A 72089-nucleotide genomic window follows, 5' to 3' on the forward strand; every position below is an offset into this window, starting at 1 on the left:
CACAATAAGATATTCCTTATACCTATTAGAATGGCTATAATCAAGAAGACAAGAAATATATGTGTTGGCAGGGATCTGGAGAAATGAGAAATCTTGCACATGTTGGATGGAGTGTAAACTGGTTCATTCATTATGGAAAACAATATGATATGAAGTTTCCTCAATAAATTAAATAAAGAACTACCATAGGATACAACAATTCTACCTTTGGGCATACACCCCCCAAAAAATGAAAACAGGATATCAAATATAGATATATGCTTCTAATATTATTGCTGTATTATTCACAATAGCCAGGATATAGAAACCACCTAAAGTACCCATCAAAGAATGAATAGATAAAGAAAATGTGATACATACACACACACACACACACACACACACACACACAAATATTATCAGCCATGAGAAAGGACATCCTATCATTTGCAACAACATGGACCTTTAACACATCCTGCTAAGTGAAATAAGTCAGACAGAGAAAGACAAGTATTGTATGGTATCACTTATATGTGGAATCTAAAATAGCCAAATTTGTAAAAACAGAGTAAAATGTTGGTCACCAGGGGATGCATGCCAGGGGGATTAAACAGAAGTTGTTTATGGGTACAAATTTGCAACAAATAGTAAATAAGCCCCAGAGATCTAATACAGAGTATGGTAAATATAGAGAACAATATTGTATCATAATTGTTAAACTTTCTAAGAGACTAGAACTTTCCAATCACTACAAAAAGGTAATTATGTGATGTGATGGAGTTGCTAATTATTGCTATGATGACAATCATACACAATATATAAATGTATCAAATATGTGTGTACTATAAATTTAGAGATGTTATGTCACATATCTATAATAATAAAAGTGTAATATGCTAATTAGACTGGACATCCTTCTGGACAACCTTCCAGACGAAGCCGGGAGGGTAGAGCAAGCCGCCTTGGCTGTGACCCACCTGCGGGCTGCGGCCGGTGGGCAGGGCCTCCCTCTGCAAGGGAAGCCCGGGTCCCAGGTGCCAGAGGGAAGCGGTGCCCCAGCCGGGGAAGGAAGGCCTACTCTTGCACAAATTTCATGCAATCGTGCCTCCAGTGTTTTAATAAAAAAGAGAAATGTGAAATTATTTGTAATATATTTAAGAATTTTGTCTGAAAATACACACGTGCAGAAAATACCTTCAAGAATATTCATTATAGCATGATGGATATATTAGAAATTGGAGAAATTCAAATAGCAACTAAAGGAGAATGAATAAATTATTATATAAATAATAACTTCCATCAATAAATATCCTCACAAAATAAAATATTGAATAACAACCTTCAAAAAGATGCATAAATACTCATATGGATTATTTTTATATGTAATGTATGGATTATTTTTATATGTAATGTATTAAGTGAAAAAAAAGTCACATCACAGACCAGGATATATGATCACAATAAATAGTATATGTGTGCACACAAACTTATAAGAGCTTATATTATCTAGTTGTATGTGTATACAAAATGATCTAGGAGAATACATAGAAATCCACATCATATATATATATATTGATTTCAGGGAGGAAGGGAGAGGGAGAAAGAAATTGAAACATCAATGATGGCCGAAACCGGTTTGGCTCAGTGGAAAGAGCGTTGGCCTGCGGACTTAAGGGTCCCGGGTTCGATTCCGGTCAAGGGCATGTACCTTGGTTGCGGGCACATCTCCAGTGGGGGGTGTGCAGGAGGCAGCTGATCGATGTTTCTCTCTCATCGATGTTTCTAGCTCTCTATCCCTCTCCCTTCCTCTCTGTAAAATATCAATAAAATATATTTTTTTAAAAAAAGAAACATCAATGATGAAAATCATTGATTGGCTGCCTCCTGCACACCCTCTACTGGGGATTGCGCCCACAACCTGAGCATGTGCCTTTGACTGGAATTGAACCTGAGACCCTTTAGTCCGCAGGCCGACACTCTATCCACTGAACCAAACCAGCTAGGGTTACACTATTTTTTTTTTTTTTTTAGAGTGAATTGAGGTATGATAGAAAAGTTCACTGTCTTTCATATTTGTTTAAAAAACATATTTAATCAGAATGCATTTATTTTGCAATTTTTTAAAAGCAATATTTTTATAAACATAGAATATATGTTCAGAGGTCCTTTTGTTAGGTAGAAATTAAAAGTAGTAGATCATAATACTTATAAATGGGAATTATACAATGCAGTGTTTTAACTTGATGGCCATGGCCTAATTTAAAAATTGCTGCTTTCCAGTTTTGCTAAAACATTTTATTGTTGAATATTAATTATTTAATATGTCCTTGAGCATATCAGTGCACTCATTAATATCATGAAGTGTAAAATACTATGGTCTGCAGGCAGTAGTTTAATTTTTTGCTAAAGTATTATACAACATTTTTTACTAGTTTTCTGTAATAGTTTCAATTAAATAGTTCCTATTTATTATATTTTTCCCAGGGGCAATTTTAAAAGTATCCTTAAAAACATATTAAAGCATAACAAAATATATTTTAACAAAATATATTTTACATTTTGTATGCATTTATGTGGGTATCTATCACATATATTTAGAGCAATATTTTTAATGTGAAAAGTCTTTTATTATAACTCTGAAGCTATAAGAAAGAGAATTAATTAGAAATAATTTAAAATTTAAAAGACCAAGGTCACTATAGGTATAAACTATTTAAAGGAGACTTAATAAATACTATTTGTTAATGAAAAGCACAAATTGAGGTTTTGATAATTCTATTGCTCTGTATCTGCATTTAAATGTGCTAAATAGACCCAAGAAAATGAAAACATTTTGAAAGCAGTATTGAAGGAAAGAAATTGTAAAAGTGATGTTGTGTATGTGTGATTGGGAATGAAGACCAAAGTCAGGCAGGCTTCTTCCCTGGAGGATTATTGAATGAGAAAAGAGTGATAAGAGAGAACTTATTGTGACCCCTGCAGAAAGTTAAAAACAAATCAACTAAGAGTTCTTCACCTTGTGACTCTGTACAATGCACTGAAGAGACTCAAAATGCCTGGCTATCCACAATAAATTTTAAAATGAAGATTGAGACATTTATCTATTTTTAAAGTAGGATTTTCCTCCTCTTTGAACTCACCTACAGTAGTTGACTGTAGATGACCTCAGATTTGGTTATTATTATAAGCAGCAGCATTTATTGAATTGGCTACTTATTCCAAATCATTGTCAGCCTATCCCAGCCTTTTTCTCCTGTAGATGCTGATCTCTCAATCTCTGGCATCAGGACCTTTCAAATCCTGAGTCATTACTAACCAGGGCTTTCATAGACTTACGTCTACTTGTTACAAAGTCTGGAGCTGGTCTTGCGCTGGGCCAGTTAGTCTTGAACAGGGCCAGTAACTTCTCAAAACAAACAAACAAGCAAACCTATACACACGGGTTATCATTTTGAAATATTTTAAATAGCATTTTCATGTATGCACTATTTTTACCACAGTATTACCGCTATATTTTACTTTCTGAACTGGGTCAGTTAGTCTTGAACTGGGCCAGTAACTTCTCAAAACAAACAAATAAATAAACATATACATAGAGTCCATAATTTTAAAATATTTTAAATAATATTGTCATGTATGCACTATTTTTACCACAGTATTACCACTATATTTTACTTTCTGAACTTCTAAATGCCAGGCCTTCTGACTTGGGTAATGACAAATGCCATAAACCCGCTACATTTGTTCTTCCCAGTAGGAGTTTGACTTGGCTTTTATAATTCTGGCTATTAACTGTTGGTTTTCAGTGTTCTCTGCATAGTGACATCAAGGAGAAAGCAAAGCAGCTTCTGTTCTAATTTTCTAGCAGCAGAATCTATATCTGCATGGAACAAAAATGGCCAGGACACCCAATAATGAAGAAGCCAGAATTGGTGGGGTCCCAGCCACAGAACTAGACTGGGTGAAGATATTATACAGTGTCCAGTAGCAGAAAACATCAGAGATGAAGAGTATGTGCAAGCCTTGTCCTAAGACACACCAGGGCTTCAATAGGGAATCTAAACCCTCCTGCTAATTTCAAGTGAGCAAAAAGACTGAAGCCATTGAACTGAAGCTAGAGAAGGGAGGTGGGAAGAAAGAAAAGATCAGATAATTTTTCAAAAAGAGGAATAGAGTGACTGAAGCACATCAGTTGACCTTTAGAATACTACATAGTCAGTGGGGCTATGGTATAAGTCAAGGTTATCCTAGCTGTTCTTATAGATGTAGACCAATGGAAAATGTATACTGGCTCAAGCAGACTAACATTATTTCTTGCTCATATAATACTACAACATCAAAATAAAAAGGTTTTTGCATAGCAAGAGAAACCATCAATAAAATGAAAAGGGAGCCCAAGGTATGGGAAAATGTATTTGGCAATGATGTATCTGATAAGGGATTAATATCCAAAATACATAAGGAACTTACACAATTTAATAAAAGAAAGACAAACAGCCCAATTAATAAATGGGCAAAGGACCTAAGTAGACACTTTGCCAAAGTGGACATACAGAAAGCCAACAGACATATAAAAAAATGTCCAGTCCCTAATCATCAGAGATGCAAATTAAAACAACAATGAAGTATCACCTCACATCTCTCAGAATGGCTACCATCAACAAATCAACAGATAACAAGTGCTGGCGAGGATGCGGAGAAAAGGTAAACCTAGTACACTGATGGTGGGAATGCAGACTGGTGCAGCCACTGTGGAAAACACTATGGAGTTCCCTCAAAAAATTCAATATGGAACCGCCATTTGACCCAGTATTCCACTTCTAGGAATATATCCCAAGAAACCCAAAATACCAAACAGAAAATATGTATGCATGACTATGTTCATAGCAGCCCAATTTACAATAGCTAAGATCTAGAAACAGGCCAAGTGCCCATCAGTAGATGAGTGGATAAAAAAGCTGTGGTACATTTACACCATGGAATACTATGCAGCTGTAAAAAAGAAATATCTCTTACTCTTTGAGACTGTATGGAGGGCCCTGGCGAGAATTATGCTAAGAGAAATAAGCCAATCTGAGAAAGATAAGTATCACATGATCTCACTCATATCTGGAATTTAATAAAATAAACTGGTGAACAAAGTAGATCTAGAGACATAGAAGCATGGAACAGACTGTGGAATCTCAGAGGGAAGGTAGGGTAGGTGGTTGAGTTGGTGGGGTGATATTAATCAAAGAACTTATATGCATACACGCATAGCCCATGGACACAGACAATAGTGTGGTGAAGACCTGGGGAGGTGCGTGTAGGAAGGGGTCAATGGGGAAAAAATGGGGAACATCTGTAATACTTCCAACAATAGATATAAATTTTAAAAAATACTATAAAACAGTATTGATGTTTTATTGTCAACTATCTAGTAACAATTAAAGGATTGTGTTCTACCTAGGAATGAGAAAAATGGGTGTTGTTAAATAGTTGGTCAGTCTCTATTATAAACATTCTTGTTTAAAGATATTGATTTTGATATACATGGTATCTTGGAGATAACTGCTGTGTATTTCTAATGACATGAAAATGCTTTGAAAGAGTGTGAGTAACTATATAAATGCAAATATTAAGGCAAACTACACACTGTATGAGTGCACCTTACCCTGATCATTGGTGCTGTCTCCTTTTTGTTATATATTCTTGAGCTGCCATAAACTGTAGGTACCTATTTCTTTGTGGGAAAATAATCCTCTGCAGTGACCTCTGTGGATGAACGATACAGGTGACAGGGATAAAGTCTGAATTCCCACCTAGTCTCTAAAATAGAAGAATGAGCAGAATTTTTAAATACATAGCTTTGCACGTTGCTCCAATTTTGTCCCAATACTCATGGAACTGCATCATGGGATTGGCCTGCAAATTATATGCTGTAGTATTCTCCACAGTGTCATTTGCACTACACCTGTAGCTCCCTACCCTGTAATGACCAATATTGAGATGTTAAAAATATAGGAGAGAATAACTGAAATATAAAAACTGAAATATAAAATATATTAAAATCTTGTATCCTTATTCTTGCTTTTCTTCCTGTTTTCACTCCCTTTACATAATTTTTCAAACATCCAATTCAATAGGTAAAATAAGCTTTTGTTGAACTTGAATGTATTGCTCTCAGTTGACTTCATCTCTGAGTAGTATAAGATCTAAATGTGTGGGGTCATTCCAAGTTCCCTCTTATCACCCTCACTAGTCCTTTGTAAGTTCTATATTCCCTGTGAAAGAAGAAAAAGAAACATATTACAGAGAATTTAAGGTGGCATTGCTGCTGCTATGTAGATAACTGTTTGTCCCTTAAGTCCGATTTTGTGATAAAAGTGTTGGAGCCCTCTGTCCTCAGGTTTGACTCATGTAAACATCACCTCTGATTTCACTCACAAGTCAGCACCTGAAGCCTGCCAAACTAAAGTAAAGAAAATAGCTAAAATCAATTACTGGTGCTTTTACAGCCTAATTTCCCTGCCATCTAAATGCAGATAAATAGAAAATCTAATTTCATTATACCTCACCTACAACTTTTAATAAATATTAATGTACATGGATGTGGCTGACCTCCCTGTAGACTTAAAATCAATAGTTGTTGATTAAGGTCTTTGGGGCAGCATTTCAAAGACGGAGACTCACTATTTATCCTCATTGCCTATTCTCTGATCCCTAAACAGGTGAACAGAGCACCTATTAAGAGGGGTAAAATATTGGAGTAAAATCTGATCATGTAAGAATATTTACATGATGTATGCTTATTATATCTACAGGGATTATGCAATATTGTTTATAAATTTTCATCACTTGTGATTTCAATTTGATTTTCACCTTTTGATGGCCATAAAGGATACTCTTGACAGTTTCTTTTACCACATGCATCTCCAGGGTAAGCAATTTAAAACATTTCTAATTCCATAATTTCTTACTGGTTTTATTTATTGATTTAAATCAAAATCCAAATTCCTCAGAACACAGAGCATCTGTTTTATCTAAGGACACCTTTTGTGACCTTGAGTTTGATTACTAATTAGTAGTATAAATATTTTGTAAGTAAAAATATTTTAAGCATGTTATTCTTTAAACAATCACTTGGTGCCAGATATAGTGTTAAACACTAGAGGCTCAAAGGCAAGTAGCAGAGCACTGGCTGGTGTGGCTTCCTTGGTTGGTTGTCACTCCATACACGGAGAGATCACTGGTTCTATTTCCCTCAGGACACATGCCTGGGTTGCAGGCTTACTCCCCAGAAGGGGAGTGCAAGAGGCAGCTGATCTATACTTCTCACTCATGTTTCTCTTTCTCCCTCTCCCTTCCCCATTTTCTCTCTCTAAAATCAATAAAACATTTTTTAAAAAGGAAAGTAGTGAACAGTGTCTACCCTTGTGGAAATTCTGACAATGAGGACTGTAAGGAAAACTAAGTAATATCGTCAAAGAGTAAAGAGTAAAAATATATATTTAGCTGGAACAGAGTAAATGAAACTGGGTGATAACACCAGTGTAAAATGACAACATGGGAAGTCTTGGGTTTCATCAAACCTTAGCATCAGATGTGACAGTCTAGATCCTGTTTATCTATGTATTTGTTGCATTATGTGGGAATAACTTAAACTGAGTAAAATTCCCCCAACAGAAAGTAGATAAAGACAAAAAAGTACAGCATCCATCACTGAACCGTAAGGATCCATCTGGGGATAAGGGAGGATTTAGTAAGTAAGATGCTGAATAAGGAAGAAAAGATTAAGTCATTCAATAAGAGGGCAAAATTATGAAATGGAGAAATTCACAGAAATATCTTTCACACCCCACCCTGAGAGAAGGTCAAAAGACCACAACTGAACACTTAAGAGACCAAAGGCTCAGGCTCACAGACATACATCATTTTATTTTCTTCATTCTTTTTAATGAAGATCTTCTAATGGAGAAACTGATATATTTTTTCTGTGTGTTCTTTCTTAAGTTGATGTACCATTTCAAGAATATCAATATATATTATCTACTAGAGGCCCGGTGCACGAAATTCGTGCATGGGGTGGGGTACCCGTTTAAATGGGCAGTCGGACATCCCTCTCACAATCCAGGACTGCCGGCTCCCAACTGCTCACCTGCCTGCCTTCCTGATTGCCCCTAACCGCTTCTACCTGCCAGCCTGATCACCCCCTAACCACTCCCCTGCCAGCCTGATTGATGCCTAACTGCTCCCCTGCCAGCCTGTTTGCCCCTAACTGCCCACCCCTGCGGCCTGGTCACCCCTAACTGCCCTCCCTTGCTGGCCATCTTGTGGTGGCCATCTTGTGTCCACATGGGGGCAGGATCTTTGACCACATGGGGGCAGCCATCTTGTGTGTTGGAGTGATGGTCAATCTGCATATTACTCTTTTATTAGATAGGATGTAACTGAATAGAAATACCTGGGCATAAAAAAAGTTCAGAGAATGTTAAATGCCAAATTTGTGGGCATCTAGTACCTGGCTCAGTGTGAATGACATATTTAACTGTTCTCCTCAACCAAAGAGAGGTAAAACTCGCAGAAATTTCAAACAACATAATGCTGCTAATCCTAAATACAGTTATTTGAAGTAAAAAGAGGGAACTATAAAATATTACAATTATTATTACATTATTATAATTATTTATAATAATAATAGAATATATAATAGCATATTGTATATAATGGTACAGTATTTTACATATATAATGGCATTATAAAGAGAGAGTGAGTTTGATTTCATTAAGCTCAGGAATGGGGGAAGGGGCAAAAGGATCTTACTACCATTTGTAATATGTTTTATGAGAAAAAAATTCAACCCATGTTCCAATATGTGATTTCCAGACCTTTGAGACTTGCTGCCCTTGTATTGAATATTGCCTGTGTTAACTTGTGGAGTTTAGAAATCACCTAGTGACCCAGAAGATAATCACATATCAAGAATTTGTTCTCGGTTTTTAGACACTATTATAGCATTTTTGGGTCCCTGGCAAGGTGCCTTTGCTTTCCATGGCAGATTTAAAACACGGTGGTTTCTGCAATATTCTGAAATGGTAAACAAAAACTACAGTGAAGTGTTATTTCCACTAAGCCTGTATATTTCATCTGAAGCATGAGTTGAAAACTTCACAAAAATACAAAGTCATAATCCAACCTTCAGGTATCAAACTGGTTATATATTGTGTACTTAATACAAAATTAGAAATATACCTGTTAACCATGCCAAAATGTGGAATAAAAATAGGCACCTATGAATTACAAAGCTTTGTTGCCATCAAGAAAATTACTCTGCAATTTAAAAAAAAAAAAAAAGCTTTTTAAAATTTCCTAATTAGTAGTTAGGAAATATTTTAATATATTTCAAATGTTTGTGAAAATTATGAAATAAGAGTTGAATGTCATATCTTGCATGCATGGTTTCTGTTTTTAATACAGACATACTTTAGTACCTAAAGGGCTGATGTCTGTCAATTATATCTCCTGAAGAAAAATAATGGGAGTTAATAAAAGGTCATTTTATTTTGTAACATAACTTCTTGAGCCATGGTATTTTTCCACAAATTTGTTCTCTAAAGGATTGGCCCGAAGCTAAAGCTTTAAGACAAAAATCAATCTTACTTTGCCCTTCCCTCTACCTTTCTTTCATTTCTTTCATTCCCTTTTTTATTCTCATGGTAGCACTCCAACTTGGTCTATTTTTTGTGGATTGTGACTTAACTTCCAATCTCCAAATAAAAACAAATAAGCAAACTCAATTCCATCACTTCATTATCTATACTTTCATTGGTTATTGTGAAAAAAAATCCCTGAAAATAAGTCTCAGTGAGGTGCTCATGAATGATACCATATAATGCTGTACTAACATTTTAAAGGATTATTAAGTACAATTATTAAGACAACATTTAACATATTCAATTTAGTTTTGCAAATATTAATAGTATGGCTGGTTTGTGAAAGGCACTGTTTTAGATGATAGAATGGTAGAAATGAATGGAAGAGAAAAGAGGATTGCGACCTAATACCTTATTGTTTTCATGTTTTATTTCATTTCATCTTCAGAGTATTGTAATACCTACGCTTTTTTCCCCAATAAAGTAATTGAAGATAAAAATCTTAAGTTACTTACCCATGACCAAATTAAAAAAAACACACAACACTATAAATTTGAATCCACATCATCTGCCTTTATGGAGCAGAATAGGAAATTTTCCACACTCTCACAAAAGCCCAAATGAAGGGTGTAGAAAACTGGGGGAAGGGAAAAGATGTAGAAAAGGAGATCATAGCTGCCTAGATGGATGAGAAAACACATTACAATGAAGATTGGATTTCAAATTGGTTTAAAGTGTAGGTGGATAAAATTAGCTTAGAAGGTAGGAGTATTATAATTATAAAGCCCAGACCTTAATGAAAGATGACTTAATAAAAATGTAGGATGTGATAGGAAATAAGAGAAACATTCATTTGGCAGAACTATGAGGCTTAAATAGTGAAAAAGTATGAGATGAGACTGGAAAACAGATCTAAATGTTATCACAAAGATGCAGGCATATAAGATTAGGGGTTATAAGAGATGCAGATGACCAAGGAAATCTTTGAAGACTTTTAAATAAATAAGTGACATTTATTCAGTTTGCTTTTTAGAGAGTATAACATAGGTAAATATCTAAATAAACTAAATGGAGTTCAGGAGGTGAGTCTAGGTAAGAACTAATAACATTCTAAGCTAGAGTAGTATCCATGTGGGAAGAAAATATGGATAAAATGCAGGTACATTGCTGAGATTCAATATACTTGGCAACTGGTTGGTTATCAGTGAATGAATATTGGTTTGGAACTGGGGTGATTTGGATGAGGAGGACAATACTAATAAAAGATGAGGAAGAGGAGCATATTATGGGGTGATGAGTGATGACTTATTATTTGTAATTCCTGCAGAAAAGTCAAGGCCAGGTGGATTAAAAATGATCACAAAGTTCTGAAGTTAGTTTAGGCTCTGCAGCAAAGTTTCAACATGTTCTATATTTAGTTTACACCCCTCTAGTCAACAATGTCTACTGATTTAAAGCTTCTGCACTCCTTTATCTCCCCTCACTCTCAGAAAATTTTAGTTTTTACTTGACTGGAAAGAGAGTATCCCCAAAATGTTAAATTTTGCTTCTAAGAGAATAAATTTAGATACATTTACACAATTCCCAATTCTCCTTAATTTTTCTTTGCACTTTGGATAAACTTATCTTTTTCTCAAAGGTCAATAAAATTTATATTGCAGCCCCTATTAGCTTCTCAGGAATTACCACCTTTATTTATCCTTCATGGGCATCATCAACTTATATTATATTTGGGGTTTCCATTATCATTACATATTTAGAATCTTTGATCTTAGGATAGTAAAATCTACAAGGAAGGGGTAGTATTGGGAGAGAGGAGGGGGCAAAATGGAGGTGAGGGAGAATCTAATAACGTCAACACTAAAAAAAAAATTTAATTAAAAAAAAAAAGAAAATAGTTTCACATAGTTATTGTGGGGAGGCATGGGACAGGAGTTGGCTTAAGGCAGCAGCCACTGCCTTGACTTTTCCAAACAAGTCCGAACCCCTGGGTGTTTTGCTGAAATCTCTGTTTAGTCTTTAGACCTGACCTTGTAGAAGCACATGCTTTCTCAAGGATACGTGCCTGCTGATTGTATCTAGAGGTTAATTTTAATTCAAGCTGTTGTGACAATAAAAGGCTAATGAGGCAGGCAATGGGGCTTTTTTTGGCTCCTTATGCCAACTAGCCCCTTAGCCTCTCTTTCACAGAAACGTGTGTCAGAGTAATCATTAATCCATCATTCAGGATCTGTGGGTCAGTCCCAGCAAAGTGGTGCCCCATGTGAGAAAGCCAGGAATGCAACAAAAGTTGAGGAAACCCTCAAAAACACAAAGAAAATGAAAGTAACTGTGCAGTAAATCATGGGAGCACACTGGGATTTCTAAGTTCAAGGGAATTGTTTCTCAGCTAAGGAATTCACTGTCTCTGTTATGCTTCTTAAGAATGTGAGTAGATTTTCCATTGAAAAATAAAAAAGCCTATTTCTGAAAGTAAGAAAAAAAAGTATTTTTCCTGTATTTGCCTAGGAAGCAAAAGTTTTATATATATTACAAAAATGATTATGTTATGTTAATCAGGAAGTTAATTACTTTAAATTAATAGGTTACTTAATACTGTTTGATAATAATAATCCTATATAATAGAAGCCTAATATGCTAAGTCTCCAGTCTTCCATTCAACCAATCAAAGCATAATATGCTAGTGATATACTAAGGCCGTTCAACTGCTTGCTATGATGTGCACTGACAACCAGGAGGCAGACACTCTGACCGGTAGGTTAGCTTGCTGATGGGATCCTGCTGATCAGGACTGAGCGAGACGGGCCAGACATGCCCTGGAGCCCTCCCACGATCCCTCACTAGCTAGCCAACTTCCCACATCCCTCCCTGCCCCGATTGTGCACCGGTGGGGTCGCTTGTCCTGGTCTGTGCCCTCTTGCAATCCAGGACTCCTCCAGGGATGTCAGATAGCCAGTTTTGGCCTTATCCCACAGGCCAGGCTGAGGGACCCTACTGGTGCACAAATTCATTCACCTGGCCCCTAGTAATAATAATAATAGCATACTAATATAATATATTTGAACATATTCCCAGGGTTTAAATTTCAAGATTTGCTTTCTCTCCTTATGAAGAAAATTTTATATTTAAGGTATATGGGAAGCTCTGTCAAATAAAGAAATTATATTCTATTTATCTTGCATATTTAAAAGATTCTAATATGTTTTCATTTATAACTACTTGTTATAAGTTATAATATTATGAAATATTGTGTTTTGCATAAAGGACAAGAGTCCATGTCATTTATATTACTCTATAAATTATCTGGATTTATAGAAACACTGGCAAGAAAAATCAGGAGAAAAATAATTTGATTATTGGACTAAATGAACTAAAATAATTATAGTTTTAGTAATTATTGTTCTCATGGCAATATGTCTGTTTGCATGAACCCAATAAGAATCTGATTTCTTCATAACAGAACATAAGTCAGTTTCCAATTGTAGTTTTATTAACCAAAACTTTGCTGGAATATCATGCCTTAAAGAGATGCATACCAGGACTCTGAATGTCACCAGAAAGCTCTAAGGAATGAAGATTGACTTTGAAGCTAATAAACCCCTTGGATAAATAGCCTGGTACCTTACTTGGTCGGGTGGTTCATAGCAGTTTTTCCAGGTAAGGGACGAAGGCTGCTTTCCTGAGAGATGGCATGAAAGAAACCTCAAGATGCCTGTAGGGACCTCAACTTGAGGAATGCACCCCAATTCTGTAGGTATTACAGGCAAAGCTTGATGGCAACTATGTAGTTTGGCTTCTTTACCCTGGGAGTAAACATTCTCATGAGACTCCAGCAAAGCATATATTTTAATAGCCTGTATGATCAACTATTATTCTTGTTGTGTTTCATGCAAACAATAAGGGCAAATTACAACTAGACTTAATACAGAAAGTATATTAGTCTTTGATAAAAATGAGGGTGATTTTAGTAGGCCTCATACTAGACACTAAATAAAGGTAGTTGAATAGAACAGTAAAAATTAAATTCCTATAGTCCCGTGGTCGGCAAACTGCGGCTCGCGAGCCACATGCGGCTCTTTGGCCCCTTGAGTGTGGCTCTTCCAAAAAATACCACGGCCTGGGTGAGTATATTTTGAAGAAGTGGCATTAGAAGAAGTTTAAGTTTAAAAAATTTGGCTCTCAAAAGAAATTTCAATTGTAGTACTGTTGATATTTGGCTCTGTTGACTAATGAGTTTGCCGACCACTGCTATAGTCCATAGAATACACAACCTAACAGAACAAGCAAGTTTTGTAACATTAATCTATGTTATTTTATCATATATTCATATAGAGAGAATTAATTAGTTTAATATTTATATATTTTGTATCAAGACTAAAATTCTGCCAAAAAAAAACTACCTTATTCTAAATTTATGAGAGTGACATTACCACAATGGCAATATAGGTCATTCCTGACATTGTTCCCCTTCATAAGATGAACAACTAAAAATTATGCGTGGACAGCACACCAGAGAAACCTAGGACGTGGGAGTGAGGCTGAAGCACCCTCCTGCACTACAGAGACCAAGAAAGACTGCAGTAAAGAGTAAGAGGAATGGCTACATGCTGACCCCATTGACCCTCCCCTTATGCTGGGTAGCACTACACTGAGAGGAAGCCCCAAGGCCATGATTTCTCCAGTGAGAAATGAGAGCCAAGGTGGGCATCCAGTTTTCCTGGCATTGTGGATCACTTCTTAGGAGCCCCCATGCTAGTCTGGCCCCACAGGTGTGGCAGGGGAATCTGTGGGGCCTTATCACTGGGAATGAGGTTGTGAGAGAGAAGAGGGAAAGGGATTACAAAATCCAATGCTTGGATATTGGCAGTCCAAATCCCTGCCTGTAGCACCTAAGCAGTAGTCCCTGGCTGCAGCTTTGCTAATCTGCATAGAAAAGGTAGTGACACAGTCTGATCAGAGAACTCAGCAGGGTATAGGTCTGCCTGATTCAGGTACTCAAGCAAAGAGCCTTGCTAATCCTAGATGGAATTTGGGGCAGTGGTTGGCTTGAATTAAGACCATAAACAAAAAGCTTTTTTGTCCTTTGAGATGGTTCTCTTTTTTTCACCAGGGCAGAGAAACCAATTCTTACCCCCACCCATTGCTGAAGACAGTCTTTATCCTTCCTGACCAGGTAACCAACCAGGACACATGGAAAGCTGCATAGCCCATTCAACTGCCCCACATACAGTGGCACTTTAACAGAGAGCACAGCTCACGGCTTTCCCTTTCTGCAGAGCAAAATCAGAGGCCCTGTTGGCCAGGGAATTCACTGCATAGTCTTGCCTAATTTGATTACCCAAACAAGACTGTTCTGTTGTCCCACTAGACCAGATCATCTAATTTTCCACCAACTATTGAGTATAGTACCCAGTCTGACCAGCTGGTAAGCTTGAACAGAATTCAGACAGACACAGATCTCATCCTATGCGCTCACTTATGCCCAGAATCAAACAAGCAGTCTTATCCAAATGTCCTCAGCCAGTGGCACCCCCTCCACCTTCCGATGGTACAACTCAGGCAGTGGTCGCACCCCAAAATAGACCCTAATAGCAAGGCCCATCTGTCCAAGGACATAACTGGTGAAACATTGTCTGTACCAAAGCAAAGCTGTAAAATTCAAGAAGGCATCGCTTACTTGAATATATAGATATCAATATAAAAAATCTAGGAGCATGAAAAATCGAGTAAACATGATACCACAATAGGAAACTAATATAACTCCAATGACTGACTCTAAAGAAACAGAGATCTAGCTCTGGCTGGTGTGGATCAATTGGATAAGCATAATCCCATGGACCCACTTAATTCCTGATCAGTGTACATGCCTGGGTGGCAGGCTTGATCCCCAGTAGTGGGTGTGGAGGAGGCAGCCAATCAATATTTCTCTCTCATGGATGTCTCTCTTTCTCCCTGTCTCTTCCTCTCTTTCTAAAATCAATAAAAATATTTAAAAATTAAAAAAAATGAAACAGATCTATTAACTGTCAGACAAAGAATTTTGAATAATTCTCTCAAAGTTTAGTGAAATCCAAGAACCCACAGATAACTAAATAAAACTAGAAAAATAATACATGAGCAAAACGTGAAGTTCAACAAAGAAATTTAAACTAACATAAATATAAACTAAATAATAAAAACTAACAAATCCTAGAACTAAAATATACAATGACTGAAAAATAAAGACTTAAAGAGAGCTTCAAAAACAGACTTCATAATGCAGAAGAAAGAATCAATAACCTAGAGGATAAGATATTTAAAATTATACAATCAACAAGAACAACAACAAACACAAAAAATGAAGAACAATGAAGAAAGCCTATTAGGCTTAAGAGAAACAATCTAAAGAAACAATAGCTGCATTATATAAATTTTAGAAGGAGAAGAGAAGTGGACAGAAAGTATATTTAAATCAATAATGACTAAAAACTTCCCAAGTTAGAGAAAAATGGACAGCTGATTCATGAGGCCCAAAGTAATACAAATATATTCAACCTATCTAGGGCTACACCGAGACAAATTATAATTAAATTGTTAAAAGTCAAAGGTAAAAAAAAAAAAAATTAAAAACTGCAAGATAAAAAAGAGAGAAGTTGCATACAAGGGAAACCCAATAAGAAGATAAGTGGACTTACCAATGGAAACTTTATAGACCAGGAAAGAATAGAATAATATATTGAAAGCAAAAAAAAAAAAAGAAGAAAAAAATCTCCCAACAAAAATCTCCAAGGCCAAATGCCTTCTCTTGTGAATTTTTCCAAACATTTATAGAAAAATTAATGCCAGTCCTACTCAAATTCTTCCAAAAAACATGAGAAGGGAATACTCCTAAAAAATTACATGATAATCTCAATAGTTGCTGAAAAAATATTTGACAAAATTCAAAATTTGTTCTGGATAAAAACACTTAACAAAGTAGGTATAGAAGAAATGTACCTCAACATAAGAAAGGCCATACATGACAATCTCTCAGCAACATTATACTCAATGATGAGAGGCAAAAGTGTTCCACTGAGATCAGGAACAAGACAAGGGTGCCCACTTTCATCACTCCTATTTAACATAATACTGGAAGTCCAGCCAGAGCAATCAGGCAAGAAAATAAGTAAAAGGCATCAGAATTGGAAAGGAAGAAGTAAATTGGCTCCATTTGCAGATGACAATTTTATACAGGGAGGGGGCAAAAGTAGGTTTACAGTTGTAAGTGTGCAAAAACAGTTTATTCTCTTATTCTTTTATTATTGTACTAGAGGCCCGGTGCATGAAATTCGTGCACGGGAGGGGGGGGTGTCCCTCAGCCCAGCCTGCACCCTCTCCAATCTGGGACCCCGAGAGGGATGTCCGACTACCCGTTTAGGCCCGGGCCTAAACGGGCAGTCGGACATCCCTCTCACAATCCAGGACTGCTGGCTCCCAACTGCTCGCCTGCCTGCCTTCCTGATTGCCCCTAACTGCTTCTGCCTGCCAGCCTGATCACCCCCTAACCACTCCCCTGCCAGCATGATTGATGCCTAACTGCTCCCCTGCCAGCCTGTTTGCCCCTAACTGCCCTCCCCTGCAGGCCTGGTCACCCCTAAGTGCCCTCCCCTGCAGGCCTGGTCGCCCCCAACTGCTCTCCCCTGCAGGCCTGGGTCCCCCGCAACTGCCCTTCCCTGCAGACCCAGTCACCCCCAACTTCCTTCCTCTGCCGGCCGGGTCACCCCTAACTGCCCTCCCCAGCAGGCTGGATCACCCCCAACTGCCCTCCCTTGCAGGGCTGGTTCCCCACAACTGCCCTCCCTTGCTGGCCATTTTGTGGTGGCCATCTTGTGTCCACATGGGGGCAGGATCTTTGACCACATGGGGGCAGCCATCTTGTGTGTTGGAATGATGGTCAATCTGCATATTACTCTTTTATTAGATAGGATAGAGGCCTGATGCACGGGTGGGGGCCAGCTGGTTTGCCCTGAAGAGTGTCCCAGATCAGGGTGGGGGTTCCCTTGGGGTGTGGGGCGGCCTGGGCGAGGGACCTGTGATGGTTTGCAGGCTGGCCATGCCCCCGGCGACTCAAGCGGAGGCCCTGGGATCTGGGATTTATTTATCTTCAACAATTGAAACTTTGTAGCCTGGAGCGGAGCCAAGCCTTCTGCTTGCTCCATGGGGGCAGTCATTTCTATTGGGGTTTATGTATCTTCTATAATTGAAACTTTGTAGCCTTAAGCAAGGCCTGGGCCGGTCAGGGTGTGCGGAAAGCTTGGCTTCCTCCATCGCCGGGGCAACCCTAGCCTCCTGCTCTTTCCAGCTCTGTGGCTGCTGCCATTTCTGTTTGGGTTTATGTATCTTCTATCATTGAAACTTTGTAGCCTTGAGTGGAGGCCTAGGCAGGCAAGGGCAGGCGGAAAGCTTGGCTTCCTCCATTGCCAGGGAAACCCAAGCCTCCCTCCTGCTTTCTGTGGCCGTAGCCATCCTGGTTGGGTTTATTTGCATATTTGTTCCTGATTGGCTGGTGGGTGTGGCTGGTGGGCGTGGCTTGTGGGTGTAGCAGAGTGATGGTTAATGTGCATATTACTCTTTTATTAGATAGGATTACTTTTTATATAAAAAACTGTGAACCTACTTTTGCCCCACCCTTTATTTAGAAAATTCTAAGACTCCACACAAAATAAGTACAATATACACACACACACACACACATACACACACACACAAACACAACCCAAAACTCTTCAATGTAATCAATAAATTTGGTAAAGTTACAAGATATAATATTAGCATACAAAAATCAGTTTTTCTATAAACTAAACAAATTATCTGAAAAATAAGTAAAGAAAACAATTCCATTTATGATATTATCAAAAGCAACAAAACAGGAATAAATTTAATGAAAAAGATGAAAGACCTCAACACTAAAAACTATAAGATGAAAGAAATTGAAGACAAATGGAAATATAGTTTAAGTTTATGGATTGGAAAATTGTTACTGTTTAAATGTCAATATGCCTAATAGCCATCCATACATTCAATGCAACCTTGATCAAGATTCCAGTAACATTTAGAGTCCTGTAGGAAGGGCAAGGTCTCCAAAAGAGGTGACCCGGCTTCCAGGGGTGGCAAGCCAGCGAGCTGAGAGTGAAGAGTGTGCTCCTGGCTATGGGAGAGTCTGTTCCCTCAGAAGATAGAGGCCCAGAACCCAGACTGGGCTCCTCATCCTGGAGCACCGGACCCGAGACCCATGGCCCATGTAACATCCAGCTGTGCAAGGCAGCAGGATGGCTGGCTGTGGCAGAGTCTAGAGGCAGTAGGCTGCAGCCACTGGGAGAGAAAGCCACAGATTTATTTATTTATTTATTTATTTATTTATTTAACCCAGAGCACAGGAGTTTTCATATGCAGCTACTCACATAAGGCTTTGGTATAGGGAGGGAGGACTTGAGGGGCCTAAGGAAAGACTGGGGTGGAAAGCATTGCAGGGATACGTGGAAAAGCAGCAGCCAGGAGTCCTGCATTTGGTCATACACCTCCAAACTGAAACAGCCATTTTTCCTGAGGAGCTAACCACTGCAGGTAGCCACAGGGTAGTAAAAGAAAAACCTCACCCTAGGTGATTCAGTCCACCACATCCTCAAGAGTCCTGCCTGCCACACCATGCATTTTGACTCTTTCAGAAGAAACAAAAGCAGAGACGAAGCCCATGGGTTTGAACCGTCTCAGGGAGCTTCAGTGACTGGATTGGGGCAGGGGCCGTCTGCCTCACTATCCCGGGAACCTGATTGGAAGAGCTGATAAAACCTCTAGATTTCCAGCTGATCCCACTAGACTGCACACGAGGATCTCTGCCCAGCCAAGGGCAGAGTTATATGTTGGGCCGCTCTCAGAGGAGTAGCTCTGGGACAGGGAAACACACCCACCAGATTCCCTGAAGCTGAATAGCACCTCCCCCTGCCTAAAGCCCTTTAAGAAACAGACACTTGAGTAATTAAGATTAACATGGATACCAGCCAAAGATGGTCAGAGGCAGAACCTGGGGAACCAGGGGAAATTTGCTGAAGCAACTCAGGGCCCCCTGCTGCTAACAAACCTACCTCAGAGGGCAGATTGGTCCCTCCTGCTTGCAGCCATGTCTTTTGGAAACAGACACAGTGGATCACTGGGAGCTTCAAGCAGGTTGCCAAAAGCCAAAGGAGGAAAGTTTCTGACAATGGTTAGAATGTAAGTAGCTCACAGGAAGCCCAGAACTAGCAGATAGAACAGTCAGTTAGTCATCAGAAGAGTATGATCCTAAGGGAGCTCACCTGGAGAACTGAACTCTGCTGAAATGAACACCACTTCACTCTTTTTCTCTCTCTCTCTCTTTTTCTTTTCTTTTCCTTTTGTTTCCTCTTTTCTTTCTTTTATTTTTTACTTTTTCTGTTTCCTTTATTTTTTCACCTTTTTAAAATGTATCTTCCTTATCCATCTGTTTTATTGACTTGTTATTCTAGTCTCTATTGTTTCATTCATATATCTAATTTTCCTACTCATTTTTTTTCTTTTTTCCTGTTTCTCACTACTCATTTAAAAAAATATTTTCTCTCTTTTCTTTTTCTCCTACTTTCTCACCTTTTTTTTTTGTCTTTTCATAATTTATGTCTACCCGCTTTCTTCTCCCATATACTTTTGAATATTTTTTATTTTCTTCCCTTTACTTTTATTCTTCCTTTTAAACCATTTCATTCCTCTATTCACTTAATTCTTTATTCTTATTTTCTTTATTTCAGGTCTGCAAATACATAGTTCTTCCCTCCTTTTTTTAGTTTTTTGTTTGTTTGTTTTGTTTTGTTTTTTCTTCTTATTTTTTTCTCTTTCTTTTTTTCAATCATTATTGAGCTCAATTCTCTTTACTAATTTTCTCTTCTCTGGAGGTTGCATTTGTTGGTGCTGTAGGAGTTCTCTGTATGTTTTTTTTTTTTTTTCTGTTTGCTTGTTTCTTTTATTTCCTGTTCTGTTGTGTTCTATTTTGTTCTGTTCAGTCAGCACCTGTGAAACAGATTGCATGATGTGGTCAAGAGTGAGTGTCATAATCAGCCAGCATGAAACACCAGATCAGATAGAATTAATTGACATTTTCAGAAGATTTCACCCCAAAGCTACAGAATATACTTTTTTTTTTCTAATGCTCATGGTACAATTTCAAAGATAGACCACATGTTAGGACACAAACTAATTCTCTACAGGTTCAAGAAGATTGAAATCATAACAAGCATTTTCTTAGATCACAATGGCATTAAATTAGAAATCAATTATAATAAAAACACTAAACACATTCAAACACATAGATGCTAAATAGCATGTTATTAAACAGTGAATGAGTTACCAAAGAGATCATGGAAGAAATTAAAAACTTCCTGGAAACAAATGAAAATGAACACACACCAACCCAAAATCTATGAGACACAGTGAACACTGTTCTGAGAGGGAAGTTCATAGCATTATAGGCATATCTCAAAAAACAAAACAAAAACTTCAGATAAACTATCTAATCCTACAATGTAAATAACTAGAAAGAGAACAACAACAAAAACCCATAGGAAGTAGAAGGAAGGAAATAATGAAGATCAGGGCAGAAACAAATGACATAGAGATTAAATCTATACTAATAAAAGGGTAATATGCAAATTGGTCAAGACACCCTCACAGTAATGACTAAATAGCAGACTGCGTGGGGTGACAAGGTCAGTGGGGCGGGGGCAGTTGGGGTGACCAGGCTGGTGGGGGGGCAGTTGAGGGCGACCAGGCCAGTAGAGGGGGCAGTTGGGCATGACCAGGCCTGCTGGGGGGTGCAGTTGGGGTGACTAGGCTGGCAAGGGGGGCAGTTAGGGGTGATTAGGATGGCAGGCCGAGGTGGTTAGGGGTGATCAGGCTGGCAGGGGGGGGCAGTTAAGGGCAATCAGGCAAGCAGGCAGGTGAGCAGTTAGGAGCCACCAGTCCCAGATTGTGAGAGGGATGTCCGACTGCCAGTTTAGGCCTGATCCTGGGGATCAGGCCTAAACTGGCAGTCGGACATTTCCCAAGGGGGCCCAGATTAGAGAGATTGCAGGCTGGACTGAGGGGACCCCTCCCATGCACAAATTTTGTGCATCGGGCCTCTAGTATAGATAGATATAGATATAGATATAGATAGATATAGATATATAGCTATATAGCTATATAGATATATACCGTGTTTCCCTGAAAATAAATCATCCTCAAAATAAGACCTACTTACAGGTTTCCTTCTGAGTGAAATATAAGGCATCCCCCGAAAATAAGGCCCCCAGGCTCTGTCTCAGAATAAAAATTAATTTACCGTAAACTGGTCGCTAGGGCCGCCCCGACTGGCGTCTAACAACCAGTGACGTTACGCGGAATCCTGACGTCACTGCTGTGTGGAGGCGGAGCGGAGGTCGGAGTGAGTGGTGAGCACGGGGCGGGAGAGAGGAGGAGACTTTCGCAGATACATAGAAGAACAGGAGGATTAGAGCGGACAGGATGCGGCGAAGGTGGTGAGTGCTGGTCTGTCTCTGGTGACACTACCTGATGCTCGCGGCCACCTTCATGATGACTGAAGGTTCTCAGTCAGTGGCAGACCCTGCTCCAGCCCAGATCCAGGCCCCAGCAAGCCCAGTGACAGTCCCCAGGCAGGCCCCAGGGGGTAAATGTCTGATAAAGGGGTAGGGGGGATGTCTGGTGAAGGTGTTCAGTGGCACAGGGGTGGGAGGAGGGGGATCACTTAAAATGACACAGGAGGATCAGAGGGGGTAATCAAAAAGACACAGGAGGATCAGAGGGGACAATCAAAATGACACAGGAGGATCAAAAGGGGTTACTAAAATGGTAATCCCCCCTCTGATTCTCCTGTGCCATTTTGATTCTCCCCTCTGATCCCCCCTGTGTCATTTTGAGTGATCCCCCTCCCCCTACCTTGATACCCCAATTCCTTTTTTTTACCCCTAGAAATGAGCACAAAAAGAAAAAAGCTACTCAGTGGAGTACAAGAAATGAATCGTGGAAGACTCGTGGGGCCAAAATCTTACTGCTTTCTGCAAAGAGAAGATGTTGAGTATCCGATTGGTCCGAAAATGGCGAGCAGAGTATGGTAACCTCATTGAACAAGTGGACAAGGGAAATGCTAAAAAGCGTAAGTGTGGATCAGGTCGGCAACCATTATTTTCTGAGCCGGAAGACCTGATCTGTGAATGGGTTGTTGACAGGAGAGCAAAGGCTTTGGTTGTGAATAGGGCTCAGATTCAAGAATTTGCCCTTGCAATGGCACCACAGTTTGACATAGCCCCCAAAGACTTCAAAGCATCACAACACTGGCTGGATAATTTCCTTCAGCGAAGTGAACTGTCTTTAAGAAGATCTACAACATTGTTTAGGTTGGAAGATACTCAAGTTATTAAGCGAGCACTTGCATTCAAGTCCTTTATTGATGATGCTGACTTCTCTAAATACAATCTTTCCAACATGATTGCTATGGATGAAACTGCAGTGTTTATGGGCCAATCATCTCAAACAACTATTGAACAGCGGGGTGCCTCCTTAGTGTACATTCCCTCCACTGCTTACGAAAGTGCACGTGTTTCCTGTATTTTGGCACTTCGTCTGGATGGCACTAAAAGCCCACCTTTAATCATTTCTAAGGGCAAGAAGGAAAAGATTGAACGTGTTTTGGGCATTTTTATTCTTGAAACTGAAAAAGCCTGGGCCACACAAGTAGTTATAAGGAAGTGGGTCGATTTAATGCTGCCACTTGTTATGCGAGGGAGCCAAAGAGGTCTGCTAGTCTGGGATGCAGCCAGCACTCACCGCGCTAAACACATGAAGACATTTCTTCACGAAAGAAAAATAGATCAGATAATGATTCCTGCAGGAATGACGGCCTATCTCCAGACTCTTGATATTGCAATAAACAAGCCATTCAAAGACAATTTGCGCATGGAAATTAATGACTACATTGAAAATAGAATGGAGAGAATACAGCGTGGAAACTTTGTGAAACCTAAACTGCAAGTTGTGACTTGGGTGAAGAATTCATGGGAGAAAATCACTGACAGTTGCATTGCAAATGCACTGCGAGCAGGCTACCTTGACAAGAAGTACTCATTTAAAGACAGTGCTATTGCTAAACATGAGAGATTTGGTCCACTGATTCTGAAAGAAATGGAGTCACAAGAAATTCACCAGGAAATTCAGGAATTGGATTGTTATGATGATGTTCCAGAAGATGATGACATGATTGTCATTGAATAAATGAGTAAATTCTTGATACTGTAAGATTCACAGTTTGTCTGGTTTGTGTTGACAACTACCGTACTACTGTACCGTATACAAGTAATAAATTTCCTTTATTTTCATTTAACAATAAATGTGTACCGTATTCTTCTTCATGGAAAAATAAGACATCCCCTGAAAATAAGACCTAGCGTGTCTTTGGGGGCAAAAATTATTATAAGACACTGTCTTATTTTTGGGAAAACACGGTAGATATATATCTATATAGATATATAGATATATAGATATATAGATGTAAAGATCAATGAAACCAAGAGCTGGTTCCTTGAAAAGATAAATGGTATTAAACAACCATTAGCCAGACACATCAAGAAACAAAGAGAGAAGAAAGATCTTGTGTGGAAATAAAGGCCCCACTTAAAAATGTGGTTTTACCAAAGTTTGGGTATGACGGAGACTAGAGGCCTGGTGCACGAACTTAGTGTACTTGAGGGGTCCCTCAGTCAGGCCTGCACCCTCTCGCAGTCCAGGAGACTTTGGGGGTATCTGCCTGTTGGCTTACAGGGAGCTGGCCTATGCTGGCAGTCAGACATCCCTGTCACAATCTGGGACCCCTCGCTCCTTACTGCCCGCGTACTCGCTGCTCCTTACCTATTGGCTCACTGCTCCTTAGCACTGCTGCTAAGGCTTAGCATGAGCCCAGATTCTGGCTGAGTGTCACTCCCCCTATGGGAGCACACTGACCACCAGGGGGCAGCTCCTTTGTTGAGTGTCTGCCCCATGGTGGTCAGTGCGCATCATAGTGACTGGTCGTTGTGGTCGTTCCACCTTAATGGTCTTTTAGGCTTTTATTATATAGATTCTTTGGACCCCTCAAAAGAGGAGGACTTTACAGTCACACCCAGTGGGGTTTTCCCTGAGTGCCCAAAGTGTTTCTTTGTTTTCTTTCTTATTTGATGAGATATCGTGGTGTTTGCCCTTTTGGAAATGAAACAGATCTGTGACTTCTATTTCACAACTGACAAAACTGCTTTGAAACTCTTGGGAGTAGGATATTAAAAATGGTGGCAGAGTAAGTGGAAGCTGCACAGACATGCTCACAGGAGCAAATTGAAATTACAACTAAAATACAAAAAAATCTTCCTGAATAATCAAGTGAAGCCTCACTGGAGAGAAGCCTGATAACTGAAGACAGAATGTGGAGACTGCATAGAGACCTGAAGGCAGGGCAGAAGCATGAAAAAGAAGGCGAGGCTTCCACAGAAAGCAACTGAAGATCTGGAGAGATATCTCAGCTGACCAGGGTTGCCACTGAAACTCTGGGGTCTAATCCCTAAGCTGGCCACCCCAGCAGAGAACACCTGAACTGAGAAGGGTACCCACAGAACATCTGGCTGTGAAAAGCAGCGGAGTTGCTGTCTGACAGGGAAATTCTGGCACCCTCTTAAAGGGCTAATGCACAAAATTCCCTGTGGAGCTACTCACTGTGTGTGCCACCAAAGGGAGGGCAGAGTGGACTGTAATTGTGTGATGAGACATTTATTCACGGTACAGAGATCATCTTAATCATGCAGACATTTGCTGTATAGGTAGCTTTGCCTGAGGGAAGGCAGTTGAACCTATTGGAAAACATTTTGCCACAGGATATGGAGTTTCTGAAGCCCATTAAAAGAGTGATAATAATAATTAGCATCCAGGCAGAAGCAATTGCCACACCCTGTTGCAAAAACTCTGGACCCACTTGTGGATGATTACCTGAGGCCTATTCAGGACAAAATCCTATCAAGCTGTAGACAGAGGCGGTCTCTGAAGCCTTTGATTCTTTGCATAATCTACTTTGTCAGAAACAGTGTTTGACACTGTCTTGCATGAGAGATTGAGAGGCATAAAAGAACTACCTAATACATAATCACAAACCCAAACAGGCAGCCAAAATGAGGAAATAAATAAACAATCCCCAAATGAAAAAACAAGAGAATTATCCAGAAGAAGAGATAAATGAAATAAAGATAAGAAATTTATCTGATATAGAGTTAAGAATAATGATGGTAAAGATACTCTAAGCCTAAGAAAAGATATAGTAAATACTAAAACAGAAAAAAAGAATGACATAGCACAAATAAAGAACACATTGGAAGGAATACATAGCAGATTAGGGCAAGATGAGGATCAAATCAATGAATTAGAAGACAGGGTGAAAAAAAATCACTCAATCAGAGAACCAAAAAAGAAAAACAAAAACAATTAAAAAACAGGAGGAGAGCTTAAGGGAGCTGTGGGACAACAAGAAATATAACAATATTTGAATAGCAGGTGGGCCAGAAGAGGCAGAAAGGAAGGAAGGGATAGAGAATGTGTTTGAAGAAATAATGGCATAAAATTTCCCAAACCTGGTGAAGAAAATAGTCACACAGGTTCAAGAGACACAGAGAACACCAAGCAAGAAGAACCCAAACAGACCCACACCCAGACACATCATAACTAAAATGCCAAAAAATAAGGATAAAGAGAGAATCTAAAAGGCATCAAGAGAAAAACAAAATGTTACCTACAAAGGTGCTCCCAGAAGGCTGACACCTAATTTCTCATCAGAAACTCTACAGGCCAGAAGGGAATGGAATGAAGTACTCAGCGTAATGGAAAGCAAGGATCTGAAACCATGATTACTTTATCCAGCAAAGCTATCATTCAAAATAGTAAAATAAAGAGCTTCCCAGAAAAAATAACTTTAAAGAAATACATCACCACCAAGCCAGCATTATGAGAAGTGCTAAAGGGACTGTTATAATGAGAAGAAAAAAGAGAGAGAGAAACCTAGACATACAGAATTAAAATAGCAATAAGTAAGTATCTATCAGAAATAACCTTAAATATAAATGGATTTAATGTTCTAATCAAAAGGCATAGGGTAGCTGAATGGATTAAAAAACAGGATCCATGTATATGCTGTCTACAAGAGACCTACCTAGGAACAAAAGACACACACAATGATAACGAAGGGATGGGAAAAATTTACAATGCATTGGAAAAAAAGAAAAAGCTGGAGTAGCAATACACATATCTGACAAACTAGACTTCAGAATGAAGGCCATCACAAGAGACAACAAAGGTCACTACATAGTACTAAAGGGATCAATCTAACATAAGGATAAACATCCACCCAATATAGGAGCACCTAAATATATTTAAAAATTCCTTCTTTTTTATAGCAGTGTAGTATTCCATTGCGTAGATGTACCATAGTTTTCTAATCCACTCATCTGTTGATGGGCATTTAGGCTGTTTCCAAAAATTAGCTATGGTGAATTGTGCTGCTATGAACATAGGGGTGCATATATCTTTTCTGATTGGTGTTTCTAGTTTCTTGGGATATATTCCTAGAAGTGGGATTACTGGGTCAAATGGGAGCTCCAGTTTTAGTTTTTTTGAGGAAACTCCATACTGTTCTCCACAGTGGCTGCACCAGTCTGCATTCCCACCAGCAGTGCAGGAGGGTTCCTTTTTCTCCACATCCACGCCAGCACTTGTCTTTTGTTGATTTGTTGATGATTGCCATTCTGACAGGTGTGAGATGGTACCACATTGTCATTTTGATTTGCATCTCTCGCATAATTAGTGACTTTGAGCATGTTTTCATGTGTCTCTTGGCCTTCCTTCTGTCTTCTTTCGAAAAGATTCTATTTAGGTCTGTTGCGCATTTTTTATTGGATCATTTATCTTCCTTTTATTAAGTTTTATAAGTTGCTTGTAGATGTTGGAGATCAAACCTTTATCAGTGATAACATTTGCAAATATGTTCTCCCATACAGTGGGCTTTCTTGATGTTTTGTTGATGGTTTCTTTTGCTGTGAAAAAGCTTTTTATTTTGATGTAGTCCCATTTGTTTATTTTCTCTTTTTCTTCCATTGCCCTAGGAGCAGTATTGGTGAAGAAACTGCTTTGGCATATGTCTGAGATTTCTCTGGCTGTGGATTCCTCTAGTATTTTTATGGTTTCCCGCCTTATGTTTAAGTCTTGTATCCATTTTGAGTTAATTTTTGTGTGCGGTATAAGTTGGTGGTCTAGTTTCATTTTTTTGCATGTATCTGTCCAATTTTCCCAACACCATTTATTGAAGAGACTGTCTTGACTCCATTGTATGTTTATGCCTCCTTTGTCAAATATTAATTGAGCATAGTAGTTTGGGTCGATATCTGGATTCTCTATTCTATTACCATTTGCAGCAACATGGATGGACCTGGAGAGCATTATGTTAAGTGAAATAAGCCAGGCAATGAAAGAAAAATACCACATGATCTCACTCATTTATGGAAAATAAAGAACATTATAACCTGATGAATAAAAAGATAGATACAGAGGCAGTAAAGCACCGAACAGACTGTCAAATTACAGCAGGAAGGCTGGGGAGTGTTGGGGAGGGGGGGAAAGAGGTCAACCGAAGGACTTGTATTCATGCATATAAGCACAACCAATGGACACAAGACACTGCAGGGGTGGGATGAGGGCATGTGACAGGGGTAGAGGAGGCTGGGGGAAGGTCAATGGGGGGAAAAAAAGGAGATATATGTACTAATATATGTAATACTTTAAACATTAAAAAAAAATTTCTATAGCATTTTAATGGAGAGATCAACAATAATACAGTTATAGTAGAGGTCTTTAACACCCCACTGATTTCTGTGGATAGATCTTCCAGACAAAAACTTAACAAGGAAACTGAGTATAAAGGACACACTGGATAAGAAGGATTTAATTGAGATTTATAGAATATTTCACCCCAAAGTTACAGAATATACATTCTTCAAAAGAGCACATGGATCGTTCTCAAAGTTAGAACACATGTTAAGACACAAAACAAGTCTCTACAAGTTCAATAAGACTGTAATAACATCAAACATCATCTCAGATTACAGTGGAATGAAATTAGAATCAACTACAGTAAAAACACCCCAAAACATTCAAACTCATGAAGGCTAAATAGCATGTTATTAAACAATCAGTGGGTTGCCAATGAGAGATCAAGAAATAAATCAAAAACTTCCTGAAAACAAACAAAAATAAACACACAGAAACCCCAAATCTCTGAGAGGGAAGTTCATAGTGCTACAAGCCTAGCTCAAAAAAAAAAAAAAAAAAAAAAAAGAAAAATCCTAATATGTAAAAACCCTAGGTCCATCACATCCTCAAAGACTGGGAGGCTTGGAGGGGAGAAAAATGGCGGCGGAATAGACAGACGTGTTCTGAGCCTTGTCCCGGAGCAGAAAGAAAGAACAGCTGAGGGTCGCACTAGGAGTGTTTGTTGGCAAGTTGGGGGACAGCTGAACTCCAGAAGAAGGTGGGAGACTGCTAGACGGGGTTCCCCTGACCTGGCAGCTCCCACTGCGGCTGGGTTCCCTCCCGGAGCTGCGGGCTTGGACGCGGAGTCGCCGCCATCTGGAACCGGAAAGTGGAGCTTATCGGAAGCCTGAGAATCCACAACTGCGGCACCCACGGAACAGCTGCGAGCCCCAGAACAACGCTCCCCAATTGGCGCAAACACACGGGTTCAGAGGAGCTCTTACACTCCACCACGGAAAGGTCAGATTTCGCCTAGGATAAGGTGAGGTCTCTGGTCCCAGCGCGAGAGAGGAACGCGCGTTTTGCGGGAGCTGGAGGACCAGGGAAGTCTGTGCCTAGAAAAATCGGTGGCTGCTGGGGCTGGCGTGATCTGTGAATGTGGAAGGGGGTCCTCAGAGTTGCTAACAGAAGGGCTCTCTAAAAAGCAACCCATTTTGATCTGAAGTGCAGGGACACCCTAAGAATTTCAGGGGTGTGCTAGACTTACGCGCAGCCACGGAGTGCGCACACTTGGGCTTTTTCCTCTTGAAATTCTTGCTTCTGATTACTAAGCCCAATTCATAGGTTCACCCAGTTGGGGACACCCTGGGAGACTGCAGGGGAAAGTTGTTTTTCTGGAACCTGGGGATCGGAGCGGGGAGTGACCATCCGAGAGCCAGCTCTGAGGCAGCCCACTCCCACAAACCGGTAGTGAGTGCCACAGGGAAAGAAGGCTCTAACACTCCCTAGAGAGGCCATAGATAAACCCGGAAGTCAATCCAGAAACACTGCCACCCAGGGGCTGAATCACAAATTGACTCTTGTGTAATCAAAAATAAAGGAATACGAATTAAGACACACCGCCTGCTTAAAATCAGGACTGGCTTACATCACTGAAGAGCAGTGGAATGCAGGGAACTGCAATACTGTCCGGACTGAGAAACAGGTGTGCCAAACAGAACAACAGAGGAAGTGAATGACCTTCACTACTCCACATTTTATTTTTATTTTTTATTTTTTTATTTTCATTTTTTGCATCTTTTACTCAAGAAACTAATTTTTTTCCTCACTTGATTTTACCTTTTTAATTATTACATTTTTATTTTCAATCCGTATTATTACTACTGCTATTTTATCTTTTTTTTTTTTTAAGTGTCATTTTATTTTCTCTTCATTTTGTTTTGGGATTAATGTTCTACATTCTATTTTTATCTTTCCTTTAGCATCATTTTACTCTATCTCAAATCTACCTTTATGCCATCACTCTCTTCCTCACTTTTCCCTTTTCAGTGTCCTGTTTATCTTACCCCTTTCCTGCTTTAGATTTTCCCTATTCTTTCTGTTTACCCCCTTTTAAAATTTCACCCTACTTATATATCTAATCTCCAATCCCCTGCTCCAAGTCCATACACACCTCTCTCTTCGCTGTCTTAACTATCCAAAAAATTGTTCTTCTCTCTGTCCTTTTGTTGTTGTTCGTTTAAATGTAGATTATATCGAATTTTTATGCTTTTTTGTGAGATTGTTTTGCTTATTCTTCTTTTGTTTATTTTTTTGTTTGTTTAGTGCTTCTGTTTTCCCTTGCCTCACTCAATATTAGTTGGTGTTGTAGTTTGTATTAATCCCCAGGTACTTGTTGCTGGCATTTGCTGGGATAAGTGATTGTTCTATTGGAGTTTTATCCCCAATATATATAGTCTGTTTCCCTTTCTCTCTTAGTCTCTTTCTTGTCTCTCTTACTTTTTTTTCTTCTTTTTTTCCCTTTTCACAATTTCATTTTGACACCCCCTTTTTTTTCTTCTTCTTCTTTCTTTCTTTTTCCTCTTCTTCTTTCTCTACTATCCCCTGATTTGCCTTTCTCTGGTGGTCACCTTTATTGGAGGTTGTTAATATTGTGAATACATTTCTGTTCAGTGCCTTGTGTGTTGTACCTGGTAGTGTTGTATTTTGTACCTTTAAATCGACGCAGGAGAGAGAGAACTACATAACCAGACACCCAGAGAAGAGAGACCATGGGGAGACAAAGACACAGACCGCATATGAAAGAAAAGCAGGCATCACCAGAAAAGGAAGTAAACGAAATGGAGGCAAGCAACCTTCCAGAAAAAGAATTCAGAGAAATGGTCATAAGGTGGCTGAAAAGAATGGAAGACAAATTCAACAATATGAGCAAGAACCAAGAGGAAATGAAGAAGAACGAAGAAGAAATGAAATATGACATCGCTGCTGTAAAGAACTCAATAGAAAGCATCAAGAGTAGACTAGAAGAAGCAGAGGACCGCATCAGTGAGCTAGAAGACAAGATGGGAAAAAATACCCAAGTAGAGCAACTTCTAGAAAAAAAAATTAAAAGGCAGGAGGAGAGCCTAAGGGAACTTTGGGACAACACGAAACAAAACAACATCCACATAATAGGGGTTCCAGAAGGAAAGGAAGCTGAGCAAGGAATAGAAAACCTATTTGAAGAAATAATGACAGAAAATTTCCCTGATATAGAGAAGAAAAAACCCACACAAATCCAAGAAGCTCACAGAGTCCCAAGCAAAATGAACCCCAAAAGACCGACGCCAAGGCACATTATAATTAAATTGGATAACACCAACGACAAAGTAAGAATCTTAAAAGTGGCCAGAGAGAGACAGAAAGTTACATACAAAGGAACCCCCATCAGACTAGCAACAGATTTCTCAACAGAAACTCATCAGGCCAGAAGGGAATGGAATGAAATATACAAAGTCATGCAAAGGAAGGGTCTGAATCCAAGAATACTGTACCCAGCAAGGCTGTCAATCAAAATTGAAGGTGAAATCAGGAGCTTCACAGACAAAAAAGGACTAAGGGAATTTATTACCACCAAACCAGCAATGCAAGAAATGCTAAAGGGTCTGCTGTAAAAAAAAAAAAAAAGAAATAGGAAGCGAAGAAGGAACACAGGTGTAAAGAATAGGAATGGCGACAAATAAGTACCTATCAATAATAACTTTAAATGTAAATGGATTAAATGCCCCAATCAAAAGACATAGGGTAATGGATTGGATAAGAAAACATGACCCATATATCTGCTGTCTACAAGAAACCCACCTCAGAAAAAAAGACGCACACAGACTGAGGGTGAAGGGATGGAAAAAGGTTTTCCAGGCAAATGGAACTGAAAAAAAAGCTGGGGTAGCAATACTTATATCTGACAAATTAGATCTCAAACTGAAGGACATAACAAGAGATAAGGAAGGCCACTTCATAATACTAAAGGGAGCAATCCAACAAGAATAAATAACTCTGGTAAACATATATGCACCCAATACAGGAGCACCCAAATACATAAAAAAACTCCTGGAGGATATCAAGGGAGAGATTGACAGCAATACAATCATAGTAGGAGACTTTAACACCCCACTATCACCATTGGACAAATCCTCTAAACAAAAAATCAGCAAAGAAACATCAATCCTAAATGACTCACTAGTCCAGATGGAATTAATTGACATCTTCAGAACATTTCACCCCAAAGCCACAGAATATACATTCTTCTCAAGTGCACATGGGTCATTTTCAAAGATAGACCATATGTTGGGACATAGGCAAAGTCTCTTCAAATTCAAGAAGATAGAAATCATATCAAGCATCTTCTCAGATCACAGTGGCATAAAACTGGAAATCAACTACAATAAAAAACAACCCAAAGAAATCAAACACATGGACACTAAACAGCATGCTATTAAACCATGACTGGGTTACCAGAGAGATCAAAGAAGAAATAAAAAACATCATGACAACAAATGACAATGAAAACACTACAATCCAAAATCTATGGGACACAGCGAAAGCAGTCTTGAGAGGGAAGTTCATAGCTCTACAAGCCTACTGCAAAATACAAGAAACAGGGGTAATAAATTACCTAACCCAACAACTCAAAGAATTAGAAAAAGAGCAACAAGAAAAGCCCAGTGTAAGCAGAAGGAAGGAAATAATAAAGATCAGAGCACAGATAAACGACATAGAGACCAAAGAAACAATACAAAAGATCAACAAAACCAAGAGCTGGTTCTTTGAAAGGATAAACAAGATTGATGAACCTCTAGCCAGGCTCACCAAGAAGCAAAGAGAGAGGACCCAAATAAACAAAATCAGAAATGAAAGAGGTGAAATAACAACAGATCCCGCCGAAATACAAAGGATTGTTAAAAAATACTACGAACAACTCTATTCCAACAAACTGGACAACCTGGAGGAAATGGACATATTCCTAGAAAAATATAACCTTCCAAAACTCAATCAGGAAGAATCTAAACAGCTCAATATGCCAGTAACTATGGAAGAAATTGAAGCAGTCATCAAAGAGCTTCCGGCAAACAAAAGCCCGGGGCCAGACGGCTTCACAGGAGAGTTTTACCAAACATTCAAGGAAGAACTAAAACCTATCCTCCTCAGACTATTCCAAAAAATTCAAGAGGAAGGAACACTTCCAAGCTCCTTCTATGAAGCCAGCATCACCCTAATACCAAAACCAGATAAAGACAACACAATGAAAGAGAATTACAGGCCAATATCCCTCATGAATGTAGATGCCAAAATCCTCAACAAAATTCTAGCAAATCGGATCCAGCAGTACATCAGAAAGATCATACACCATGACCAAGTAGGGTTTATCCCAGGAATGCAAGGATGGTTCAATATCCGAAAATCAATAAATGTGATACATCACATAAACAAATTGAAAGATAAAAATCACATAGTCATATCAATTGATGCAGAAAAAGCATTTGACAAAATCCAACACCCTTTCTTGATAAAAACTCTCAACAAGGTGGGAATAGAAGGATCATACCTCAACATAATAAAAGCTATATATGATAAACCCACAGCTAACATCATACTCAATGGGCAAAAACTAAAACCATTTCCCCTAAGAACAGGAACAAGACAAGGATGCCCACTCTCACCACTCCTGTTTGACATAGTACTGGAAGTATTAGCCATTGCAATTAGACAAGAAGAAGAAATAAAAGGCATCCAAATTGGAAAAGAAGAAGTAAAGCTGTCCTTATTTGCAGATGACATGATATTGTACATAAAAAACCCGAAAGACTCTATCAAAAAACTAACAGACTTAATAAATGAATTCGGCAAGGTAGCAGGATACAAAATTAACGCCAAGAAATCTATGGCATTTCTATACACCAACAGTGAACTTACAGAAAGAGAGACTAAAAAAGCAATCCCATTTTCCATCGCACCAAAAAAATTAAGATACTTAGGAATAAACCTAACCAAGGAGGTAAAAGACCTATATGCGGAAAACTACAAAACACTGAAAAAAGAGATAGAGGAAGATGTAAACAGATGGAAGAACATGCCATGTTCATGGATTGGTAGAATCAACATCATCAAAATGTCCATACTACCCAAAGCAATCTATAGATTCAATGCACTCCCCATTAAAATACCAACAGCATATTTCACAGACCTAGAAAGAACTCTCCAAAAATTCATCTGGAATAAAAAAAGACCCCGAATAGCCACAGCAATCCTGAGAAAGAAGAATAAAGTAGGAGGGATCTCAATACCAGATTTCAAGCTGTATTACAAAGCCACTGTCCTCAAAACATCCTGGTACTGGCACAAGAACAGACATATAGATCAATGGAATAGAATAGAGAATCCAGATATCGACCCAAACCAATATGCGCAATTAATATTTGACAAAGGAGGCATGAGCATACAATGGAGTCAAGACAGTCTCTTCAATAAATGGTGTTGGGAAAGTTGGACAGATACATGCAAAAAAATGAAACTAGATCACCAACTTACACCATACACAAAAATAAACTCAAAATGGATACAGGACTTAAATATAAGACGGGAAACCATAAAAATACTAGAGGAATCCTCAGGCAGCAAAATCTCAGACATATGCCAAAAGAACTTTTTCAGTGATACTGCCCCTAGGGCAATTGAAGCCAAAGAGAAAATAAACAAATGGGACTAATCAAAATAAAAAGCTTTTGCACAGCAAAAGAAACCATCAACAAAACAACAAGAAACCCCACTGTATGGGAGAACATATTTGCAAATGGTATCACTGATAAAGGTTTAATTTCCAACATCTACAGGCAGCTTATACAACTTAATAAAAGGAAGATAAATGATCCAATAAAAAAATGGGCAACGGACCTAAATAGAATCTTTTCTAAAGAAGACAGAAGGAAGGCCAAGAGACACATGAAAACATGCTCAAAGTCACTTATTATCCGAGAGATGCAAATCAAAACGACAATGCGATACCATCTCACACCTATCAGAATGGCTATCATCAACAAATCAACAAACGACAAGTGTTGGTGAGGATGCGGAGAAAAAGGAACCCTCGTGCACTGCTGGTGGGAATGCAGACTGGTGCAGCCACTGTGGAGAACAGTATGGAGTTTCCTCAAAAAACTGAAAATGGAACTCCCATTTGACCCAGTAATCCCACTCCTAGGAATATATCCTAAGAAACCAGAAACACCAATCAGAAAGGATATATGCACCCCTATGTTCATAGCAGCACAATTTACAATAGCTAAGATTTGGAAACAGCCTAGGTGCCCGTCAGCAGATGACTGGATCAGAAAACTATGGTACATCTACACAATGGAATACTATGCTGCCATAAAAAAGAAGGAATTACTACCAATTGTAGACACCTGGATGGAATTAGAGAACATTATGCTAAGTGAAATAAGCCAGTCAATGAAAGAAAAATACCACATGATCTCACTCATTTAGGGATAATGAAAAACATTATAAACTGATGAACCAAAAGATAGTTACAGAGGCAGTAAAGCATCAAACAGAATGTCTAATTACAGCGGTAAGGTTAGGGAGAGGTGGGGGAAATAAGAGATCAACTGAAGGACTTGTATGCATGCATATAAGAGTAACCAACGGATGCAAAACATTGGGGGGTGAGGGCAGGTATGGGAGTGGGGTGGGGGGGGGCAATGGTAAGATATGTACACATATAATACCTTAATAAAAAATTTGGAAAAAAAAAAAGAAAAAAAAAAAAAAAAAAAAAAAGACTGGGAGGCTTGACCATTTGCCAGGCTGCGCATGCAACAGGAGAACAAGCTGAACTGCTGACCTCTTAGAGAGAGAGAGAGGCGGGGCTGATCAGCGGCCGCGGTGGCTGCTGGCGAGGCGTGGATAGTGAAGCAGGGTGATCAGACCCTGCTTCTCTCTCCCAACCTCACCAGCAGCCAAGCTTCTCTCTCTCTCTGAGAGGTCATCAGTTCAGCCTGCTCGCCAGCAGCCTGGACCGAATACCAGGCTGTGTGTGCAACAGGCGAGTGGGCTGAACTGCTGACCTCTCAGAGAGAGAGACAGGCAGGGCTGATCAGCAGTGGCAGTGGTTGATCAGACCCTGCTTCTCTCTCCCTCTCCAGCAACCAAGCCTCTGTCTCCCAGAGGTCAGCAGTTCCGCTGCTCACCAGCAGCCAGGAGGGGCTGCTGATCAGCTCCTCCTCTATGATCAGGCCTGGAGATAGGCCTGGAGATGCTGACTGGCATAGAAACTAACCAATCAGAACCAAATCTGGGTCAATTGTGAGGAGCCAATGGCTGCCTAGGAGGCAGAGCTTTTGACGCTGACTAGCATAGAAATCGACCAATCAGAACCAAATTGGCCAGCAGAGAAGGGCAGTTGGGGGGGGGGGGACCAGGCCAGCAGGGGAGGGCAATTGGGAATGATATCAGGCCCGCAGGGGAGGGCAGTTGGGGTTGATCAGGCTGGCAGTGGAGCAGTTAGGTGTTAATCAAGCTGGCAGGGAGTGGTTAGGGGGTGATCAGACTGGCAGGCAGAAGCAGTTAGGGACAATCAGGCAGGCAGGCAGGCAGGTGAGTGGTTAGGAGCCAGCAGTCCCAGATTGTGAGAGGGATGTCCAACTGTTGGTTTAGGCCTGATTCCTGTGGGCCTAAACCCGGCCAGACATCCCCCAAGGGATCCCAGATTGGCGAGGGTACAGGCTGAGCTGAGGGACACCCCCCCAGTGCAAGAATTTTGTGCACTGGGCCTCTAGTTAATAAAAAACTATTAACCTTACAACTTAAAGAACTAGGAGGAGGATAACATGAAAATCCCAAAGAAAGTAGAAGAAAGGAAATAATAAATATTAGAGCAGAAATAAATGACATAGAGACTAAAAATAAAAAAATGCAAAAGATCAATGTAACCAAGTGTTGGTTCTTTGAAAGGATAAACGAGATTGATGAACCATTAGCCAAACTCATCAAGAAACAAAGAGAGAGTACCCAAATAAATAAAAGCAGAAAGAAGAGTGGAGAAGTAACCATGGACACCACAGAAATACAAATGATTGTAATAAAATACTATGAACAACTATATGCCAGCAAGCTGGACAATGTGGATGAAATGGACAAATTCCTAGAAAAATACAATCTCCCAAAACTGAATCAGGAAGACTCAGAAAACCTGAATAGACCAATAAAACTGATGAAATGGAAACAATAAAAAACAACAACAAAAACTTCTAACAAACAAAAGCCCGGGTCCAGATGGTTTCACAGGAAGTTTGCCAAATATTCACAGGGAGTTTACCAAAAAAAAGAGGAACTAATGCCTATACTCCTCAAGCTATTCCAAAATATTCAAGAGGAAAATACACTTACAAGATGTTTTTATGACATCAGAATTATCTTAATTTCAAAACCAGATAAAGACCTACAAATGAAGAGAATTACAGGCCAGTATCCCTGATGAACATAGATGCTAAAATCCTAAAGAAAATATTAACAAATAGGACCCAGCAATATATTAAATAGATCAAACACCATGACCAAGTGGGATTTATTCTAGGGATGCAAGGCTGGTACAATATTCACAAATCAATAAACATGATATATCATATATACATATTGAAAGACAAAAATCACATGATCATGTCAATAGATACAGAATAAGCATTCCATAAAATCCAACACCCATCCTATATAATAAAAGGGTAATATGCAAATTGACCCTAATGGCAGAATGACCAGAACAACTGCTGGACCAGTCACTATGAGGTGTACTGACCACCTCTTGGTTCCTTTTCCCTGTAGTTAGGCTCTGATCGCCTGATGGCCAACTGCTGTGGGGGCAGGGCTGACAAGTGGGTGGGAACAGCCGACCTCTCAGTCCCTTCCCCCAGCTGTCAGGCATGGATCACCCGATGGCAAATGGGGAACTGGGGGTGGGTGGTGGCAGGGGGCGAGGCTAGCTTCGGGAAGCTGGGAAAGATGGCCCTGATCAGAGGCCAGGCCTAGGGACCGTACCACACACAAATTTGGTGTGCCAGGCCTCTAGTTTTTGATAAAAACTCTCAGCAAAGTGACAATAGTGGGAGCATATCTCAATATGATAAAGGCCATATATGACAAATCTACAGCCAACATCAAACTCTATGGACAAAAACTAAAACCATTTCCTCTGAGAACAGAAACAAGACAGGGATGTACACTTTCACCACTTTTATTCAACATAGTACTGGAAGTTGTAGCCACAGCAATCAGACAAGAAAAAGAAATAAGAGGCCTCCAAATTGGAAAGGAGAAAGTAAATCTCATTATTCACAGATGATATGATATTGTACACAGAGAACCCCAAAGACTCCATCAAAAACTACTAAATTTAACAAATGAATTTGGCATTGTAGCAGGATACAAATCAATATCCAAAAATAAATGGCGTTTTTATACACCAATAGTAAATTCTTAGCAAGAGATACTAAACAAACAATCCAATTTACCATTGCAACAAAAAAAAAAATTAAGACACTTAGAAATAAACTTAACCAAGGAGGTAAAATGCTTGTACTCAGAAAACTATAGGATGTTTAAAAAAAGAGCTAGAGGAAAACATAAACAAGTGGAAGAATATTCCACATTCATGGAATGTTAGAATTAACATCATTAAAATGTCTATATTACCTAAGAGAGTGGTCGGCAAACTCATTAGTCAACAGAGCAGCAAACAGCGGCTCACGAGCCGCATGTGGCTCGCGAGCCGCGGTTTGCCGACCACTGACCTAAGGCAATCTATAGATTCAATGACATCCCTATTAAAATACCAATGGCATATTTCACAGATCTAGAATAAAAACATATATGGAACCAAAATAAAAAAAACAAACAAACAAAAATCCCTGAATAGCTGCTGTAATCTTGAGAGAGAAGAACAAAGTTGAAGGAATTACAATACCAGATATCAAGTTATACTATAAAGACACTGTACCCAAAACAGCCTGATACAGGCACAAGAATAGGCATATAGATCAATGGAACAGAATAGAGAACCCAGAAATCAACCCATGCTCAATTAATATTTGACAAAGGAGGCAAGAGCATACAATGGAGTCTCTTCAATAAATGGTGTTGGGAAAATTGGACAGATACATGGAAAAAAATGAAAATAAACCACAAACTTATACCATACACAAGAAGAAACTCAAAATGGATAAATTATCTAACTGTAAGTTGGAAAACTATAAAAATCCTAGAAGAAACCATAGGCAACAAAACCTCAGACATCTCTCATAGCAATATGTTTACTGACATATCTCCTAGGGCAAAAGAAACTAAGGAGAAAATAAACAAATGGACTACATCAAAATAAAAAAGCTTCTGCACAGCAAAAGAAACCATAAACACAATGAAAAGGGAGCCCAGTGTGTAGGAGAACATATTTGGCAATGATATATGTGATAAAGGGTTAATATCCAAAATATATAATGAACTCATGCAACTTAATGAAAAGAAGACTAACAATCCAATAAAAAATGGACAAAAGACCTAAATAGATACTTCTCCAAAGTGGACATACAGATAGCCAAGAGACATATGAAAACATGCTCAAAGTCACTAATCAGAGAGATGCAAATTAGAACAACAATGAAGTAACACCTCATACCTGTCAGAATGGCTATCGTCAACAAATCAAGAAATGACAAGTGCTGGTGAGGATGTGGAGAAAAGGGAACCATAGGGCACTGCTGGTGGGAATGCAGACTGGTGCAGCCACTGTGGAGAACAGTATGGAGTTTCCTCAAAAATTAAAAATGGAACTCCCATTTTTACCCAGTGATCCCACTTCTAGCAATATATTCTAAGAAACACGAATAAATTTCAGGAATATATTTCAGGAACACCCTTGTGTTCATAGCAGCCAAATTTACAATAGCTAAGACTCAGAAATAGCCCAAGTGCCATCAGTAGATGGGTGGGTAAAATGCCGTGGACTACTATGCATCAGTGAAAAAGGAGGATCTGGAGGATCTCTTACCATTTGCAACAGTATGGATGTTCCTGGAGCGTATTATGCTAAGTGAAATAAGTCAGTCAGAGAAAGATAAGTATCTTATGATCTCACTTGTGGAATCTACTGAAAAAAATAAGCTGATGAACAAAATAGATCCAGACATAGTAGAATGGAACAGACAGATGAATTTCCGAGGGAAGGTGGGAGTGGGGTGTTTGGTGGAGAGTGATTAACTGTGGAACTTATATGCATAGTGCATGGACAAAGACAATAGTACGGTGAATGACTTGGAAGGGTGGGTGCAGGGTGGAGGGGGTCAATGGGAAAAAAAAACAAAGAGGACATCTGTAATATTTTCAACAATAAAGATAAATTTTAAAAACGTTCCAATGACATTTTTACAAAAGTAGGAAAAAATATCCCTTGAAATTTGTATGAAACCACAGAAGATCTCAAATAGCCAAAGCAATCCTGAAAAGAACAAAGTGGGGGACATCACACTCCCTGATTTGAAGCTATATTATAAAGATACTAGAGGTCTGGTGCACCGATTCATGCATGGGTGGGGTCCCTCAGCCTGGGCTGTGCCCTTTTGCAACCTGGGACCCCTTGGGGATGTCCCACTGCAGGTTTAGGCCAGGCCTGTGGGGATTGGAGCTAACCTGGCAGTGGGACATCCCCTGAGGGATGTAGCAGTGTGCCAAGCTGCAGGCAGTCAAGGAGGAGCACAAGCTAGGGCCAGGCACTGCGCCGCTCACACTCATCCTGGCTGGTGTGCCTGCTGCTGTGGACATCCTTAGCACTACCAGGAGGTGGGAGCGGCACTTATAACTGTCAGCCCTGCTTATGGCTGAGCAGAGCTCACCCTGTGGGAGTGCACTGACCACCAGGGGGCAGCTCCTGCCTTGAGCTTCTGCCTCCTGGTGGTCAGTGTGCGTCATAGTGACCAGTCATTCCTAGTTGTTCCGCTATTAGCGTCAATTTGCATTTACCCTTTTATTCTATAGGATAGTAATCAAAATGGTATGGCATTGGCATAAAAACCATCCTATAGACCAATGGAACAGAACAGAGTGCCCAGAAATAAACTTAAGCACATACAGTCAAATAACATTTGTCAAGGTAGTCCAGAAGAGTTAATGGAGCAAAAATAGTCTTTTCAATAAATTATACTGGGAAAACTGGATATTTACATGTGAAAAAGAAAAAGAAAAGAGGCCTAACTGGTTTGGTTCAGTGGATAGAACTGCTGACTGAAAGTACCCGGGTTTGATTCCTGTCAAGGGCACATGCCCAGATTGAAGTTTCGATCCCCAGTAGGGAGCATTCAGGAGGCAGCTGATCAATGATTTGCTCTCATCATTGATGTTTCTATCTCTATCCCTCTCTGAAATCAATAAAAATATATTTAAAAAAAGAAACTAGACCTCTATCTTATGCCACTCACAAAAATTAATTGCAAATGGCTTAAATATTTTAAATGGCATAAATGTAAGACCAGAAACCATAAAATTCCTAGAAGAAAACATAGGAATAAAAAAAATCACTTTAGTATGAGTATTAGCAATGTGTTTTTTTATTTGTTTGTTTGTTTGGTTGGTTGTTTTGTTTTTTTTTTGTGTTGTTCTTTTTTCCTTTGGATAAGACATCTAAAGAACAAGCAACAAAGTAAAAAATAAATAAATAAATAATAGTACAAGTTGGCCTGCATCAAACTAAGAAGCTTCCATACAGCAAAAGAAACCATCAACAAAATGAAAAGATAGCCTACAAAATACTAAAAACTAGTTGCAAAATACATATTAGGTAAAGGGATTAACATCTAAAATATATAGAGAACTCAGAGAACTCAATAGCAAAAAAAAAAATAAATAATTCCATTAAAAATGGCCAAAGAAACTAACTAGAGATCTTTCCTAAGAAGATATATGAATTGTCAAGTGGTACATGAAATATCATTAACCATCAGGGAAATTCATATCAAAACCACAATGAGATATCATCTCCTACCTTTTAGAGTGGTTATAAAAAAAAAAAAAACCAAGAGATAACAATGCTGGCGAGAATTTAGAGAAAAGAAATCCTTGTGCACTGTTGGTAATATTGTAAATTGGTACAAACACTATAGAAAAATGGTATGGGAGTTCCAAAGTAAATTAAAAATGGAACTATCATATGACCCAGAAATTCCACTTCTGGAAATATATATAAAAGAAACAACTATTTTGAAGAAATAGCTGTATCTCATGTTTATTGCCAGCATACTATTTAATAAAAGAGTAATATGCAAATTGACCATGACTCCAACACACAAGATGGCTGTCCCCATATGGACACAAGATGACTGCCACAAGATGGCAAGCAGGGGAGGGCAGTTGTGGGCAATCAGGCCTGCAGGGTAAGGCAGTTAGGGGTGACTGGGCTGACAGAGGAGAACAGTTGGGGGGACCCAGGCCTGTAGGGGAGGGAAGTTGGGAGGACCATGCCTGCAGGGGAGGGCAGTTGGGGGCAATCAGGCCAGCAAGGGAGCAGTTAGGTGTTGATCAGGCTGGCAGGGGAGTGGTTAGGGGCAATCAGGTAGGCAGGCAGGTGAGTGGTTGGAAGCCAGCTGTCCTGGATTGTGAGAGGGATGTCCGACTGTCCATTTAGGCCCGATCCTAGGATCGGACCTAAACGGGCAGTCGAACATCCCTCAAGGGGTCCCAGATTGGAGAGGGTGCAGGCTAGGCTGAGGGACACACACCCTCCCCCCCATGTAGGAATTTCGTGCACCGGGCCTCTAGTTATTTATAATAGCCAAGATATTTTAATAAATTAAGTGTCCATAGACAGATGCATAGATAAAGAAGTCAGGGAATATATATATATTCCCATTAAGAGGAAGGAAATATTTTTAATCCTCACCAAGTATGTTTTATTGATTTTTAGAGAGAGAGGAATAAGGAAAGAGAATGAGAGAGAAACATCAATGTGAGAGAGAAACATCCATCGATTATGTCTTATACACTCCCAACTGGGGATCAAACTCACAACCTTTTGGTGTAGGGGATGACACTCCAACCAACTGAGCCATATTATCCAGGGCATAAAAGAAGGAAATCTTGAATTTGCAACAAAATGGATGAACCTTGAAGACATATGTTCAGTGAAATATGTCAGACAGAAAAAGACAAATACTGTTGAATCTCACTTATATGTGAAATCTTAAAACAACAACAACCAAGGACTCCCCAAGGGAAACAAACTCATAGATAAAAATATCAGATTTATGGTTATCAGTGGCAGGAGGTGGGGTAGGTTAATTGGATAAGGCAGTCAGAAGGTACAAACTTCCATTTATAAGATAAATAAATACTAGGGATATAACATATACAAGTAATATACATGATGTCTATAGTTAACACTGATATATGGTATATTTAAAAGTTGTTAAGAGACTGTCTCCTAAGAGTTCCCATTAAAAATTATTTTCCTTTTAGTTTTTTTTTATCTATATGAGAAGATGAATGTTAAGGAAACTTATGTGGTAATCATTTTACAATATATGTAAGTCTAATAATTATGTTGTACATCTTAAACGTAAACAGTGCTGTGTCATACCAACAAACTGAGTAAAAGTTAATTTACATATGTGCATCTTTAGACAGTATAAGGGTAATCAGGAGCAAATCTAGATAATGTAATAATTTCCGATGATAGGCCATTTTTCATTATGTTAGGGCACTCTAGCTTCTTATTACACTGTTCCTCCTATTATTCTTATTTTATTTACACTCATCTTTATTTCTATCAGTAACCCACTAGCCCATAGTTTCATAACTCTGGCCTAAAAGCTTAGCAAAACCTTATTTTTGATTATTTAATGTTCCATTTTACTTATTTAAGAAATATGTTTTTAATGATTTGAGAGGGAGAGGAAGGGAGAGGGGGAGAGAGAGAAAGAGAGAGAGAGAGAGAGATCAGTTGCCTCTTATACACACCCCAACATGGGACCAAATCCACAGTTTGGGCATGTGCCCTGACCAGGAATCTAACTGGCAAATTTTCATTGCACTGGACAATGCTCAACTAACTGAGGCAACTGGCCAGGGCATTTTACTTTTTTAAGTTACAATAGTAATGATGGAATTGGGAATATGTTCAGGCCAGTAATGGAGCCTCTGAGAAGACTGGAGTTCAGGGGTGACTGAGCATCTCCATGAGACTGGTGCCTGGCAGAGAACACAAGTATGATTTGGGGACAAGGCTGATCTAGGGGGATGATGGAGGATAAGCTTGAATTGTACCCTTGATGTGCCTTAAAATCTGGCTTGTGTGACAGTAGGCTAAGGTCTCAGCTATTTTGGTTGGAGGACATAAAAGGAGTAAATAATAAAAGCCATTAAGATAACCTTATGAATTCAGAATATTTAAAGTGGGGATTGCATAATTTCCTACAAGGAAGACATTAGTAATTATAGCTAAAGCAATATACTCAGCTCGCTAAATATTGTTCTAATAAGGCCAAGGTTATAGATCCATATAAGGGCCAATTAGCTTTGAATTTAAAAACAAAACTAAACAAAAAAAATCCCTCATAATAATAGATGCCACTTGCAATTTAGGTGTTTTGCAAATATGTCCTATGGACATAATAGAGGCTGATAAAAGACTGAAGCAGCTAAGAACACACATATATGGATCTGGGAAAGTTAAAGTACATATAGTAGTCTTGGCTGGTGTAGACCAGTTGCTTGAGCATAGCCCCGTGCACCAAAAAGGAGCTGGTTCAATTTTCTGTCAGGGCACATTCATGGGGTTGTGGGCTTGATCCCCAATAGGGGGCTTGCGGAAGGCAGCCAATTGATGTTTCTCTCTCAATGGTTGTTTCTCTCTCTCCTTCCCCTTCTCCCTTCCTGTTTCTCTAAAATCAAAAAAAACATATTAAAAATAATAAAGTTTATATCCTAACATTAAATTAAATCCAAGATCACTATGTTCTTTCATATTAGTATTTGGGCTGGTAGCTATTCCATAACAGTTTATTTCTCTTCCCCCCCCCCCCCCATTTTCCCTATTGGTTATGTTTCAGCCCAGACACTAATCTAAATAAACATTATCAGATATTACAGTATAAACACAATGTTTCTTGGCCCAGCCAGGGATGAGACACAATAAAGAGTGGTGGGAACTTTGGTGATTTTAGCAGACTGAACAAATTATGTCTGCAGGTGAGATGTTCAGGGACTACCAGTTTTCAGATTCTGTGCAAAGGGTCAGCATTTCCAGAGCTGAACCTTTATCACTAAGCTTTCAAACATTAAGTGAGCAACAGTCAAATAAAATGAAATCTACTTAGAGTACTAAATGGTTTATCTAGTTCTGAATATGTAATGATGTCCATGTGAAGGCACAGACAAACAATAACCATTAATTTTTCTTTGTCTTGTCTTGAGGTCTTTTTGTTATATTTCCTAACTTAAGAAGTATATGCTACTATTATTTTTTAAACAGATATGTGGGATTTTCCAAAGATATTACTCTTTTCCAAAGATATCACAAGTGGATATCAGGCACAGTTAGAATCATTAAAACAAAGTTCTATTTTGAAAGTAAATTTCTGTTCATTCAAAGTAAATTATTCTTTCTAAGATACAAGAAAGCTGACCTCAATTTAACACTATCAAGGTCTAAAGCAGTGTTAATTTACTAAGATGAGAGGTTTACTTCTAAAAATAAGCATACTTTTAACACTCTTCTATCAATGGATTAGATTCAATATTAATTTTGTCATGTTATGGGAAGCCTACTAATATATGACCCTGCCTCTTTGAAAAGAAAAATGAAAATTAAGATAATACATTTGATACTAGTTATTCATTGATTTTGTATGATGCCATTGAGTTAAAATACTTTAAAACTTTAAGCAAAATTCGTATTATACTGACTGTTATACTGGCTATTTTATTTGAAGAGATGCTGAGATTGGAGATGTTGGAGACCTCAGCAGGCAGGTCTTGATGAACCAGGTCACTGTGGAATAGAAAATTGAGTCACATGAGCAGAGGGTCAATTCCCAAGTTCAAAGATGTGTATGGAACGAAAAGGAGCCAAAATTTTTTTTAAACTGGAAATAGGGAGGAATCATGTACAGACACACAAAAACTCAATAATATGCACTGAAGGAGGCACCAAGGAAATGGCAAGTTTAAAGAAGGAATAGTAAACATTGGGTCAAATACAGCAGAGAGGTCTCATAAATTAAACTTTTTTTTTTCAGCATGTAGAAGGCCATTGATGACTTTTACAAAAGGAAATGTACTAGGGACCTTAGAAAAGTCAAAAGTCAAGTATTATAGGGGAAGCAGAAGCCTGTTTGCTATGAGTTACAAAAAAAAAAAAAAATAGAAGGCAACGTGTGCTTTTTTTATTTTGTTTTTATGTGATGTAGAAGTAGTTTCTAAGTACATTATATTGATTAAAATATTTTGTTGAGGTTTCTGATTCCTTCACTCTGAACTTTTCAAAGGCAGAATTGTGACATTTAATTTTTGTCCTTGCTTTGGAGTGGGTATTCAGTAATTCTCAGCTGAAATTTTTGTGAATATTTTTCAAAAATGGAAAGATGTACATGTCTAAAATTATTTATATAAAGAGCTCTTGGTTATCAATCAGGAATGAAGTAAATGACCCATGTTATCTTAGTTTGTAATGTCCTTGCTTTTTTTCTCTTTTAATATAACAGAGGATCAAGTTGTATTAACAAATGTAAGATACTTACATTACTTAAATCTCCTAGGAATATGTTTGCTCCTTCTCTTTTTATTACATTTAAAAAAAACCACATAAAGATATTTGAAATGCTTTCACCTGAAACTTCCCCCAATGTCATCACTACATACAAAGCATGTCTATCCATAACAAAATCTAAGTTTTAAAAGTTTTGGATCACTATCTTTTCTACATTATACTAGATGCATGCCGTGCCCTCTATATTCAAACTTTTCAATTATTTTGATGCATGGTTGGCTTCAGTCTGACCATCTGGCTGTGCTGCATCATTAGGTAAATTCACATTGTTTACAACCGGATTGAAAGTGAAATTTAGAAGTCCTGACCTTAAGGTATATTTATTTCAGCCATTATACACTTTTTCTTCTATGCCACATGAAGAAGAAAGATAAGGATGAGGAAGAGGAAATGATTGTATTTCTGTCAACAACAACATATGGATAATTATCATGGTGTCTGGCAACAGGCACATTTGAGCAACTCTATGCAATGCACACTCTGTACAGGACCCATCTATGGACAATCATGATAGCAGAAGTGACTTTGATCATGTATTTGTGCAAGATGCTATACATGAGACATATTCATTGCTCCACCAAATCCTTATAGCACTGATGAGACCTCCACCAAATCCTTATAGCACTGATGGGAAGTATGCTTAAAAACACAGGCACATAGCTTTTATGAAAATAATTAGATAATGGGGTACGAATGGAAGCAGAAATTGCTGCTAAGAGACTATTGCAGTTTCCAGAAATATTACTGCATAATAAAGAGCAGTCTCTTCTCATCTACTTTGCAAAATTGGCTCATTCTTAATACTTATGGTAAATAGATACTCTCCAATCTAAACATGACACACTGTTATCTTTTTATGTGATTTTCTGTCAAACGCCCTCTACTGAGTGACACTCTTTATGTTTACTGTGCATTTCCTTCCTCACAGAACACTCCATGACAATGAAAGTTTTGTTTTTCTTGTTCACTTATGCATTCTCAGTGAGAACAATAAATGGCACAAAGTGGGCATTCATAAGATATATAGAGTGAAGGAATGCTCACATAATATTCACTTAAACTTAGACAATGGCCAAATTAATAAAATTCATCAAAGCATTTGAAATTTCAGTTTATCCCAGCTGATGTGGCTCAGTGGTTGAGTGTCAACCTATGAACCAGGAGGTCACAGTTTGATTCCTGGTCAGAACACATGCCCAGGTTGCGGGCTCAATCCCCCGTGTGGGGTATGTAGGAGACAGCCAATCAATGATTCTCTCTCATCATTGATATTATCTCTCTCTCTCCCTCTCCCTTCCTCTCTGAAATCAATAAAAATTTTAAAAAAAAGTTTTAGTTTATGAAGAAACTTCTGAACTCAACTCCTCCCTAGAACATTTGGAATCTACAAATACAAATGGAACAATTTACTTGGGGGGGGGTGAGGGGAGGGGACCAGGAACTGGCTAAATGACTCCCACACATTGAGTGAATAAGAAAAATAAACCCACAATAACAAAACACAGCAAAGCAAGTGAGAGGGACTGAGACACAATCTTGCCGTAGACCTCTTGCACAATTGGAAACTGAGTTTACAGAACTTAATTCCTTTAAAATTCTGCAGCTATTAAGTAGTGAAGTTGGAATTTACTACCAGATATTTTTGACTTCTCATTTGGAAATTTTATCCCACCATCTATATTCCAAGTTATAAAATACTAGAGGCCCGGTGCATGAAATTTGTGCAAGGGTCTCGGCCCTGGCAGCGCCGGCTTCATCCGGAAGGTCGTCCATACGGTTGTTCTGCTGTTCGGTCTAATTAGCATATTAGATCTTTATTATATAGGATTCACAAGGGAAGACAGCAATTGGGTTGAAAATTAATATTAAGATAAAGGGTGGTAAGTAGTTATTGACTGTATTGTGTTCTCCCAGAATTCATATGTTCAAGTAATGTGACAGTATTTGGAAATAGGGCTTTTAGAGGTAAGGTTAAATGCGGTCATAGAACAGGCTTCTATCTGCTAGGACTTGGTGGCCTTATCAGAGGAAGAAAGGATTTCTCTCTCCCTCTCCCCCTCCCCTCCTCCCACCTTCCTGGGAGGACATAGGGAGGAGGCAGTAGTCTGCAAGCTACAAGAGGTCAGTCACTAGAACCAGACCATGCTAGTAATCTGATTTTAGACCTCCAGCCACCTGAACTGTAAAATAAATAAATAAATAAATTTATCTTGTTTAAGTTACCAGGTCTATGGTATTTTGTCACGGCAGCCTGGGAAGACTAAGACGGAAGCAAATACTACAATTTGTTTTACCATCTCTGAATAAGAAATAGGGGCCAAACTGATGCAATCACCCTGACTAGCCAATCTTTTCTTGCAGATGTATTTCCATGCCAGATTTATGAATCTTCCAGCTCTGTTAACTGTCCCCACATTTACTCACTTCTGAGTCATCACAGATATCTTTTGCAAAACAAAAACAGCTTTATAAATTTGAGCAAAAGAATCCATATATGTTCAGAATTTTTCCCTGCCAAAGAACATAAACGGTAGACATGAAGAGCTTTAAAGAATCATTAGTAGGTAAAAACAAGTTTTTAAAGGCTTACTTAAATTTCTTAAAAATGCCTTTGAGTTTACACTACAACAGTTTTTAATGCTGATGGCTTCAGGAATATAAAAAGGTCTATCTCAGCCCTTCCCCATCTACTGCCTACTTTACCTATTATGCTGAATTCCAATTGATTCAAAAATATGAAGTGGGGATTGAGAATTGGGCCAATGGGTGGGAAAACTTAGAAATAAGCATCCTTGCATTTGATTGCAAGGCTGTTCTGTAGATGCACAATTAAATAATTAAAATAACAATCAATATGCATTTGCATGGAGAAATACATTTTTATATGAATGAATTCTACACTGATATAGGACTGTATTTACATATACACAGATATTATAGTTAGTGTCTCTAAGTGCCCCAAAAGCCTGGACATAATGCTTTATAAGTGAAAGTAATGTAATTGCTCCCAGTTAAATTGAACTAACTAGCAGAAGTAGGTGTTGACTACTGAGTATACTAGCCTCTTATTAATAACTGCATTTTAATAAATTTTAAAGTCAAGTTTGCTAATAAAATATGATATTTCTATGGATTTTTAAACCAGTATCCAAGTTAAAAGCATATTGTAAAAAAGTTAAAGTACAAATGTGTCATAAAATTCACTGGGGAAAGTTGATGAAAATGTATTTGAAAGTTTTCTCTAATAATCCTAGAATTAAAAAAAAAAATAAAAAGCTGTATCATTTCTAGATAATTGTACTCCAGTTATTCCTCCTGAGGCCTAATTTTGTTACCAATGAATCAAAGTATTTTGCCTTTAAAAGAACACTTTACTTATCCTATATAATAAAAGGGCAGTGACCATAAGTGTAATGACCGGAATGACCACTCGACCAGTCGCCATGAGGTGCATTGACCACCTCTCAGTCCCTCTCCCCCCTGGCCTGCAGGCTTCGATCGCAGCATGGTGAACCGGGAACCACGGGGAACCGAGGTGAGTGGTGGTGGGGTGGGACTGGTGAGCAGGCAGAACAGCCAACCTCTTGGTCCCTCCCCCTAGCCCACAGGCTCCAGGGAACCGGAACTATGCTGCAATCAGGGAACCACGGTGAACCAGGGGGTGGCGGTGGGGCAGGACTGGCAAGCGGACAGAAGATGGTCCTGATCACAGTCTAGGCCTAGGGACCCTACCCGTGCATGATTTCATGCGCTGGGCCTCTAGTGTGTGTGTGTGTGTGTGTGTGTGTGTGTGTGTGTGTGTGTGTGTATATTAGGGTATTACCCAAAGTCCTAAACAGAAAAGTCACATGTAAATAAATTACAGATGCTAAAATATTTGGCTTTTTGTATCAGTCTCCTGAAGTATGAGGAGTCACCAAGGTCAGTGTTTCCAAGAATTTTCTCATTCTCAGAATCAGCTGGGGGCTTGTGAAAGCTAAAGATACTTAGGCCCCACAACAAACCTACTAAACCAGAATTTCATCAGGGGGAGATGTTTCCCCTTTTAAAAAAACTTTAAACAAGCCTTCTTAACAGAAAATTTTAAACATATAAAGATATTTTTATACTAACTATCATGCTTAAATTTTTTATTCTGATGAAACAAGATAATTTTTAATATACCATGTTCTTCTAAGCCCTGTGTGATTTGGGAGCAAATTCCAGATATCATATCAGTTCATCCATATATATTTCAGAATATACCTCATAAATTAAGACTCTTTTTGTAATATAATAACATTACATATAAAAATCCACCAATATTTACTAAATATAATTTATATACAGTCGTTCAAATTTTCTATTATTTCATTGATGCATTTTATAGTTTTTTTGAATCACAATTCAAACAAAAATCATAATTCACTTAGTTTACATATATTTTAAGTCTTTAATCTATGGGTTTCCTCCCAGCCTCCCTGGCAATGTGTTTGTTGAAGATGAATATTTCAATAAGAGCTCCCATGACTTTTATTAAAGAAGATGGGGAAGCTTAGAGCAGGGATATTTAGCTGAGGTTATGTGCATGAGGTCTCTTTGTATCTATAGATATGCTTACCTTTATGACTGCCTTACCATAAACCTGAGACAAGGCAGTTGACTTGTCTATCATTTGTTGCTCCACCTGTAGAGCAGTGGTAATGCCTGCTGTCTTCTTCCCAAGGATGCTGTGAAGATTAATGAGTGAATATTGATAAAGTACTCCAAACTTGTGAGAAGAAAGGTGTGTTTGAAAAGCTTATAAGAACCTTGTAACCCTGATAAAACACTTCTTCAGGAAACCAAACAGTCACCTCTAGCAAATATACAATAGCCTGAGTAAATTGTGCACTAGTGATGAATGTCAATCAATTTCTCTCAAACTAAAGAACTATACATTACTTGGATAGACAAACGAGAGAGAGACAGAGAGAGAGAGAGAGAGAGAGAGAATCAGATACAGAAAAAACAATAACTAATTTATGCATTTTATTGTTTACTCACATGGTTAGACTGATAGTATAAATTTATTTCTTTGATATTTAGATATGGAAGTATTATGAAATTAATATAATCTTCCATCACAAGTAATAAAACAAAAACTATGAAATCCTAAAAAATTTAACTTGTTCATATAATCCTTTTGCCAACAAAATTTAAATTTCTATAGAATCACTGGTGTTTCAAATATATCAATAGTGAAGGATCTGTACTGTCATCCTACATAAAATCATGTTTGTATTTTAAGGGTCATGTTGGTAAATACAGAGAAGACTATGGGAATGAAACTGAGGAAATCTCTGGTTTTAATCTTTCTAAAGCAATTAAAATAGGTATAATCTGGAGTATGTCACTTTACCTTTGAGCTACAATTCATTACAGTAAGTCATTCTTTCTAGTTCTAAAACTCTGAATTAGGGGAAATGCTTTTCTATTGAAAGGAATTCTTTATTGTATTTTTATCTGGCCTTGCATTTCTGTTAAACTAAAATTAAGAGTAAAAAATAATGAGAAATGTAGAGTGCAATTTATATTCAAACTCTATTATCGCACTATACTTTAGTTGCTGTCTGCTGTTGAATTATCCATCATAGAAGTTATTTATAAAATCATAGTCTTAGGGAACTCACTTGATTAATTCCTTAGTTTATAAATTTCAATAGTAGCTACATTAAAGGATTTATGCTATTTGAAATTAACCATCGAAACACAGCAAAACATTTTCTTTCAAATTATATAAAAATAATTTATTTCAAAGCTATGACTTTCTTGGCACAACCCATATCCAAGAAAAAAACAACAACAACCTGTAAATGTATCAGTAAATGCCTAAATAATAGCCTTACAAATAATATGTGAAACAGATCATCTATATATGTATATAATTAATATTATATTATTGAAATATCTGCAATCTTTCATTTAAATAATGTCATTATTGCTATCTACTCAAGTAAGTGCTACACTGATAACATGTTAAGCGTACAGCCTGTTTTGTCTTCTGGACGGAAAGTATAGTGTCAGTCACCGGTGACTGGGCACTTAACCTGTTAATATAACTCCTTTGGCTTTTTCTGTTCTTTAAACCCCACTTTCTGCTTCATTTTACAACTCATAAATTCATTTGTGTGTCACTTGCCATAAGCATTTCTGGTTGCTCAAACCAATGTCAATCCTATTTCTCTCATTCCAAAAAGATTATTTCAATGAGAGATAGACTGACATTTTTATATCAATAAGCTCAAAATGATTTTCATTGATTATATACTGTCTATATATACACTGTGTGTATATCAGTAACAAATTACTTGTGATTCAGTAACAAATTACTTGTGATTCATCTCAGAATTGCTGAAGGTCCTGTGGTCAAAACCAGTGTTTGAACACTACATACACATCTGAAGTTTGAGTTCTACCCCAATGGGAATCACTTAACTTCTATGATTCCTGACTTAATCCCCATATTTCTACCACCCCCAAATCGGGCTACTTGACAATCTTCCTGCAAACCCTGACTGAAATTGAAAACCTATCTTGAAAGTCCTGTTTCAGTATCTAAGCCACAAATGAGTCCTGCTACTTTATTTCCATAATTGCTGATGCTGGCTCCTCCTTTGCGGCCTTTCTGTCTTTTGCTCTCTCTGCTCCTAGATTACACATAACTATAGGTCTTTCTAACCTTTTGAAATATACTTTTTTTCTGGGACATAACCTCTATTGACTGTCTCATTTCAAAAAAATGTCAATTAACTTCTTTCTCTATCAGGAATATCTACCTTGTTTGAATTTCTTAACTTATAACTTTGTATCTCCTCCACTTTCAACTCCTCTCTCTCTTTTTCATTCTCTCCCTGTCTTGTCCTTAATTGTGATGTGGCATATAAGACAATGATTGTATTTACTTTGATTATGTTGGCCTCCTATTTCTCAAATTTTAGAAAAGAGCAGCCTAAAATGCACATTCAGTAGTAAGATTATTATGATAAGCTTTGTATGTGTGTCAGAATTTTTTTTAATATGTAGTTTTATCATTATACTAGAGGCCTAGTGCACATATTCATGCACCAGTGGGGTCCCTCAGCCTGCCCTGTATCCTCTCACAATCCAGGATCCCTTGGGGGATGTCGGAGAGCAGGTTTCAGCCCGATCCCCACAAGCCAGACCGAGGGACCCCATCCATGCACGAATCTATTCACCAGGCCTCTAGTATGCATATAAGATATTTGATTAATTTCTTCTCACCCTCCCCCACCTTCTTTCTGAGATTCATCAGTCTGTGCCATGTTTCCATGCCAGTGGTTTCCATCCTGCATTGAGTGTCTGCCCCTGTTGGTCAGTGAGCGTCATGAGTACTGGCTGGTCAGCTGGTTGGCTGGTCGGCCAGTTGCTTACGTTTTTATATATAGAGATAAGGGCATGATCTTTTGGGAGGGATAAAAGCAGATTTCTTTCCTATGTTTTTTGATAGGAAAGATGGAATAAATATTGTTTTGTGAAGTTATATTCCAGAACACTAAGTAAAGATTTATTTCATGGACAAATAAACTACCTGTACCTGCATTCTTTATGGAGATGTTTTACATTTTTCAATTCTTTTTTTTACATACTCATTAATAGCACGAACATTGCCATTTGCATTAGGCATTTTCATAAATATAAAATATTCAACTTCCATAGTGTTGAGTCAACATAGCCAATATAGTTATGAGTACCAACTGTACCTCTTCAAAAGTTCAGATATCATGAGTATGTCTCTAAATGTGCATATGCATGTACATATATATGTGTGCATATCATGGACAGCCATATACTTTGTAATTTGTATCTTTATTATAACATCTATTGTTAAAAAATTAAAAAGTTAGAAAATGTTTAATTTGAAAAATCATTGCCTTCTTGTTTACATAATATTATGATGAATATCTATGATAGTTTTTATTTATAAATCTTAGTTTTATTGATAATTCTAAAACATTATAAAATTATTTTAATAACTTCAAAGAATGACATGTTTTCTATAGTTTCATTTGTTTTTTAAGAAAGTTCTTAACTTCTAAAATGTGCCTGTATTTTTAGATTGATCAAGATGTTTTTAGAAATTATATTTTGGGCCTAGACTAGAGGCTTGGTGCATGAATTCATACATGGGTGGGGTCTGGCCAGCTCCCCTGCATCCATGGAGGCCAATCAGGATGGGCCAGCTGGTGGGAGGGGCTGCAGGTGGTTGGCCAGCCAGCCCCACCCTCTATTGGGGTGGGGGTGTCGATTGGGGGTGGAACTGGCCAGGGGGAGGGCTGACCCCAATCAGCCGGTTGGCCAGCCACAGTGCACGTCATAGCAATCAGTCTTCCAGTCATTCTTAAAATAATGATTTGTTGACTACCAACTCTTAAAGAAACAATATAATGCTACAAAAACTGTCAGAGTACTGATATTTTAACAAGGTTATGTTATAGAAACTCATTTCCAATAATTTCCAGTAAAAACACAGATTTTTATTAAAGTTGATATTTACTTTTATTTACAATGGTAAGTTTCATATAAAAAACTTAACCAGTACACTCGGTCATGTGCCCACATACATGAGTGTGGTCCCATTAGACTACAAAGCAGCTGAAAATTTTCTGTGGCCTCATAGCCATCATAATGGTGGTAGCACAACCAATTACTCATATGTTTGTGGTGATGCTGGTATAAACAAACTACTGTGCTGCCAGTCATTTAATGTATAGCTCATACAATTATGTACTTGATAATGATAATAAACAACGTTACTGGTTTATGTATTTACTATGCTATTCTTTATTGTTATTTTAGAGTATTTCTACTTATAAAAAAAGGTTTGCTATAAAACAGTGTGTCATGTTATGCTGGCAATAGCCTTATATATCTCATTTTTACTGGGTCTTTTAATTGCATCATTTTAACTTGTGTTTGATTGAATCTCATGATGTTTTGTGTGGTAACATGCTGTACAGGCTTATAGCTAAGGAGCAATAGGCTATAACATGGAGCCTAAGTGTGTAGTTGGCTATACCGTCTAGGTTTATGTAGGAGCAATCTATGATGTCCACACAATGATGAAATTGCTTAAGGACTCATTTCTCAGAATGTGTCCCTGTCATTGAGCAGCACATGACTATGTTTCCCTCTGTCTTTGTGGTCACCTACCCCCCTGACCCTACCATCAAGTCCCTATTCAAGAGGTTTTAGTCTGATCATGTCATATGGAGTAGCTGATAACTGATCAACCTATGAAACACCCATAAAGGAATATTTGACAGTAGTTCTATGTTTCTGTTGCAAAAGCAGGGGAAGGACCAATTAGCTCTTATTATCCAACTAGAGGACCGGTGCATGAATTTGAGGGTGGGATCCCTCAGGGTGGCCTGCGGATCAGGCCCCAGCTCACACCCCCAGGCTCGCAGCTCCACAGCCCCTCCTGGCACCTCGCCTTGGCCTGGCTCCGCTCCCTTACCTGCTCCACCATCTCTTCTATGGGGCGATTGATGGGGACAATAGATTGGATCTGGGCCCCCAGCCAAGCTCCCTCAGCACCTGGGAGCCTGGTGGTGGCCCTGCCCCCGCCCCCTCCCCCCCCTCCCACCACCACCACTGGTCACCATCTACAGGACTCGATCAGGATCAATCAGGCCCAGGCCCCCTGCCTGGTTCCCTCAGCGACTAGGAGCCGGGTGGTGGCCCTGCCCCTTGCCACCACCACTGACCACAGTCTACAAGGCGATTGGTGGGGCAATCCAGCCCCTGCTCACACCCGCCTTGATGTGGCCTGCCCACTCACCTGCTCCACCATCCCGCCCTGGTCTCGCTCTCATCAGGGCCCATGGGGGCTGGCAGCACCTCCACTGCCGCCCTCTGCCAGCGCCACCTCACCGACACCTGCTATGTTCTGTGCTGCCCCCTGGTGGTCAGCACACTTCATAGAGAGTGGTCGAACTCACCGTCGAATGACTGCCCAAGGGGACAATTTATATATTAGCTTTTACTATATAGGATAACTTTAAAAATGTTTTAACAAAAGACAAATCAGATTTTTAAAATGTTTTAACATATTATATTGCAACTTTCGGTAGAAGTTTACTTTTTAGGAAAAGTACCACTAAAGGCGTCTGTTTTATAAACTGGGGATTATCTAATCTATTTCTCTCTGCTCCAATTTGTTTCAAACTATTATCTTATTCCCACACCTATCATTTGTTCTTCTATGCTCTATAAGCTTTAGATAAAACAGAGTTCAAATAGCAGTCTCATTACTTTTATCTAGCTTAAGCAAAAAGGAAAATACAGTTCTATTATTCTTTTGATTGTTTCTGTCTCTTAAAATAGAATTCAATATATTTTCCAATTTTTATTAAAAGTTTTAAAAAATAGCATATATAATAGCAAATTGTATATTTTTATGTACATATATGTGTATATGTACATGCACACACATATATTATATATTTTATAGATTTACATTCTATATATGTATATGTACTGTATAATATATAAAGTTGTTTTTTTAATTTATTAAATATCTTCCAGATTATTAGAATCTGAAAATTTAATGTCCAAATTTTATTCTCTGTAGGCTATAAAGTATCTATGAAAGATTTACATGCCTTGTGTATATGTGTGTGTATATGTGTGTCAGTGTGTTTGTGTGTACCTCCAAAATGTTTTAGAAGTCAAAGTTTTCACAAAGAAAATATTTCTAAGTGTTACGTAGCAATAGTTGAACTTCTGAACAAAGTGACCATAATACCCCTGTTACAAGCAAACCAGTATGAAAAGGATTTCTTGGAAAAACAATAAAAACCTCACTTTCACTAATGAGTGTTGGGCTAAAAAGATGGTAACTTAGGAGCTTAGTCAAGGATAAGGAGCTTGGTCAAGGATAAGAGTTGTTTAATATTTCAAAGGAAGAGAGTGGAGTATGGTAAAATGTTTCACATGAATATTAGGATGTTATAGATTTCAACAGAAGAACTTCTGTCTCTGTTTATGATGGAATAACTTGCACTGAACTAGTTCTTCCACTGAAAACAAGCTTAAACACAAATTATGAAATGTAGGAAATGACTCTTTAGAAGTTGTATATCAAGACTGTGACGAGAGATGGGAGTAATGAGAGTTTTGTTCCAAATGGTACCAGATGCCTGCCTGCCTGGATGCATATTTTTCACGGCAGTGAAGGCTGAACAGTGTGTGGAAGTCTTACCCAGCTGAATAGATAGAACCTGAAGATCAGGGACACTGAGATGTGAGAATGAGGGCAGGATACCTCAGTGACGGGAACTATGCAGAGAAGGAACTCTGGAGTCTTCATGGTGGTACTCTTGAGGGTTTTTGTTTGTTTCGTTGGTTGGTTGTCAAAAACTAGGGTCTATATTCAAAGGTTGAGATTCTACATGTCCTGGTAAAATGCATCTACTGGGAAAAAAATAACTACTAGGTTTCTGCAAGCTGAACAGATACTGAATCACATACAATACAATAAAAAAAAAAAATGAGAGTTATGACCTGTCAGACAGAAGATACCTCATTGAAAACCTCAGGTATTTAGAAGACAACCTATAAAGGTTATATATTTGGGTAAATGTCATCCAACCTCAAAGTAGAAGCCACTCTAGATACACTTTAACAAAACAGAAATAAAGGGCTTAAAAAGACTAAGGTTTTCCTCCACTAAAGCAATTGCCAGTCCAAATGAGACAAAATACTGCATTAATTAAAAAAAAAAAATCCAGACTCTCAACAAGGTAGCATTCATAATGCCCAGTACACAATAGATAATAATGTTTTGTTAAGAATGTAGAAAATTGAAAATAATCCACTGCCAGGAGTAAGAATAAGCTAACAAAAATAGACCAGAAACAAAAATAATGAATTTAGTAAAAAAGTCATTTTAAAGGCTTTTAGACATATGTTTAAAGATTTAAAAGAAAACCTTGATATAATGAAGGAGAAAATAGGAGATCTCAGATTTACTATTAGAATGAAAAATAAGAAGGAAAAAAAACAAATGGAAATTCTAGAAATGTAAAAAGCAATATGAGAATAAAAATCTCACTGAATAGTATGACAGCAGATAGGATGTCCAAAATTTCCACCAAATCAGTGTTTTAAAAACAGTAAAATATAAGATGGTCAAACTGAAGCACAACTGGAAAAAAAGCAGAAAAAAATTAGCAAAGGCTCAGTGATCTGTGGCTCAGAAACAGCAATATAAGTTATGAGAAACTGGTGTATCAGAATAAGAAAAGAAAGATATTCATGCAAATAAAACTATGGGAGGAAATTATGATATAATTTTTAAAATTTGATGAAAATTTTAAATTTCTAGACTTGAGACTTGATAAAATCCTTAAAATTATAAGCCCTTTCTCTGGCACACAGATACACACACACAGTGGCAGCCACATCATAATCAAATAGCTTAAAAAATACAAAAAAAAAAAAAACAATGAAAATCACTGTGCAGAGTGTTTTTAACAATCAATGGAAAAATACAATTGTTCTATTATCTTTAAAATTTGCAAAATACTAACAACTTTAAATGTATAAAAATAGTAAGATTAACACTTATTATTACACTGTAATTTAAAACACTAGAATGTTGAGAATGAAAGTGATTATTTGTAGACATTTTACCAAAGAGTTTGACTATGCTTGTCTTTTTATCATGTAGCTTATGATACTGAGTGTATCCCTTCTCTATGATTTGGCACATTGTCATAGTTCTTTCTATGTTTGTATCAGTTTCAAAAATTTTATATGTTGTAAGTACGATGTTTTAAAATATCTTTTAATGTGAAGTTTTTTGTCAGTGTCACTTCTTCTGGGATCTCTTCACATTTTTTTTCACAGCCATTTTTCTCATTTATGTCAACAACTTTGCCTTTGCTAAGTTCCTCTGGCCGCAAATCTAAAATATGTGGATAAGAATCAGTTCAACATTTCCATTGACAGCCTTTTCTTTCGTAACTTCATTTATATTTTATTTAAATTTCACTTTCATTACTATCACTTTATTTCTTTGCTGCACTTTCATCATTTTCTCTATCAATTTTCTCTTTTTGGAAAATGTTGACCCCTGAGAAACAAAACACCATGCAAATACATACTTTGCTATTTGGGTGTGACCTAACAGATGTGCAGTGAACAGTCACCAATAGACATTGAAAGAAGCAATGCAGTTGGTCAATGATCATGTTGCGCATCAATTATTTAGTGATTTGTAAACTGAAGAGCTAGGTTTGTATTTTATGCAAATATTTATAGTTAAAAATATTAGTAACTGAAATAATAACCATGTTAATATTTAACTGAACTCTGATAAATAAAATATGTGTATATAGATGGCCTTAGTTTCTTTTTCCCCAGAAATATATATCCTTATTTTAAGTACTAAATACACATCCTTGTTTTCAGTCTAGTACTAACTTTTATTAATTCTAACATGAAACTTTCTTATTTTTAGGATCTTAGAAAGTTGATTGTTACATATTTAGTCACTTGTCACTTTCCAATACCTATTTCTGAGGTAGGTCACTCCTGTGATGTATCACCTGTGTGAATAGCAGCACTGTAGAGCTACTAACAGCCTCCTCTAAATTAGCAAGAGTAAATATTAGTGCAATTACTGAATGGAGACTATTCTCCCATTCATAAAAGTAAGTTAATTTTATCATAATATTATAGATCTATATTTTTATTTTAGAAAATATGGTATAGTTGCTGGATCAAAACCTTTCAGCCCAGCCAGCATGACTCAGTGGTAGAGCATCGACCTATGAACCAGAGGGTAATAATTCAATTCCTGGTCAGGGCATATGCCCAGGTTGCAGGCTTGATCCCCAGTGTGGGGTATACAGGAGTCAGCCAATCAATGATTCCCGCTCACCATTTTCTTTCTTCTCTTAAATCAATAAATATATATTTTTTTAATTTCAGAAATGAAAATGTCTGTGAAGGCCCATTATCAGGTTTATTATTAGAAACTAGAGGACTGGTGCATGAAATTAGTACACGGAGGGGTTTCCTCAGCCCAGACTGCACCCTCTCCAATCTGGGACCCCTCAGGGGATGTCCGGCTGCCGGACATTCCTCTCTCAATCCGGGATGACTGGCTCCTAACCCCTCTGCCTGCCAGCCTGATCGCCCCTACCTTCCCCCCCCCCCACTGCTGGCCTGATCACCCCTAACCTCTCTGCATGCTGGCCTGATTGCCCCCAACTGCCCTCTCTGCCTTGGCCCCCACCACCATGGCTTTGTCCAGAAGGAAGTCAGACATGTGGAAGATGGCTGGTTGAACCGGTCTAATTAGCATATTGCCCTTTTATTAGTATAGATAGATTATATAGTATAGGGTTGCTTAAATGGGGGGGAAGCCTTTTTCAGCAGGAGGAGATGCTCTTGGCAGAAAAAACACACAATCCTTATATCTGGACTGATAGCCAACCAAATGCATTATACTGCCAAACTGGTCATTAAAAAATTGAATCACTTTCTTACACCTTACACCAAACAGCTGTTGCCCTTAAAACCCCTCCTCAACCCCCACCTTAGGTTCTGCCTTCGCAGTTCACCCAGAGTAGGTTCTGATTGGTCAGTTTCTATGCCAGTCAGCATCTCTGGGCCTATCTCCAGGCCTGATCATAGAGGCGGGGTTGATTAGCAGCTGTCCCAGGCTGCTGGCCAGCGGGCTGAACTGCTGACCTCTGGGAGAGAGAGAGAGGCTTGGCTGCTGGCGAGGCCCAGAGAGAGAAACAGGGTCCAGTCACCCTGCTTCTCTCTTCAGGCCTCGCCAGCAGCCGCTGACACTGCTGATCATCCCTGCCTCTCTCTCTCTCCCCGAGAGGTCAGCAGTTCAGCCCACTCACCTGCTGTGCATGCAGTCTGGAGTTCGGTCGAACCTTCAGTTGTTTTGGATGTTACGACCCTGGCTCTTTATATATACCCCAGTCCTCTATCTTAAACTATATATATATATATATATATATATATATATATATATATATATATATATATATATAAAAGCCTAAGCGACCAAACGACCAAACAACCAGTCGCTATGACATGCACTGACCACCAAGAAGCAGACACTCAGTGCAGCTGCTCCTGGTGGTCAGTGCGCTCCCACAGCAGGAACGCCAGTCAGCTGACTGATGGGCACCAGACACTGGGCTCACTGCTGGCGAGCACAGCTGCGGTGATGCACGCCTCTCCTGCCTCCATGGCAGTGTGCTACCGAGGCAGGTACAAGCAGGGCTGGGATGAGCAGGAGCAGCGTGGCGCCTGGCCATCTGCCACTTTGCACACTACTTCATTCCTCGCCTGTGAGGATTGGACTGAAACTGGCAGAGCAACATTGTAGGGTCCCGAATTGTGAGAGGACACAGGCCAGGCTGGGGGACCCCACCGGTGCATGAATCCATGCAACAGGCCTCTAGTTTTATTATAATTGTAATATATGGACTATGTACTAGTTGTGAAGATTTTAATTCTAAATATTCAACTCCAAGTTAATTCCTTTGCAGATCCAATAGTGGCCTCAGAGAAACAATAAAGCTGGTTTAAAAGCTTAAACAGAAAGAGTAATTTGAAAAAGTTTATTTGTAGGATATATGCAATCCTATGTTCACTGCAGCATTATTCACACCAGCCAAGACAAAGAAACAACAGAAGTATCCTTAGATGGCTGATTAGGTAAAGAAAATGGGCTATGCATGTTAGGACATAAACTAAGTCTCTACAAGTTCAAGAAGATTGAAATCATATCAAGTAACTTCTTGGATCACAATGGCATGAAATCAGAAATGAAGTACAATAAAAACACTCAAGAACATTCAACACAGGTAAGCCAAGTAAAATGTTATTAAATGGCTTATCAAAGAGGTCAAAGAAGAAATAAAAAATATACTGAAAAAAAAAAGTGAAAATGAACATACAACTAAAATCTGTGGGACACAATGAAAGCAGTGCTGAGAGGGAAGTTCATAACACTACATGCCTACCTCAAAAATAAGGAAAAACTTCATAAGCTATCTAACTCTACAATTTAAATAATTAGAAAGAGAACAAGAAAAGCCTGAAGTGAAAGAAAATAATAAAGATCAGAGCAGATATAAATGATATAGAGACTAAAACAAACAATCCAAAAGACCAATAAAACCAAGAGCTGGTTATTCCAAAGAATAAACAAGATTGATGAACATTTAGCCATACTCATCAAGAAACAGAGAGGACCCAAATTAAAAAAAAAAAAAAAAAATCAGAAATGAAAGAGGTGAAGTAATAACTGACCTCACAGAAATACAAAGGACTGTAAAAAAAAAAATACTGTGAATGACTATATTCCAACAAACTGGACAAGCTGGATGAAATGGACATATTCCTAGAAAAACACAATCTTCCAAAACTCAATCAGGAAGAAACAGGAAACCTGAATAGGCCAATAACTACTGATGAAATTGAAGCAGTAATTAAAAAAAAAAAAAAAACAAAACAAAAACTCCAAGCAAACAAAAGCCCTGGTCCGGATGGCTTCACAGGGGAGTTTTGCCAAAAAGACAAAAAAGAACTGATACTAATCGTCCTCAAACTATTTTAAAAAATTCAAGAGGAAAGAACACTTCCAAGCTATTTTTATAAGGCCAGTATTACCTAATTCCAAAACCAGAGAAAGACACTACAAAAATAGAGAATTAAGGCCAATATCGCTGATGAGTATTGATTTTAAAATCCTCAACAAAATATTAGTAAATTGGATCCAGCAACACACTGAAAAGTTCATACACCATGCTGAAGTGGAATTTATTCCAGGGATACAAGGCGTGTACAATATTTGCAAATTGATAAATGTGATACATCACTTAAACAAATTGAAAGACAAAAATCACATGATTATATCAATAGACGGAAAACGCATTCAACAAAATCCAACACCCTTTTATGATAAAAACTCTCAGCAAAGTAGGAATAGAGGGATGATACCTCAATATAATAAAGGCCATATATGACAAACCTACAGCCAACATCATACTCTATTGGCAAAAACTAAAACAATTTCCACTAAGAACAGGAACAAGACAGGGATGTCTGCTTTCACCACAGTTGTTCAACATAGATCTGGAAGTCCTAACCATAGTGATCAGATAAGAAGAAAACATAAAAGGCATCCAAATTAGAATGGAGGAAGTACAACTGTCATTATTAGCAGACGACATGACATTGTACATAGAAAACCATAAGACTCCATCAAAACACTTCTAAATTTAATAAATGAATTTGGCAATGTAGGAGGATACAAAACTAATACCCAAAAATCAGTAGGATTTTTATACACCAGTAATGAACTCTCAGAAAGAGAAACTAAACAAACAATACCATTTAACTTTGCAATAAAAGAGTTAAGATACTTAGGAATAAACTTAACCAAGGAGGTAAAAGACCTGTACTTGGAAAACAGAGATAGAGGAAGATAAAAACAAGTGGAAAAACATACCATGCTCATAGAATCAACATAATTAAAATGTCCATACTACCCAAATAAATCTATTGATTCAATGAAATCCCCATTAAAAAATCAAATGCATATTTCACATACAGGCAGTCCTCAGGTTACGTCAGACTCGACTTACGTCGTTGTTTCGTGGTTACGTTGCCATCTCCCATTTACGGTATTTATAAAAAAAAAAAGTTCCGCCATTTTGATGTATGTACATATGTGCTTTATGTTTTTTATTATTTATTTACCACAAGTAAAGGTCAGGAATTGTTATCTTTCTTTTATTTATTTATTTTTTTACTTTTTCACTTCATCACTGCTTGTGTATGTGCTCCGTGTGAGTGTCATAGGTGCTTATGAAGGTGGGTTCCAACTTAAGGCGAAAATCGAGTTACGCTGCACCGTAGGAATGGATCTCCAATGTAATCCAAGGACTGCCTGTATCTAGAACAAATACTCCAAAATTTATATGGAACCAAAAAGATCCTGAAGAACCACAGCAATCTTGAGAAAGAAGAACAAAGTTGGAAGAATCACAATACCAGATATCAAATTATAATACAAAGCCAGTTTATTCAAAACAGCCTGGTACTGGCACAAGAACAAGCATATAGATCAATGGAACAGAACAGAGACCCCAGAAATCAACCCAAACCATACACGATCTCAATTAATATTTGACAAAGGAAGCAAGGGCATACAATGGAGTCAAGATAGTCTAATCTATTCAAAAAATGGTGTTGGGAAAATTGGACACGTACATGCAAAAAAAATGAAACTAGACCACCACCTTACACAATACACAAGAAGAAACTCAAAATGGATATAAGACTTAAATGTAAGTCATGAAACAAACAAACAAAAAAATCTTAAATGAAACCATAGGCAGAAAAATCTCAGACATCTCTCATACCATATATTTACTGATACATTTCCTAAGGCAAAGGAAACTAAGGAGAAAATAAACAAATGGAATACATCAAAATAAAAAACTTCATCACAGCAAAATAAATCATCAACAAAATGAAAAGAGAGCCCACTGCTTAGGATAATGTATTTTCCAATGATACATTACATAAGGGTTAATTTCCAGATTATGTAAGGAACTCATACAACTTAACAAAAGGAAGACAAACAATCCAATTAAAAAATGGGCAAAGGACCTAAATAGACACTTCTCCAAAGTGGACAGAAAGAAGGCCAAGAAATATATGAAAAAAAAAAAAAAAGCCGAAACCGGTTTGGCTCAGTGGATAGAGCGTCGGCCTGCAGACTGAAGGGTCCTGGGTTCGATTCCGGTCAAGGGCATGTACCTTGGTTACTGCACATCCCCAGTGGGAGGTGTGCAGGAGGCAGCTGATCGATGTTTCTCTCTCATCGATATTTCTAGCTCTCTATCCCTCTCCCTTCCTTTCTGTAAAATATCAGTAAAATATATTTAAAAATATATATATAAAAAAAATGCTCAAAGTCACTAATCATCTGAGCGATGCAAATTAAAATGACAATGTGGTATCACATCATACCTGTCAGAAAGGTTAGCATCAACAAATCAACAAAGGACAAGTGCTGGCAAGGATGTGGAGAGAAAGGAACCCTAGTACACTGCTGGTGGGAAGATAGACTGGTGCAGCTACAATAGAAAACAGTATGGAGTTGCCTCTAAAATTTATATATGGAACTTCCATTTGATCCAGTGATCCCACTTCTAGAAATATATCCTAAGAAACCCTAAACACCGATCAGAAATAATATATGCACCCCTATATTCAAAGCAGTGCAATTTATAACAGCTAAGATTTGGAAACAGCCTAAGTGCCCATTGGCAGATAAGTGGATAAAAAAGCTGTGGTATATTTACACAATAAAATATTGCGTGCTATGTAAAATAAAGAACTCTTGCCACTTCCAACAACATGGATGGACCTGAAAAGAATTATGCTAAGGGAAATAAGTGAATCAGAGAAATATAAGTATCACATGATCTCACTCATATGTACAATCTAATGAACAAAGTAAACTGATGAACAGGGTAGATCCAGAGACACAGAAGCATGCAATAGACTGATGAGTTTCAGAGAAAAGGTGGGGATGGGTGGGTGGGGAGAGATGAACTGGGGAATTTATATACATACTAGAGGCCTGGTGCACGAAATTCGTGCATGGGAGGTGTGTCCCTCAGCCCAGCCTGCACCCTCTCCAATCTGGGACCCCTCGAGGGATGTCTGACTGCCCATTTAAACGGACAGTCGGACATCCTTCTCACAATCCAGGACTGCTGGCACCCAACTGCTCACCTGCCTGCCTTCTTGATTGCCCCTAACTGCTTCTGCCTGCCAGCCTGATCACCCTCTAACCACTCCCCTGCCAGCCTGATTGATGCCTAACTGCTCCCCTGTCAGCCTGATTGCCCCTAACTGCCCACCCCTGCTAGCCTGGTCACCCCTAACTGCCCTCCCCTGCAGGCCTGGTTCCCCCAACTGCTCTCCCCTGCAGGCCTGGGTCCCCCCCAACTGCCCTTCCCTGCAGGCCCGGTAGCCCCCAACTTACCTCCTCTGCCAGCCGGGTCACCCCTAACGGCCCTCCCCTGCAGGCTTGATTGCCCCCAACTGCCCTCCCTTGCAGGCCTGGTCCCTCCCAACTGCCCTTCCCTGTTGGCCATCTTGTGTCCACATGGGGGCAGCCATCTTTGACCACATGGGGGCAGCCACCTTGTGTGTTGGAGTGACAGCCAATTTGCATATTACTCTTTTATTAGATAGAATGTGCATAGTCCATGAAGGCAGCCAATAGAGTGGTGAAGGCCTGGGAGAGGCAGTTGCAGGGTGAAAGGGGTCAATGGGAAAAACAAACAAATGAAGGGGGCATCTTTAATACTTTTAACAATAAAGATAATGTTTTTTAAAGACATGGCACATACATACAATGGAACACTACTCAGCCATAATAATATGAAATACTGCTATTTGAGACAACACAAATGAATCTTGAGGCTATTATAAGTGAAATAAGTCATGTGGAAAAGACAAGAACCATATGATTTCACTCATATGTGGGATTTGAAACAAAAGGCAACAACTATACAAACTCATAGATATAGATAACAATACGATGATTATCAGAGGGCAAGGGCTGTGGGGTTTGGGGATGAAGAGGGTAAAGGGGGCCAAACATATATGGCAACTTGTAAGGACCTGGGGAGTATTAAGCTAAGCGAAATAAGCCAGTCAGAGAAAGACAAGTATCATATAGTCATTATATTTTGGATTATAATAAACAAATTAAACTGACAAATAAAATTGACCCAGTCATGGAAGTATGAAACAGACTGACAAATCTCAGAGAAAAGGGGGAGGCAGGGTGGGAAAAAGTTAACCAAAGAACTTATAGGCATACTAGAGGCCCAGCACATGAAATTGTGTGGGTAGAGTCCCTAGGGCCTAGACTCCTGCAATCAGGGCCATCTTCTGCCTGTTCGCCAGTACCCAGGCCAAACACTGCCTCCACCGCAGGGCTGTCAGGTGGTTGGGATCACCAACTCTTCCACGGCTGCTCAGGGGCTCAGGCCTGTGGGAAAGCAGGTGTTGGTGACTTCACCTCCATGCGCTTGCGCCAGGCCGGCCGCTGATAGAATGCGCTGCCCACTCAGGGCCATTCACACAGGTGCCACCACCACCTCCGCAGCCACTGCCATGGATGCTGGGGCTTGAGACGCTGACGGAAGCTGTGGGGTGCGCCCACGACCTACCCGCCCTGGCGTGAGTGGCCCCGAGCGGGCAGCATGTTCCATCAGTGGCTGGGCCAGCACATGCACATGGAGGTGAAGTTACTGGTGCCTGTTTTCCCACAGGCCTCAGCCCCCAACAGCTGGGAATGAGCTGGTGATCCCAACAGCCTGACAGCCAGCCCAGCACTCCTGCCACCCACCCCGATTCCCCCGTTCACCGTGACTGACCCATCAGAGCCTGTGGCATGGGAGCAGGGACCAAGAGGTCAGCTGCTCATGGGGCGGGACTGGGGACTGGCAAGGGGAAAAGGGGAGGGACCGAGAGGTGCTCAATGTACCTCATGGTGACCAGTTGTTTGGTCATCATGGTCATCATGGACACTGGCTTTTTATTTATATACTAGAGGTCTGGTGAATGAAATTCATGCATGTGGGGTGGGGGAGAGGACCCTTAGCCCAGCCTGCACCCTCTCCAACCTGGGACCCCTCGGGGGATGTCCAACTGCCAGGTTAGGCCCGATCCCCAGCAGTCAGACATCCCTCCCACAATCTGTTACCACTGGCTCCTAACTGCTTACCTGCCTACCTACCTGATCTCCCTTAACTGCCCCGCCCCACCAGCCTGATTACCCCTAACTGCCACTGCCTGCCAGCCTGGTCACTCACCCCCAATTATCCCCCCCCTGCTGGCCTGGTTGCCCCCAACTGCCCCCCTACCAGCCTGGTCACCCCCAACTGCTCCCCTTGTCAGCCTGGTCTCCCCCAACTGGCCCCCCTGCCAGCCTGGTCGCCCCATGCAGCCTGCTGTTCGGTCATTACTGTGACGGCATCCTGGATAATTTGCATATTCCTCTACTATTAGTATAGATAGATATACATAACCAATGGACACAGACAATAGTGCAATGAAAGCCTGGACTGGGGGGTTGGGAGTGGGATGGAGAGTGTCAATGGAAGAAAGAGGGAGACATCTGCAATACTTTTAGCAATGAAGATAATTTTTTAAAAAAAATATGAAGACAGAAGAAGACTAGACTGGGTAAGCACACAATGCAATATGCAGATGATGTGTTATAGAATTGTATACTTGACCCTTATATGTCATTAACCAATGTCATCCCATAAATTTGATTTTTTAAAAATGAAAGAGCAAATAGAACTTTTAATGATCTACTGAAAGCAAAGATATCTGGGATATTAATTGGAGGGCATCAGCATAGTGAAATGTCTTAATCATTTTTTCAGATCTAGAAAGCATTCATATACAGGACAAAACACAGATAGATCTTGAGACTATTTTAAATGTAAATAAATATATATGTATACTTACATAATTTCACATTATAAAATAATGTATATATAAAATACATATATAAATTATATTTACTACACACACACACACACACACACACAAATATATGTATATAAAATTTTTGCTAAAAATTACTCCAAACGAAGTGTTCTGGAGAAATGGTTACTAGTGATTCAGCTCTTGGTTTATGTAGCCCTTTTCTGTTATAGCTTAACAAATTACTATGAACTTAGTAGCTTAAAACAACACAGTCTTGTTATTTCACAGTGTATTGGGTCAAGAATCTCAGAATGAATGGGTAACTAGAGTTCTCTGCTCAGGTCTCTCATGGTTGAAATCAAAGTGTTGGCCATGTGGCATTGCCACCTGGAGTTTGGGGTTCTCTTCTTAGATCTTTTAGGTAATTGGGAAAATTCAGGTATTTGCAGTTATAATCACTGAAGTCCCTGGTTTTCTGTCCGGCTGTCAGCCAGGGGATGATCTCAGCTCCTAGAGGCCTCTTCTCACAACCCCCAGCTCACAACATCACAGCATCCTTGTCCTTTTAGGCCAGGAGGCTGATGCTTCCCCTCCCTTTAAAGACTCATCTGATTAGGAAGGCCTACCAGAATAACCTCTTTTCTACTATCTCAAAGGCAGTTTGTTTGTGAATCATGAGTGTGATATTACATCTTATTCAATAGCTGATTCATACTCAAGGGGAAGGTTTATTGGGTTCAGTTTAGAATTGTGCCTTCCATAGTTAGATATATTTGGAAGAAAGAATAGCTGCTAAGTTGATTATCCTAACCTTCCACATTAGCCTTTCTTTCTTCTATATCTTTTATAACATATACAGGGTGTCCAAAAAAGACATGTATACAGATAAGTTAACAGTTGATAGTTCAAATGATGCTTATTTCCTTTCAGCTAGACTAAGCTTTGAATAAAGGAAGTTCATCCTAAAATGCTACTGGAATTTGATAAAACAGTTGAAGTACAAACACTGCCTTTATAATTATTCAAAGTATATATACATTATTTGGGGGGGGGCGACAAAAATGTATACACACTTTAACAAATGATAACTCACTTAATTTTCACTCCATTTCAGTTTTCACTGATTTAAAATAGTGGGAGAAGCTAGAGAAAGATTTCAGCAAAGAAAATTTATTTACTAGACTCTTTTATGGGGATACCTAAAAGATAAAGTTTATGGTAAAAAACCAGCCACAGTTGACGAATTGAGGGCACACAAATACCAAATAAAATGATTCCTGATGTTTATGATTCCATTGCTTCATGTTATCAGCATTGCCTAGACCTGAATGGTCATCAGTTTGAAAATAGGCATTGATAAAATAAAATATTCATTTCTGTAGATTCTTTTAAAATTTGAAAATAACTGTATGCTAATAAACACTGACTTTATAATCAAAGTGTGTATACATTTTTGGGGACACCCTGTATATAAATAACATAGCAAATTACAGATGCAGGGACCCATTTGTGTCTGACGTGGCATCATTTTTTCCTAAGAGAACAAAGAAAAAAACGACAAAATTTATAGGCATGATCAAAGAGAAGCAAATAATTCTTGTGTATTTCCAGCCCCAAAACACAGTGAGTACATTCTTAATAAATCCCTGAGTCTATCTTAGAAAGCCTATTTATTACAGACACACCATCTCCTTCACAATCTCTTTCTTGCTTCTCCATTTACGGGTAAACAGAAGTCAAAGATGGAGATGTACAAAGACAAAGTCTGCAAAATCGGGTACAATTCTTTTCCTTTCATACTGGACTTGCGTAACATACTGATGATGCTAACATCCTTGTCTCTTACCAAACTCACAACTGAGTTTCTTTTTAACTGCTTATTTGTAAACATGTTCTGAGCACAGATATATTTTTCTCTATTGAGATATTTATTCTCAACAACATTATAATTTAAGATACCAGACTATACTTTTAAGTTGGTCTGATTCCTTGCTTTTTTGTAGGCTTTTAACCTTACACTTATATTGGTTCTATTATCCCTGGATGTGGCAAAAAAAAGAAAAATCCAATACACTTACATGTTTATGTTCATAGTTATGGCACATATTTTTTAGCAAGTCTTGTTGTAGCTCCACAAGTGGGATAACACTGTAGCTGTTTTATGAGGCAATAACCTTGTCGCTTATGAGTGAACTTGATTACAGTCTTATGAAACCACTGTAGAAATGCTATTACCTTATGAACATTTTTGGTTG

Source organism: Plecotus auritus (assembly GCF_963455305.1).
Source record: "Plecotus auritus genome assembly, chromosome: 2".
Lineage (NCBI taxonomy): Eukaryota > Metazoa > Chordata > Mammalia > Chiroptera > Vespertilionidae > Plecotus > Plecotus auritus.